General features: G+C 35.4%; 3 protein-coding genes across 6 annotated transcripts in view; 1 reads left to right on the forward strand and 2 right to left on the reverse strand.

The window, feature by feature from the left end:
• The window catches only part of itpkb (inositol-trisphosphate 3-kinase B), a 37,865-nt gene extending 31,262 nt beyond the window's left edge, over positions 1-6,603 (forward strand). For all 3 annotated transcript variants that reach the window (XM_059512380.1, XM_059512381.1, XM_059512382.1), the window contains exons 5-8: positions 743-947; positions 3,539-3,640; positions 5,096-5,167; positions 5,783-6,603. In XM_059512380.1, the coding sequence (XP_059368363.1) occupies positions 743-947; positions 3,539-3,640; positions 5,096-5,167; positions 5,783-6,001 (598 nt within the window). In that variant the 3' untranslated portion in view covers positions 6,002-6,603. The remainder of the gene's footprint in view (positions 1-742; positions 948-3,538; positions 3,641-5,095; positions 5,168-5,782) is intronic.
• A 22,600-nt stretch (positions 6,604-29,203) lies between these two features.
• On the reverse strand, positions 29,204-43,682 carry stum (stum, mechanosensory transduction mediator homolog). 2 transcript variants are annotated; one of them, XR_009424161.1, is made up of 4 exons: positions 43,380-43,682; positions 33,694-33,873; positions 32,596-32,846; positions 29,204-29,642 (listed from the first exon to the last, which is right to left on the reverse strand). XR_009424161.1 is itself a non-coding variant. In XM_059512383.1 (3 exons), the coding sequence occupies exons 1-3, from the start codon at positions 43,546-43,548 to the stop codon at positions 29,608-29,610; spliced, it is 384 nt and encodes a 127-aa protein (XP_059368366.1). In that variant the 5' UTR covers positions 43,549-43,682; the 3' UTR covers positions 29,204-29,607. The 2 variants fall into 2 exon arrangements, 1 of the variants encoding a protein (XP_059368366.1); XM_059512383.1 differs by lacking the exon at positions 32,596-32,846.
• Positions 43,683-68,028: 24,346 nt separating this feature from the next.
• On the reverse strand, positions 68,029-68,863 carry LOC132107248 (C-C motif chemokine 4 homolog). Its single transcript, XM_059513485.1, has 3 exons — positions 68,683-68,863; positions 68,404-68,515; positions 68,029-68,317 (listed from the first exon to the last, which is right to left on the reverse strand). The coding sequence occupies exons 1-3, from the start codon at positions 68,750-68,752 to the stop codon at positions 68,206-68,208; spliced, it is 294 nt and encodes a 97-aa protein (XP_059369468.1). The 5' UTR covers positions 68,753-68,863; the 3' UTR covers positions 68,029-68,205.
• Positions 68,864-72,089: the final 3,226 nt, after the last annotated feature.

Here is a 72,089-nt window from a genome sequence, read left to right on the forward strand (position 1 = left end):
AAATGTAATGTGGAAACTGACAATATAAAAATGAAAACTATAAAATAATGAATAAATACTATAATTGTATATAAATAATACTACAAAAAAACGGGTGCTTAGTTAATAAAAAATAGAAGATAATCAGACCAGAAATCCCCCTCCTTGCTAAGACAGAATCTTCATCTTTTCTTATCTTACACTTATGCAACAGTATGTCCACTCTGTTACTTTAAAATGAATAGTTCCATTGACCCATTATTTGTACAGATGTTATACATTCCAAGCACCACAGAACATGAAGCAGGACCTCCCTCCCCAGAGACTCAGCAGAGGAGGTGCTCTGTGTCCTCTAATCTGCCGAAAGATAGCTGTGCTTTGCAGCTGGTGCAGGGAGACCTTGATACACATCGCTCATCACTCCCCCCCCCCCCACTCTCACTCTCTGTTGTTTCTGAGACTGCTCTTGTTTGCTGTTGCAATCCTGACCAAATCACAGTCGCAGATATGGACAAATATAGTGATAACCAGATGGTCAGGATATTAACAGAACCTCCGCTGGCCTGTCCAAACAAAACAATGCAATGCTTTTAGATTCAGCACGCTTTTCAGTGTTTTCCAAGATAAATCAAGATAAATATTTAGTTTGCATGCCTTTTTCATGCTGATAAGATAAACTGCATTTTATTGTGTACTGGAAATTTCAATGATGCAACAAGTTAAGTGAGAGAAACTGAGCCATTTGGTAATTTTTCTCCTGTAGGACGTATCTAGAAGAGGAGCTGACAAAAGCCAGGAAGAAGCCTAGCTTAAGAGCCGACATGTACCAAAAGATGATCGAGGTGGACCCTGATGCACCCACGGCACAGGAGCACGAACAGAAAGCAGTCACTAAGCCACGCTACATGCAGTGGAGGGAAACCATCAGCTCCACCGCCACGCTGGGCTTCCGGATCGAGGGAATCAAGGTGAGACGTTCATTCATTTCACAATTTCTTTTGAAATCTGTGTTCACCACAAATGAGGTGAAATTGCAAAAAAGAGAGAAAACTTCAACATCCTTATTTGAATGGTGTTTTTTTTAACTGGATTTCTCAACTACACACTGTTTTCATGGTCGCATTCAACTGAAAGTTTGAAATAAATCATGCTTGAGATTTTAGGTTTTACTTATTCATTTGAAGTATTTGTTTTTTAAGGAATATTCCAGGTTTAAAGCAATAATATTGATTACCACAAAGATTACTTATGATCTCAATTTATTAAAAAATATAAATCAGGATTATAGTTTATAGTTTATTAATTGCCATCATAATGAAATACCATAAACCCTAGAATGACTAAAAAATATAATTAAAAAAACTAACTCAAATAATAACAAAAACAAGAAATTAATGTAGTTTGCTATGTAGCATTATATTCACAAGAAATAGGAAGGACAATAAAGCACCATAGAACAACTATAAAAATTATGATATATAATATGATATCAAATAATAGCCATGCTTTCTCAAATGTGACCCTGGACAACAAAAACTGATAAAGTTGCACGGGTATATTTGTAGCAATAGCCAAACATTTTTTTATTTTACTGATTTTTTTATATTTTTTACTGATTTTTTAAGTGCCAAAATTCATTAAGATATTAAGTAAAAATCATGTTCCATGAAGATATTAATATATCAAAACTTGATTTTGGATTAGTAGTATGCATTGCTAAGATATTTATTTGGACAACCTTAAGGTGATTTTCTCAATATTTCGATTTTTTTTGCACCCTCAGATTCCAGGTTTTTAAATAGTTTTAAATATTTTCCTATCCTAACAAACCATACATCAATGGAAAGCGTATTTATTCCTATGTACAAATCTCAATTTAAAAAAATGTAAAGTTTTAAAGTTTTTATGGTCCATGGTCACAAATAAGACAAATAACAGACAAGCTTTCACAAAAACAATTAATATAAGAATTAATATACATTATAAAATTACAATTAATGCGTTTTATAAAATTGCAAGCTTCACATTTCTGCTTTTAAATCTTAAAAAAATTGTCCCCATTCATCATATGCATTATAAGTGCCTTGCAGTACCTTGATTTTTGCAATTTTTAAAGGCGAGCTGAAATTATATTTTGTGAGAGTGAACATTATGCCACGACAAATGCTGTTGATTGAGCTTAACTTGAACCATGAGCTGATGAAAGGGTTCTTGGAAGCACAGTGCTGTTTTTATCTGGGGAATCATGGCAGACTTCAACCTTCACAAATAGATCCCTGAATTCAGACTGAGGTGAAAGGGCAGGATCGGACTTTTTCAAGAGGTCGATTGTGTCTGAATGTTCCTGTCATACACACAGCCTGTTTGTGGCACGTCCTTTGAGCTCAACATCAGTCAGTGACAGGCCACAGCTCTCACAACATGATTTCAGTTCTGTAATTCCGGCCTACCGCACGCATCCCTAAATACACCCTCATGGAAAATGTCAAAAAGACTTAAGGGAAGCTTGAAAACCTTCAGATAATTAAGCCAAACCAGGCAGCCATGATTCCATTTACACACGGAAGAGGAGATTAGAAAGCTTGTGTTTGGTCTCTGTCATGATTTTCCAAAATAAATCTTTGTTAACAAGAGCTCTGTAGATGTCCTGCATGAATAGGGAAAGACTGCTTCTTCTTTTGCACTTTCCATCAGCACAAAGGCCAGGTTCCCCTGTCTATCTCTTTTTTCGCAGGGGATGCCCTGGGCGGCTCTAAATAAAATATTTTCTGAATAATAGGTAGACTTGTGTTATGTCTGTGGCTGAGCTGCCTGCTGTTTGTTTTATTATGTCTATGCCTGTTGTGACTATTGTCTTAACTTAGAAGCGCATTAATTCGCCCACAGTCCATCAGTATACGTTGCCTCTGAGATGTTTACTAAAGCATGCATCACTGTTACGATTGCTTGTACTTGGGGGTTATTTCAACAAATACTAAAATACTTTTATTATATTATTATAAAATAATTAAACAAGGCTTTGCAACCACCCTAAACACCCTATAAATAACCTAGAAAACAGGAACACCTTAGCAACTGCATTACATTAACCTACAGTAGCAATCACCCAAACACAACATAGAATACCTTAGCAACTACCCAAAACACCCTAGTAACCAGCAAGAACACAACAATCCAGAATATCCCAGAAACTGCCCAGAACACCCTAGTGACCACACTAAATTATAAATAAATTATTGCTATTGTGTAAATAATATGTAATCCATAAAAAAAGTAACTGTAGTCTGATAACAAGTTTTAAAATGTATTTTAATCTAATTATAAATCCTTAATTTTTGGAATCTGATACGTAATCTAGATAACATGTAATCAGTTACTATCCAGCTATAAACAAAAAATGCGAAGGACAAAAAAAAAAAGAAACTTTTTTTCTGAAAATGACAAAATCAGAGAAAATTGTGAGATAAAAAGTCACAATTAGCTTTTTATTTTTTATTCAGTGGCGGAGAGGGGTTCCATAATCACAATTAATCAATTCTTCTTCCTTTCCCTTCTACAGAAAGAGGATGGAACAGTAAACAGGGACTTTAAAAAGACTAAGACCCGAGAACAAGTGACCGAGGCCTTCCAAGACTTTGTCAAAGGAAACGAAAACATCCTGGTAAGCCGGTGCTCGTGTTTGTGCTTTAGGGCCTTCTGTCGATTATAAAGTCTCCTGTGGCACACGGAGGGGAAGCAAGTAACAGGTGGAGCTACACTCTTTCATTAACCCCCCGGAATGGTTTGTGAAACTAAGGGTTTCCTTTGTGTGGTGCAGCCCCTTCAGGGTTATATTGTTTGAAAGCAGCAAAAGCTCACCTGCTGGCTGGGAAACCACTCTTCCAGTTGCACACAAACTAGATTATATTACAGAGAAATTCACACATGCAAATACAAAAAGCGCTTTGCATAATGCTGTGCTTGACACATGACTGTCATGTGTATTCTTGTGACATTAAAGTACTGTAAATGTAATCCTAACAGGTTTAAATATTAATAAGATGTTTGCACCTAGTACAAAGAAATTATATTCATGGCAGGATTCCCATGTTGTAACAGGGGTGTTTCCTTTAAAGTTCAGCCTCATATACAAACAGTTCCAAAGAACCTTGGCTCCTCATGGAGCATTTATTTAACCCCATGTTTGTCCACAGTATGTCCTGGAACTTGATGTGCATCCTGATCCTCTGTGATTAGTTTGACAAATGTGCTGTAGATTTTACAGAGGAACCTGCTTTTATTTTCACACTCAATGTATAATCAGCAGCCGCCGATTTAAATGCTGAAAAATGTCATTCTTGCAACAGTAGTTTTAATCATTTAAAATATAACAAAATTTTGTATGATCACTTTTTCATTATATATTTGAATAAGTACAGGTCAAAATAAGTATGTTGCTTAATTTTTACATAAATTATATATGTTACACTAAGTGACAGTAGAAATTGTTTTTACTCATATTTTGACATTTTGTTTTCACAAACATTATTTGAAATATTAAAGTAGACACTTGCATTTAATATGCATTCTATGTATATAAAATAACTTTCGTACATTTAATTTGATGCAGAAACCAAAATGGGACATATACTTGTATATTCACTTTGCCTTATTTTCTCATTACATTATATATATATATATATACATACATACATACATACATACATACATCTTCTTCCGCTTATCCGGGGCCGGGTCGCGGGGTCAGCAGTCTAAGCAGAGAACCCCAGACTTCCCTCTCCCTAGACACTTCCTCCAGCTCTTCTGGGGGGACACCGAGGCGTTCCCAGGCCAGCCGGGAGACATAGTCTCTCCAGCGTGTCCTAGGTCTTCCCCGTGGTCTCCTCCCAGTGGGACGCGCCCGGAACACCTTCCCGGGAAGGCGTCCAGGAGGCATCCGGAACAGATGCCCGAGCCACCTCAGCTGACCCCTCTCGATGTGGAGGAGCAGCGGCTCTACTCTGATATATATACATGCAGCCAATATTATTCTGCATAAATACAGTACTTGTGACACTACAATTGTGGGGATTTTTATATTTTTATTGTCACTTACACTTTGTTTATTTTCCCTCAGAATTCCTATCTGAACCGACTAATAGAGGTCAAGGACACTTTGGAAATTTCACCGTTTTTCAAAACGCACGAGGTAAACAGTCACACTTTTGTTTATCATCTTAAAACACATTCGCTACACTTACTGTAAGACCATGGAGGAATTAGTAAATGTCACCTTTTACCCACCCATGTGATGATAGCACGTGAAAATGTGGAAAAATAATACACTTTAGCATCTATGCAAAGACCGGCTGTGAAGTTATCTGATTATTCTGGATGCTCAAAGCCAGAATAGCAACTTGGTTATATGCAAAGAGTTACACAACCTCTTTTAATGGACTTTAAAGACAAATATTCTAGAGACACTTCATGCATCGTCAGTGTCATAACTTTGTTTTGATACAAGGAGGTAGAACAGGCTATGCAAACACAAAGCCTTATTTATTCACATTAATAGATAACAAAAACAAACTGTATGCTGGAAAAACAGGGCACAGTTATATCTGTTTAATAAGTGAGCGCATGTTTGCTGCACAAACATTATGGAAACAGGATCTTTGTGTCTATTGTGTCATGTTTTTCACACGTGTTTGTGATGAACCATTTAAAGTCTTGTAAAGATGTGACACGCAAGGAATGGACTCTGACATTTACCGCATTTCCGTGTTGAGCGTGTGTCCCAACTCTTCCCATCTCTCGTGTTCAGGTGATTGGCAGTTCTCTACTCTTCGTCCATGACAAACGGGAGCAGGCAAAAGTGTGGATGATAGACTTCGGGAAGACTACTCCATTGCCGGAGGGGCAGGAGCTGAGCCACAGGGCTACCTGGGTGGAGGGTAACAGAGAAGACGGCTACCTCTACGGCCTAGACCACCTCATAGACATTATTTCCAATATGCTAACTCCTAAACCTCCACTAGAGTAAGAGGATTCCATCTTCTCTCCCTCCTGCACTACAGTTCAAGACCTCGCTGGGTTCCCCTAAAGCAATCCTAACCGATCGTACCGTCTAACCAAAACAGAAAACTATAAAACTTCAAACAAAAATGCCAGTCACAATGTCCTTTAAAAAAAAAAGAGTGTGTATGTTTGTAAACTTGTAGATGCTGTACATATAGTGTAAATGCCAGTGTTTTAGTTCAGAACATGTGTGAATAGGATTTTTGCAGCTAGCGCTTTAACAGGCAGGTGAATCTTAAAGCCACACTCCCTTAATGTGCGTTCTTTTCAACATGCTAGTGTTATGGAAAAGTGTAAAGCCCTTACAGCTATGTTTTACTCTGTGATTTTGGTTTTAGATGCTGCTTTTTTTACTTTACACCTAGAGATAATTTTTCTTTGAAACAAAAATCTAAATTTGGAAACTTGTAACAATCAGATCGACCACTAGATGTTTGAAATCTTTATATTTGCAGGAATCTAACAACATTGGTTGTTTTATTGTTTTTTACCCTGTTAACAATGTAATTAGTGTTAAAATACATCATTTATACTTAGTGCCGTTTGTAGAACAAATTTTTCCATTTGGTGGATGATCTTATGTTGTGCTTTATATTTAAATTCTTCATATTGACATTCCTTAAATTCAATCACCATTTTTGTGCATTAGTAGGGCTGGGTATCAACACAGATTTTCCAACTGATTATAATTCACAAATTCTTGATTCGATTCGGATTTCAATTTTATGTAATACGATTCCGATTCATTTCGGTATACAGCATTTTGGTTATACTGTCTATTCTCTCTCTGCTAATAATGTTAGAAAATATATTCAGGGGAGTGTTTTTGACTCATTTAAACTAGTAATTCATCTTTTGAGCTACACTAGGCATGCCACGTGTTTTTGATTTACTAGAAAGAAACAAGTAATTTTGGGAATCAAGCTTGAAGTTTGCGATTCTGTTTCGCTCCTGCTAAAAAGCACTCACGCTATGTGTTTTTGCTAAGTCACTAAGATACACAAATAAGATTAATATTCAGGAATAAGAAAGATGATTAGTGCCATCTTTCCGATTGGCTCTCAATTGTTTTTATCATTCATCAGCTGGAAAAAGTAGTTTTGAATGTTATTCTAAGGACATTGTTCCTCTATCATTAGTATTTTGCAGTGGACTCTGCTATTCTTTTACATTTATAATGATTTTAAGACTATTTTAACGTGATCATTTTCCTTGATGCGATTTTAGTCATAGAACACAGTGCCATCTGTAGGACGGGAAGTGCGATGCAATATTAAGAATTGAAATTGGAACCATTCAAATAAAGATCATGATTAATTGGAAAATCTAAGTTTTAACTCAGCCCTATGCCCAACCAGCCTAAAATAATAACTGAGTGCCAAGGTTTTTCTCAGGAAGTGACTCCCGTTCAAAAAGACTTTAAATCTGTCATTACCGGCTTGTATGTTTTCATGTTCCCACAGTCTCGACTAATTTTTGTTTTCATAAAATCTGTAAGAGCTGCAAACACCAACCTTGAAATCGCTAAAGTGACTTAAAATAACTTTTCTACGAGGTAAAATGCCATGTTTTACAAAGACGCCGTCACCTTAACTTGCATCTGTTGACCAAAAATTTCAACCATTCCACGCAAGTTCAAACAATGTGAATAGTCATGAGAGCCTTAAGTAATGTTGTTCTTCCTTTGAAAAGTGCCTGAAAGCGCCACTCGATGCAATGCTTCCGAAAGCTGACTCGCTACCCTTCAGAGCGCATTATGTTGGAGAGAGGTGATTGTTGTTTGCATGACTATTTGCCATGCAAATGAACCATCCCAGCATACCCCCAAACAATGAGATAATCCTCCAAGCAAAATATCGCTGGAGATAAAAACTAATTTGTTGGTCAGTATGGAAACCATGTGCTGCCACCAGCATAAACGCAATCAGTGATTAGTGGTTGTTGATTTAGCCCGGGGAGAGGAACACCTAGGGCAGACCTTCACGTCGGGACGTCAACACGACGCATGCCAGTCACACAGTAAAGGCAGAGGGGTTATCGAGAGGCCTACAACCAAATGTCACCACATGTTTTTACCCATAATTTATTTATGGCGATATTTTGCTGTTGCTAAATGACCTTTTATGAATGCAAAAGGAACAGAGAGGACAAAAGGTTAACGGGTGCTGTGGAAACATTTCTCAAATCCCTGTCCCACAGCCACAGTTCCCTAAACATGCTTAAAATGGGTAGGAAAAATGAAATAGGTCAATTCATAGCTGCTGTAAGTGATTTTTAATAGGCCTAGGACACACAAACTGTTCTCGCTACCTGACTATGGTAGAAATAATACTTTTCTTTTGGTTCTGTAATCAGCCACAAACTTGCTGCTTTTTAGCCAAGAGAGAGAAAAATATCTAATTAGGCCTATATGAAAAAATTACAGCCCTAAAAATGTGACTCATAAAAAACACATAATACAATGAAACACTTGCTAGGAAAAATAACACTTCTCTCTACTCGCTAAAAATGGCTGTTTGTTAGACAAGAGAGGGGAAAATATCGCTTTTATTTTTAACACATGGCTACTTTCAAAAAACATTCTTCTTGCCATAATAATGGTGTAGTAATGACATCTACCACAAGATGTGTCACTAGCCTGATAATGAAAGAACAAGGAGACTTGTTTGGAAACCAAAAATATTTTTTCTTTTAGAGGCATAAATACAATTGCTTACAGCAGCTTTAATCAGGTCTAAGAGGTTTCGGGTTTATTTATTCTCCCCAAAATTGTATTTTTCCAAAGTAAATCTTAAAGCCAGATGTACTTTTTCCCTACACGAGCTTAAAAATGGAAGTAGGGCTTCCCCTGCTGTTTATGGTGCTGTATTACAGAGAACAAACAAAACTGACCAAGTCCTTGCCCTAAATATTTTTTTACATTTCATGCCATATTTGTGAGAGATGAAAACTGTGGGAATTTCTTGTGGTGTCATACGCATACGCATACTTATATTTATATTTTGTTACATTTTGCACAAGAACACTAAATGTAGCTACTTAGTTTTTTCTTCTCTTGTTTGTTTGGCTTGACCTCCCATATCTCGGTGAAATAGCGGTTCACTGTAATGTAAGCTAAGCTCATTGCTGTGTAAAATTTTTTTGCAAATGTCTTCAGAGTGTACTCTGTCTCTTTAAAAAAATAAATCTCTGAAACCAGTGACATTTGACCCTGTTGCATTATGTTATTTCAAGGCCTTGCTGCACAAGGAGCATTTACACAGCTCAAACCTGCTGTATGTTTGCAATCGTAATGCAGCAATGAATTATTATGCTTGCTTGTACAATTTTACCAGATCAATTTGTAAAAAATACACATGGTTTGGTTTTTACTTATGGATGTTTGTATAACTGGTGATTTTACAGATTAATTCATTACAGATTAAGAAAATAATTAATAAATGTAGCCTTTCACAAATTTTAAAGTTAATACTATTTTTTCATATTGTAACATTGTGTTTACAAAATGTAAGTTTTAATTTATTATTATTTATTTTTAGACAAATTAGTATGGGACTATAATACTGACTATTTATTGGATGTTAGCCATAACATGAAAAATAATTATTGACTTATTTTTAGGATTTTAATATCACTGCATCCCTGTTTTTAAAAGTTCAACAGGCTGCCATTGGTGAGCAAGTGATTAAATGCTACATTTCTCCAAATCAGCGTTTACAAGACTGCAGTGATGCTGCTGACATATGACGCTACTGATGTATTATCTTTGTTATTGGACAGAAAACACGTCAGCAGCATCGTGAATTCTCTCACAACAGACCCGGAAGAGAAGACAATGCTGAATTAAGTCGTATTTTTATTTATTTTTGGACCAAAATGTATTTTCAATGCTTCAACAAATTCTAACTGACCCTCTGATGTCACATGGACTACTTTGAAGATGTTTTTCTTACCTTTCTGGACATGGACAGGATACTGTACACAGCTTCAATGGAGGGACTGAGAGCTCTCGGACTAAATCTAAAATATCTTAAACTGTGTTCTGAAGATGAACGGAGGGTGAGTCATTAATGACATAATTTTAATATTTGGGTGAACTAACCGTTTAAAACAAGTTCTGTTCTTTCAAAGTGAATAGTTGCCACCTAGTGTCTCTCTTGTTTAATGCAATGATTACGTCCTCTTGACATTGAGACACTTAAAACAGTCAGTAATTCAGACCAGCAGTCTGTACAGTGGTTACATATTTTTGGCATCCATCTATCCTGACCTGATGAGATGAAGGCTATTAGCCTATGGTGCAGCAAAGGGTGAACAAATAAAACTATTTTTATCTGATGGTATAAATAGTGGAGATTAAAAGCTTATTTTTTATTTTCTGCTCTTGAATAAACTGGACTTCCTTTTTTAGTCATAATCGGACTGAGTCACACCGCTGGCAATGAGCCTCAGAAATATTAGCCTGAGGAGCAGGGAGCTTGGAGTGAGGCCATGTTCAAGAGTCAGGAAGCCAACCACCAACCAGCCTCACACACAACTATACTAATGAAAATTCAAAAATGTATGACGCCCTTGACCTAGAGAGATATTCTACCCACAAAACACTTGCATTAGAAAGCAAAGTGCTAAAAAATATGTATATATATTCAGTCATACAAGTCACAGAGCAGCTGCTCAGAGGAATGTGCAAAGCTCAGGAGAGACAGAGATTTTGGCAAATCTGAATTCCAAATTCAGAAAGAGTATCGATTCCCTGTCTGGAAGAACTGAATACTGATAAGGTTTAACTTGCATTAACTAGCATTTAATCTTTAGATCAAATTTGCATTCATATTGCATCTAATCATGATGACTGATACACAGTAAATAAGGCAAATCAATAAAGAGATTTCATTAATTCTACATCTTGGACTAATCAATAGAACACACACACACACACACACACACAGGCTTTACAAATAATATTTAAATTAATTTAAAATAAAATATTTGTCTATAGGCTCTGACAAATTATTATACAGATGAATTATAATAGGCTATACGTGAAAATCGCCCAATACTAATGAGATAAAAATCTGTTTGGGCCACAGACGAATGCTGATTCAGTTCATATATTAATAAGAAATCCATGTCATCCTCTGTTAACTTCTCTATCATCTAGCTATTTGTTTTTCTTACCTGTATCTTATTCAGTGTTGTCGTTTTCTTGAGACTGAGACTAAGTTTAGCAATCAATCAAAGTGATCAATTTTTCACAACAATCCAAGGCCATGTGAGTATTGGTACCATGTTGTATGGAACTATTATTATGACAAAATGATTTGAATTTGAATTGTGTAAATTTGAATTATTTGCAAGTGTAATCTAACAAAATTGAATTTTAGGTGGTAGTTTAAATAGTTGTGAATTAGATTTTTTAAAACGATTATTGAACAATTGAAATTTAACAAACTGAAATGTTTTTATGGCTGAATTTTATAGACATGTATTTTCAAACAGCTAGTTTTTTTGTTCTGAATTCTTATACTGCAAATATTCATTTAAAAAAAAATTCAGATTCAAGTTTTCAAGATGAAGAACTTCAAATTCAGTTTTCTAAAATTCAATGTCAAAAATAATTAGCATTAACTGCAACAGTGCCAAAACAATGGATAGTTTGTGTAATATGATAAATTGTCTTTCATGTTTTGCTTGATTGATTACAGGCACACAGAAAAACAATCAATAAGCTAATTTAACCTATTTTACCTAATTTTTTACTGTTTGGTGTATTTCGCTTTTTATATATTTCATTTGTGGGGTTTTTTTTTTAATAATAGTTTGCTTTGATTAGACTACCTAGTTGTCATTGGAGAGACTAGTACAATTTGTATACAAAACCTGAAACAAACCACTACAAATGTATCTGTGTCTTAATAAAATCGGTGTGAGTATCCTGTGTCATGCTTTCTTTAATCTTTTTTTTTTATAACCAGTTTTTACCAGCCTTCACAGCCCCATCAGTCTATTTATTATTATAAATGCAAATTTACTTCTGTCACATATTTTATCCTATTACTAAGATTTTAAAGTCATGCAACATTGAAACAACATGTGAGTTAATTTTTATATTTAAATGAACAGTCTTTTTAAAATGGAAACATTGTTCTTTGTGCATTGAGTTAACAGTCAAATACAGAGCTTAACGGTTTAGACAATCTGAGAAAGAACTACTAATAATAAATATAATAATGAATATCATAAGCATACATTGTATCTGTATGTCTAAGCATACATTGTGTCTGTTCTTTGACCATAGGCACTGAACAACCTCATCATGTCATGTTTAAGAATAGTGATCCATTGTGTAAATAATGTTTAACATTTGAAAATCTTATTCAAAATAGTTTTTCACATTTTACAACTATTACATACAATGAAACCCAAATGTTTCTTACCCAAATGTTTCTTTGTCAGCCAAACTCTGTTTTCCTGTCGCTTACCGAAATTAATATCTTCTGAGATTCATTAAAGTTAATATTTCAATAATTTAACAACACTCTTTAATGTTGACAGTTCTCTGATGTGTATTAATAATAACATGGCATGCAGGTTAACAAATAACATGTTATCTTTAAGTATGTTTACGGTTTAAAATTATACTCAAAAAAACGATATTGTAGATCACAAATATTACATTCATTAAATGTTACTATGACAAGTACAGAAGTAATTGCTTTATGAATTTAACTCAAATAGAAAAGACAAGGAAAGTTGTGTTAAAGTATGCATGGAATGAAGCAATGCAAAATTAGGTGAGTGTCTGAGATATTTATTGTCTCTCGATGAGAACAGCCTCCATGTATGTCCAGTTCATACAATGATCAGCTGTACCAGTGACTTCAGCTCTCTCATCCAGTATGAAACAGACAGTGACTTTACATGATGATCAATATATGTGGAAACATCACAAAAGCAAATCAAAGCCATATTATAACATTGGTGATGATGAGACACATGATTTCTTAACCAAGTTTAAAAATAATATTCTTGGAGTAGCTGCTGACCTATGTCCAAGAAGACTGCATCAGAACACTACTTTAAGGTTTATGCACCGTCTTATATAACCAATTAGAAATTAGATTGATTACAATATTGACATTTTCACTGCAAGAAAATTGTTTTCAGTAGCCTATGTATGTGACTTATTTAGGTAACAGAAACACTGGCTACATACAAACTACATTTTTTATAAATGACACAGGATAGCTAGCCTATAGCTATATTTATTAGACGGCATATATATTTGTTTCAAGCATTGTCATGAATACATTTCAGTAATAGTCACCAGTAGCCTAACTTAGCTAATCATACTATTCAAACAGCAATTAATGCCCCACAAATGAAATGTATAAAAAGCTAAACACATAAAAAAATATGATTAAGAAACTATATATCCCAAGGTTAGCATAGGTTATTCGCTTATTGTTTTTCTGTGTGCCTGCAATCAATCAAGCAAATCAGCTTACAGACGATTAATATTACACAAACTGCATTGTTTTGACACTGTTACAATGCTTAAGTGCTTAAGACAGACACTTCGTTACCTTTTCAAAATAATCCAAGTGAGGAGCGTGCACTGATCAGGGAACTAATGAATGTTCATGTAAATTCCACCCACGGGAACAGTTTTTCACGGGAACCGAATAGTGATGGGAAGTTCGGATCATTTTACAGACTCGGACTTTTGAGTCTCGTTCAGCAAAATGAACGAATCTTTTTTCGAGTCATTTCGTTCATTTTAGCAAAATGTAATGAAAATGTTATGTGTTACTTCCCCAACACATCTAGTACTTACGCAAACGTTGACCACACTAAAAACAATTCAAATGCTATAAGATACAGAAAAAAAAATCATTCTTTACCTGGGTCTTCAGTCTGTGATTAGCTCACCTCACCTCTCATCTGACAAGAAGTCCTCGGGTTTAAGTCATTCCTTAATCACTTGACAGCCCCATACGCAAAACTAACGCAGTCTTGAGCTGGAAAGAGAATTGATTAGTTTATCTCATGAGTCTTTCGGGTCTCGGGTCGAGTTTGACTGGTTCCGGGAAGAGAGCAGGCTTCAGAGGGCCGTTTGCATATGTGGACGGTAAAAGGATTTCTGCCAAAGATCAGTTAGGCTGAATGATGCTGAGGCGTCCTCATCGAAGAATCAAGGCAGCAGATGACTCTCTTGATACCCACGATTAAGCACGAACTGCTCCAGGGATTTTTTCATTTACTTAATTATTTATTTATTTATTTATTAATTATTATTTTTTTTCTATTCTCTTTAAACGGGATAGACAGACTGTGTAGTTTTCAGCTAATTGGAGTCTGGAGCTAGAAAATGTAAAGGTACCATTACCTTTAAAATCTTCACGTGCTGGATCTTCAGTTCATATTTTTATTTTGGGTTTTAATCGTTTAGAACATTTTTCTTAAACACGGAATATTTACTTTTGGAACCATCCTTAGCTGTCAATAAGAATGAGCGCTCGTTTTGAACAAAATTTAAAGTCATTATGACTGAAAGAACGAAAGTGAGAAAGAACTGTAATTAAGGATAAAAGAAAACAAAACAGACTTTTACTCATGCCCTTATACTTTTACTCATGCCTATGTTGCAGAGGCAGGCGTGTTCTGTTCTAATTGATATCTTGTTCTATACCTAGTTCTTTAGGTTTTATATTCTTGTTTATTTTTTATGTCTTTGTCTTTGTTTTCTTTAAATGCCAGAGGTTTAAAAAATAATGTTAAAAGGAAGGCCTTATTTTTGTTTTCTAAGAGGCACAAAGTAGATTTCTGTTTTTTCCAGGAAAGTCACTCCACAGCTAAAGACTCCAAATTCTGGAGGTCACAGTGGGGCAATGAAATATGGTTGTCACACGGGTCAGAATATTCTGCTGGAGTAGGGATTATGAAGTATAATTTTAATGGTTGTATTCTGGAAACCAGTATTGATCCTTCAGGTCACTTCCTGCTAATAGTAGTAGTTATTAATCAGTTTATAGTAATTATTATCAACATCTATGGATACAACTCTGTTGGGGAAAACTGCACTTTCTTAAACACGCTAGATCATAAACTTTCATCTGCATTAGGAAAATATCCTACTGCCTTTCTGATTTTAGGTGGTGACTTTAACATGGTAATGAATAACATGCTAGATCGACACCCTCCAAGGAAAGCAGCTTCTCCAAACTCAAATCTTATAGCATTTATGGATAAATTTGATTTAGTTGACATATGGAGAGAAATGTACCCGGATGTAATACAGTCAGCTGGTGTAACAAAGACCGTTCAAGGCAGTCTAGAATCGATTATTGGTTGATCTCTAAAACACTAGTGAATAATAATATCTCTGTTAATATTAGTAACAGTCCACTGACTGACCATAATGCCATTTATATTTCAATTAATTTATCACAAAATACTACAATTAATACTTCTAAAGCGTCACTTTGGAAACTTAACAACTCTCTTCTTAAATATGAAAAGGTTAAAGAGCAGATTGTTGAGTTAATCCAAACTTACTGGGAAAGAGCTGAATTAGAAAAATCTTATGGACGGAATTGGGAGCTTCTAAAATATGAATTAGGGAAATTCTTAAGAAAATTTGGAAGTAATATAGCAAAACAAAACAGATTAATTGAAGATGAAGTTCTTTCACAGCTTTCTTCTTTATCAGTTGGGGAACCATTGACAGAGACTCAAAACACTGAATACTCTAATCTACAGAATAAATTAGATGACCTGTACAGATCCAAAGCTAAGGGAGCATATGTTAGATCCAGGAAAAAATGGCTGGAAGAAGGAGAACAGAACTCAGCCTATTTCTTTAGGTTGGAAAGATCCAATGCTATGAATGTCTCTATAGATCGTCTCCAAACAAATGATAGAGTTCTTGATAAGCCTAAAGAAATAGCTACTTATTGTTCCAAATTCTATAATAAATTATATACATCAAGATATTGTGATAATTCAGCCAAATTGTTTTTTGATTCTGTCAATCAAATTAAAGTTATTTCATTAGAAGAAAAAGAAGCTTGTGATGGTGATATAGCTCAATCAGAAATTGAACAGGCAATTAAGAATTTAAAAAATAATAAAAGTCCAGGCAGTGATGGTCTAACCGCTGAACTATATAAGATGTTTGTTAAAAATGTATCCCCTTTCTTATTAAAAGTGTTCGAAGAAAGTCTTGAATTGGAAGCACTTCCACCAACCATGACACAAGGAGTCATCACCCTGATACCCAAACCCAACAAAGATAAAGAGTGTCTAGAAAACTGGAGGCCAATCACCCTCTTAAATAAGTTTTAGCAAGAAGAATTAAAGACGTCCTTAACTCTATTATTGATGAATCACAATAAGGTTTTATGGAGAAACGTCATATTACAAATAACATAAGATTAATCTTAGATCTTCTAGATTACGAGAATCTCATTCCTAATAACAGTTTCATGCTTTTCTTAGACTTCTACAAAGCCTTTGATTCGCTTGAGCACAAGTTCATATTTCAAGCTCTTGACAAATTTGGGTTTGGAGATCATTTCTGCAAAGCCATCAGGACATTATACAGAAATAATAATAGTGTTATTAAGTTAAAATTTGGAACCTCACCAAGATTCAATTTGTCACGTGGAGTAAGACAAGGCTGTCCTATATCTCCATATTTATTTTTACTTGCCTCTCAGTTTTTAGCTCTGCATATCTCTACTAATAATTTGCAAGGTATCACAATTGATGATAGACAAATCATTATTAGCCAGCTGGCTGATGACACTACTTTGTTTCTGAAAGACGCCTCTCAGATCCCTTTAGCTTTGAGATTGATCGAGTCCTTTTCCAGAGCGTCAGGTCTCTGCTTAAATATCAACAAGTGTGAGTTAATGTCAATCAAACGCTGTGATCTTCCCTCTATTTGTAACATTCCTGTGAATGATCAAGTTACATACTTAGGAATTTTAATTAATAAAGACCAAAAAACAAGATGCAAAATAAATTTCGACCCTTTACTAGTGAAAACCCAAAGAAAATTCAACTCATGGCTGCAGAGAGATTTGTCAATAAGAGGAAGAATTTTACTCTCTAAAGCCGAAGGTTTGTCTCGACTGACTTATGCTGCTCTTTCCTTGGAGGTTGATAAAGGAACATTGAAAAAAATTGATAGCATGTTAAACAATTTTGTTTGGAAAAATAAAACTCACTATATTAGGAAATCTGTAATAATGAACCAAACTAAATGGGGGGGACTGGATTTTGTAGATTTTACTACCCTAAATAATACTTTTAAAATTAATTGGCTGAAGAATTTTCTTAAAAATCCCTCCTCACTTTGGAATATTATCCCTTATTATATTTTCTCTAAAGTTGGTGGCCTGAATTTCCTTTTACTTTGTAATTATAATGTTTTAAAAATCCCTATCAAACTTTCTAATTTCCATAAGCAGATGCGCTTGGCCTGGTCCTTAATATACAAACATAACTTTTCTCCGCACAGATATTATTTATGGAACAATAAGGATATTCTTTACAAGAATAAATCACTTTTCTTTGACAACTGGTTTGAAAACAATCTTCTTTTAGTTGGACAGCTTTTTAATTCACAAGGCAGACTTTACAACTACTCAGATTTCTCACAGAAATATAATATTCCTGTATCTGCTGATGAATATGCTGTTGTTTTCAATGCCATTCCATCTGGTGTGTCTTTTCTGTTCCAAGGTACTACATTTCCATGGCCATGTACTTGCACTCTGAATTTAACTGACACAATGATCGGAAATGTTTGCTTTTCTGCAGATCAACAAAAAAATAACTATAAAATTAGAGCTCTTTTTCAGAGAGAGATAATAACAATTCCTTACATAATACCTTATTGGAATGGCATTGTGGAGAATATACCTTGGGAGGAAGTATGGACCTTGCCTCATAGATATCTGCTTACCAATAAAGTAAAAGAAATAACATTTAAGTTAATTCACAAATGTTACCCAACTAAAGCCTTTCTTAGGAAATATAAGTCAGACATTGACGTGAGTTGCTGTTTTTGTCATTCTCCTGAAGAAGACTTTATTCATTTATTTTGGCAATGCTCCTACACTGAAAAATTTTGGTCAGACTTTTTGGCATTTATTCAGTGTTATTTTGTAAGTGACTTCTCTTTTTGTTTTCATGATGCTTTCTTTGGATTGTTTGACAATTCAAAAGAGAATACTGGAAAATATTACATAATTAATTTATGTTTCCTGTTAGCTAAATTTCACATTCATAAACAAAAGTTTACTGGCTCTAAACCTCTTTTTTCTTTATTCAAATTGGACTTGGACAAGTATGTGGAAACTATCCGAAGTTCTGTTAATTTGAAAGCTATGAAAACAGTCTCTTTATATTCGTCCTTTGTGTCTTCTTAAGATGTAGTTTTATTACCTCGTTTTTCTTGTTGTTACCCTGGCATAACAAACAAATCTGTGTGTATTGTTGTTTTTGTTTTTTGTCTTTATTATTTTAAGTGTACTGTATTAATGTTTTAATGCTTGTATTGTTTAATAAAAAAAAAAAAAAAAAAAAAAAAAAAAAGAACCGAATATTACACAACACCAGACGCGAACGGTGCGACGCGAACCGTGAAATCCCCAACAGCACACGGATTCCCCATCCTATTTCTGACCTATACTAGTCCCAGCTGTTTGCAACAGTCGCTTCAATATGGGGTTAGAATTGTTGCTTTATTCCAAATAAATAGATTATGATCCACAAATAAATGTAACAAGATTCACAAAAATATATCAAATTCACAAATAAATGTACAGAGTTTCACAAAAAAATATAAAACTCACAAATAAATAAAATGAGATTTGCAAATAAAAAAAAAATATATTTACAAATGTGTTTAATGTCACAAACACAACTCTACCTGGTATTTATTTGTGAACCGCTGTCTGTGCATTTGTAAATCACTGCACGCATTTGTGGATCGGTTCCTGTGCATTTGTGGATTTGAAACACTTCTAGCGTCGACGTGCAGATAAATCCACAAATAAGTGGACTCCACCCACCGTTTACTCAAGCCAATCAAATAACGGCCACATTGAGCTGACCAATCGTAGCACGTTATCGCTTCAACCAATCACGTTTTGGCTTAAATCCGGGGGGGCGTCTTGCCTGATCGGCCATGTTGTGCGTACTTGTCTGTAACGTTACTTGTGGACTTGTGAAATGTCATCAGTCGCTGCCCAAGTACTGTTTCCCTTTTCAAAGTTCACATCTAGCCAAGTCCAGTTCAAATCCCCGGATGTGTTCTTGCTCCGCTCCTTTTACCGAGGATGCATGGAGAGGTGACTTGTGCGGACTTGATACGGGCCATAACCCAGAATTCAGCTCGAACCAGGTTAGCATCAATGGCGGAGGAGAAAACTCACAACTGTAAGTTATACATTTCGAAATACTATTGTTGTTTTATCACAAAATGTAACGTAGTTCTAAGAGCTTTGATGCCAGAATGTTGTTTAAACTTCAAAGCTACCGTCGAATTTTAAGGAACTATTTGAAAATTTGCTCAGACGATTTCTTTACGAGTTGAAAAGTAGCCTAACCCTCGGCAAGTCCTCCTAAAAAGTAGCTAGGCCCTGTAACATTTTGTAAAATATGGGGCTGCCTGTGTTGATTCTGTAGTGGATAAACATTTGATATATTTTGCTTTGGGTATATCTAATGGGCAATTGTTTTGCCTGAGGGAAAAGTTTCCTAACTAACGTTTGCCTAACGATACTTATATCAAATGCAAACCTTATTTTAGAGTGCTCTTGTCATTTTAACCAAATAGTTTGCTTGTCTTTATTTACATTTTTTTTACAAATTCTTTTATAATTGTATTATTTTTCATCAACTTAAATTAAGCATTATTTTTTATCAAGGGACTGCTGAGGAAACTCGGGCCTTGATAGAGTGGCGGGCGGCCAACGAAAGGCTTTTCACCGGGAGGCGCAATTCCTCCAAAAGTTGATGGGAGTGAGTATTCATTTTGAGTGCTTGTATAATTCCCTGCATGTCTGAAGGTTTGGAGCTAGATTTGGACAGTCTTCATCCATAAGAATGAATACGTTATTGAAGTGGAATCATGTAAATCTTTATGGGTTTGTTTTGCCTATAGGCATTTTGTTCCACTTCTGGTTTGGCCATAACTGCCAAACAGGCAAAGAAAAAATTGAATAACCTAAAAGATAAATACAAGGTAATCTGCCTGTTTCTCTACTTTCTGTTACTGAAAGAGGCTTACCAAGATGTGTGTAAAGACTTTCCGGTCATATTTGAAACCTAACATAGATGCATTGGCCCTTACATTTTATTTTGTAAAATGTAGTTTACTCCGTTTACATTGTTTACTCTGAGACTGTAAAAAGAATAGTTCACCCCAAAATGAACATTCTGCCATTCACCTACAATTTTAAGTTGTTTCACACCTGTATACACTATTTATTTATTCTTTTTTTTTTTTTTTTTGCTTTACACAAAGGAAGAATATTTGTAACCTAAGAGTTCTGGGGCACCACTGACATGTGTAATTTTTTGGTGCCTCAAACTGTTAGGTTACAAAAATTCTTAAGAATATCTTCCTCTGTGTAGAGCAAAAATAAAAAATGTCTAAAAGTGTGGAACAACGTGAGGTGAGAACATGACAGCATTTTGCTTTATTTCAGGAGCTTAGGGACCCACCCACAGGAAAAGGGGTAGAGGCCGGTAGTGTGACTGCTGCCACCTGGCAGTGGTACACTGCAATGGATGCTGCACTCCAGGGGCAGCACTCGAGTTGTTGCATCAAACCCACTGCCACTACAGGTGGCTCAGTCAGCACACCAGGTTCAGCCCCTTCTGTGGAAGCCAGGAGTAGCCAGCAGTCAAGAAAGAGGCGACGGGACAGCCAGGCTCTTCTTTAGTTTCTAAAAGAACAGGCAGAGAGGGAAGAGGAGAGGGAGAGAGAAGCATTGGCGAGAGAAGAGGAGAGAGAGAGGGCAGCAACAGCCAGAGCAGAGACATATTTCTCTTTTAGAAAAACTTAATAAATTCTAAATTAATGTTGTATTTAATGATAAATGATTTTATATAGATTATTTGAATAAAAAAAAATAAAAATGAATGTTTCAATTTCAACCCTGGCAAATCATTGTTATAGCAACAGTGTATTCTTTATATTTACAACAAAAACACAAATAATATAAAATAATGTAATATCCAATGTCTATAGTGGTATACAATTATTTACAATCATGCAGTTAAATCTCAAGAAGAACATACCAACATTAAGAAAACGTATAAATGTATCTATACCCATCTACTTGCACATTTATTCATACCTATCTTTCTAATTAATGTCATAGCTATTTCAACTGTTTATGTTGCTCTTTTAATGAACATGACAACATCTGGAAAGGTTTACTGTCTAGATGTAGTACTGTTCAGTTAGACACCCAGGCAGTTCCACGGGAGAAGAAAGCTGAGCAGCCAGACGTCCTCGGAGATGGTTCCCTGATAGGTCCCTCTCACCCACTGCTGCATTCTCACCATCCTCGCTGTCTTCTTGTCCTTGGCTTTCCTCCTCCTCCTCCAAGAGATCACCTCCCATCACACAGATGTTGTGGAGGATACAACAGGCACCAATCACCTTTGGGGCGAACAGTGGCCTGATCTCTAGGGCCCGCAAGAAAATTGCACGCCAGTGAGTTTTTAACATCCCAAAAGTGCGCTCGATGATGTTCCGTGCTTGTGCATAATGCCTGTTGTATCGGGCTTCAACTTGGCCTGTTAATCAAAAATCGTGTAGAAAATGTGTAGTGTATTGCAAATTCATAACAGTAAAAATTTGGTTTATCGTGTGTGTGTGTCTGTCTGTCTGACATAAAAAAGTGTTCTTACTTGCGACAGGCTGGCGGTATGGGGTCATGATTGCAATAGGATGCTGCAAGCAAGGGTATCCCCCATCTCCCAAAAGATAGTATCCAGCTGGTGAATACAAAGCCTGCTGGTACATTGGTGATCTGTGCAGCACAAGGGCATCCTGTACAGAGCCTGGATTGCCAATATACACATCTATAAATATGCCTTTAGCATCACAGGTGCCCTGTAGAATGATGGAAGGGAAGATCTTTCTATTTATGTAGCATCTTTTTTGTGGCATTGCAGGAGGAACAATCCTGATGTGGCACCAGCAGCACAGCGGAATGCCTCATGGCCAGCAAGGCCCCCCACCTCATCCATTTCCTCTGCTTTTGGAAAATGAATAATTTTGTGGAGGATGGTCATCATCTCCACAACATTGTGAACAGTCCTACAAACTGTTGAAAGTGGCATGCTGAAGTCATCTGATGTGACCCTGTAGGATGCTCAACAGGCAAGCCAATAAACCGTAACAAGTACTTCAATTTCACGGCTCCATCCATGGGCTTTTTGACGGGGCAGCATCTGTACCAGCATGTTGATGCTGTTCCTGGAGAGCCTGAAAGCTGGCTTTAAATCCTCTCCAGAAAAAAACTTGACCAGGATTGGTACCTGGTCATTGATCTGTGAATACCTGCGAGTGGGACTTTGTTCCTGTTAAAATATATAGATAATATATTAAGAATGTTTTTACTTTTGTTGTATTATGTATTTGTTATATGTATTGCTTTTAAAAAGTTGTTACTATATGTACTGTCGTTGCATTGTATTTATTATATTTTTGGATTTAATATAAGCTATATACTCAGTTGTTTTAAGGATTTTGTCTAAAATTTACTAAAATCTGCCATAATTAAATCTCCCTCTAACATTTGCTCTTTTCGTGAAGTATTTCTTTATACTCTATTTCGGTTTCATTCATTTATTGATAAGCTCTAGCACAACATTCATCCCAGAGTCTAAAAGTTGTAGCCTATATGATTATTATAGATATAAAATTGTCCTGTTTGTGTTAATGCAGTAATATGATGTGCACCTAGCTATATAAAGATGATAAACTATAAACTTATTTGAGCACCACAAAGACAAATAAAAGGTGTGTGAAGTGTAAGCTAGTTAATTTAAATGTTATCAACTGTCAAACCTATTGTTCTTGTCAGTTTATTTGGTATACTGAAAAATCTAATGTTGTCTCATTACATCCCTGCAATAGTTTACATAACTTTTTGTGAGATAGTACTTTGTAGTCTGTTGATAGGGTGCCTATATGATACATTATAATAAATTTTTATTATGACTTTTCATTTGGATATACCTAACTAAGTCCACATAAGTATATGGGCAGTTTATGAAGAAAGAATCATTAGAAAAACGTACAATGCTAGAGAGACATGCTAATATGGCACGTCTCTTCGCCATCCTCCGCTGCATCCTGGCTTTTCTTTGAAGGATTCGTCTCCTCCGTTCGGCAGCCTCCTCTTCAGCATCTTGATAAATAGCAATTGCAATGGCAATCCTAAGCTGTTCCATTTTGATTTACACTTATTTACAATTGATTTACACTTTTCAACCGTATTATTTAAATTGTAGCTGAGTGGGTTTATTGCTAGATTGTTCTTAATGAAAAGAGGCAGTTGTTTCCATATATTTTATTTATTTTGAACGACGTAAATATAATCACAGTATTAATGTTACCTGAACCACATATTAATGTTTAATAGTTTTTAAAATAAAAAAGAGACAGTCGTTTAATATTATATTCAATTTCATTATAAATATAAAGTGAAAATAATCAGAGTAGGTAAATATTAGTTTTTTAATACTAATATATTTAATATATTGAAAATAAAAAAGAAGTTAATTCAAGTAAAACATGCATGCTGAGTGAAGCTATCAAGTACGCTGCCGTTCCATTTGTAGAATGACTGGACTCGCGTCCTCCCGTCCTCGAGAGTTCGTTCTTCTGAGTCCAACTTGGCATGTCCAAACTCGGAAGGACGGAAGTCCAGACTCTGCGAACTTGGTATTGAGAAATGCCCTGACTGTCTGTTGTTGGTCTCAAGTTCGGTGTCTATTCCCGCAGTTCCCCTGGCTGTAAGCCAAAACGTGATTGGTTGAAGCGATAACGTGCTACGATTGGTCAGCTCAATGTGGCCGTTATTTGATTGGCTTGAGTAAACGGTGGGTGGAGTCCACTTATTTGTGGATTTATCTGCACGTCGACGCTAGAAGTGTTTCAAATCCACAAATGCACAGGAACCGATCCACAAATGCGTGCAGTGATTTACAAATGCACAGACAGCGGTTCACAAATAAATACCAGGTAGAGTTGTGTTTGTGACATTAAACACATTTGTAAATATATTTTTTTTTATTTGCAAATCTCATTTTATTTATTTGTGAGTTTTAATTTTTTTTGTGAAACTCTTTATATTCATTTGTGAATTTGATATATTTTTGTGAATCTCGTTACATTTATTTGTGGATCATAATCTATTTATTTGGAATAATGCAACAATTCTAACCCCATACTTCAAGCACTGTGTTGCGTCGCGCCGCTTGCGTCCTGTCTGTGTAACTTAGGCCTAGTAGACAAGGTGGCGTTCTAATCAATTTTACACAAAATATACTTTAAAACAAACACCAGAGATCGCTTACAAATGTCTCACGTGCTGAGAACGCTAACCTAACATATAAACACAAAATCATTTATGTTTAAGAATCACTTACCTCCGGGCGATTCATGATCAGGGTCAGAGAGTGGCGTTGGAAAACTTTTCTGTGATCATCTACTCTTCCCTGTGGATGACCTGTGACCTACTTTCTGTAAGATCTGAATTTTTGAGTTAGAATTTTTGACATTGAATTTTAGAAAACTGAATTTGAAGTTCTTCATCTTGAAAACTTGAATCTGAATTTTTTTTAAATGAATATTTGCAGTATAAGAATTCAGAACAAAAAAACTAGCTGTTTGAAAATACATGTCTATAAAATTCAGCCATAAAAACATTTCTGTTTGTTATATTTCAAATGTTCAATATTCGTTTAAAAAATCAAATTCAGAACTATTTAAACTACCACCTAAAATTCAATTTTGTTAGATTACAATTGCAAATAATTCAAATTTACACAATTCAAATTCAAATCATTTTTTCATAATAATAGCTCCATAATGTTGAATCTCGGCAGTTACCGTTTGAGCCGATAGATGGCGCCATACAGTTATTTGAATTTACTTTGATACGAAAAAAACAGCGCTGGATCCTTTCTTTTACTCTCTATGGCTGGATCGCGGAGTTTCCTCAAAGATTATTGCTTTCCTGGACGAGCGGGTTTTTCGCTGAATACGGCGATTGACCAATCAGAAGCAATTATTCCAGCGGGCCTTAAGTAGCCTAAGTATGATTATCCTAATTTATTATATAGCCTATACTGTGATATATTAAAACAAAATCATATTTTTGTCAAAAAAGTGTCGCATTTGGATGTTTTATTTAACCAACAGTGTATTTCTATTTTAAGTAGGCCTATATTTAAGTATAGTCGTGTGTAAAAATGCTATAATGTATATTTATTTTAGTTTAGTTTCCTGTATGGAGCTGTGTAATGTTTGCTTACATTTATGATCTCATAGTAGATACAGACATCAGTGGGAATTGCATCTGCTGTATTCTTCTGCAGCCAAGACAGTCTGGTGGGAATAAAAGAGAGATTTCAGTAGTTCTGCAAACATGTCCAGACCATGACGTCCGGCATGATGTCATCTGTTTTTTTTTTTTTTTAATTTTACAAGCCATGACATTATGACATCATGAGCAAATACCGAACTAGATGCGAAATAGGGAACTACATAAACAGCAATTGATAACAGGAACAACAGTGTACATAAACAGCAATTTCTAAATGTTGGCATTATTTATCATTATAAATTTTTGTTTGGCCGACTTGTGTGGTAGCCTACTTAGAGATTGATCAAAATTAGGCTAATTATTATTAGCATATATGTGCGGGTGCATTCTGTGTGAGAATAGGAAGAAACTAGATTGAAAGTTCACTATTATTTTTTATTGTATCAAATAATATTAACTGTTATGCATTATATAATATTATCACAGCTGTTTTGAGTTTTTCCTTTTATTTTTGTTCTTATTTAGTGGGCAAATGTAGAATGAATTAACCTAAGTGCACCATCTGCTGGCTCTTCAAGGAATAACCTTTTTCTTTCAACAATAGAGGTACAACAATATAACACAATAGGTTCATTAGACGTGCAAAATTGTTTATAATTGTGAGCAAATATGAATGCAATTAGGCACACGGTGGCTTTCAGACTAGTTGTAACAATGGCTAAAAAATTGCTCTCTTTAGCTTATGTTGCATTGTAATGTTGAATTTCTGCTGACAGTCCAGGAGCAGAAAGTAGTTTATTCAAATGTCGTGACATTTTCTGGCAATGAGAAATGTTTAAATGTTAAAACTTCTTTTAATGCAAAGAAAAATGTTGAGAAAGGGTAATTGAGCAGTGACATATTCAGCCCCATTTGTTTGGGTGATGCAGGATGTCTACTACATGAGGAGCATGACATCTATGACATAAATGAGCCTAGTCTCAGTGCAGCTGATTGCTCAATCAGGCTTGACACCTTTTTTGGCCCCACAGTGGTTTTCTCGGAACGGTGGATGTGGACAGGGAGTGATTAAAGATGTCCATACAGATAGAGGCCAGTCGTGCAGCATATGTTCTCGGTGTACATTAGCTTAAACCTCAGAATCTCTCTATTTACCCATCTCTCCTCAGCTGTAAACCAGCTCTCAGTATGGTTCACAAGAGTATTCATGGTACAGAACAGTTTGTTTGGCATGTAGATCATGAAAGTGTTTGTTTTTACAAGCACGGTTGTACACATAACATTAAATTGTTTACTGAATCTATTCACGGTGCCTTTGGTTGGTTTTATCGCGAGAGACGAGAAAAAGCAGTGAGACTAGAGGAATGCAGGGAAAAAGCCTATGATGATAGAATGCATGCCCAACTGCACGAGGAACAGCCTTATTTGGAGGCAAACGATTATGCTTTGGAAACAGAGTCAGAGATAACCCTAGAGCCAGAAACACTAAAAGAGGGAGGAAGAGATTTTAGGGGCACAGATTTTATGTGCTGTTATCTAAAGTGCTCTACTGCACAAAGGCAAAACAACATATTTTATCAAAATCCAAATTGGATATATTGCATTACAAAAACATTACTTCATAAATATAAAATAAATAATTCACAATATGAATGTTTACTGTATTTTTGATCAAGTACATGCAGTTCTATGTTCCTAAAACCCAATGCAAAGAAGGAATTAAACTAGCCAAAACAAATATTGGGAAAAATCATTAAAGCTTGTTTGTTCTGATCCCTCACACTTTTCAGTAACACATGTTTTAGACTCAATACCAAAATTTCATGATTCTTGACTGATACCAATTTTGTTATTTATGTATCAATTTGGTACCAAAGTACATCCGTGTTTGTTTGAAACATCCTCACCTTTCCCCAAGAGAGGAAGTCTCATCTTCTTTTAATGGTGTTAATTTCAGATGGTTAGGCCTTTATATTAACTTCTGAGCAAGTGGACAGCTTCAGTCAAGCACTGTTGTTCCTGTTATCATTAGATAATAGCCTAATTCATTTAATTAATGCTTTTTTTTTTGTTCATGTTTTTTTCTTCTATGTTGTATACTGGCAGACAGTATTATTGTACTTAGCTAAAACTAAAGCCATAAAAAAACCTGTTACTTGAAATAAACTTTAACTGGAATAAAATACATTTTTAATTTTCAGTTATTTTAACTTGATCTACTCAAATAGCTAAAACTAAAACTTAAAACATAAAAAACTAATGATAAAAATGACATAAAACAAAATTACTAAAAATGATAGAAAAATAGAATAAAAAAAAATATATGAATAAAAACTAGTACTCAATGATACAAAAATAACAGGCTCCATAATAGTTAAAACATGGCGCTGATATAAATAAAACAATAAAAAAATTAAGAATCCACACTCCTATTTAACAGGATTTTGAGTAGCGCAACATTGCTGAAAACAAACGCTGCTTTGAGTTTTGATCATGCCGACAGATTAGTAGCTTTTGGATGTGTGCATTTCTTAGTTTGTAATTAGAAAACAAAACAAGACACCGTGTCACTTTTTGAAAGCAGAATTTATTGGATATGGCACCTCTGACATTTCTGGAGATGTGACAGCATCATTGTGTAAGTCTGCTTAGTAACATATGTTTGGCTGTACTATATTTATGCCTTTGGACTTAGCACTGGATTATGTTGTTTGTATTTAAAAGGCAGCACTTAACACAACAGCACACAAATTTACATGACTATTTCACTTTTTGTCCATATTTACAACAAAACAAACACATTCACAGCACACATTCACACCAGAGACCAGCAAATATCCTTTAATAACATCCAAAAAAGAGACTCAACCACATTTAAGATTCTTCAGTGTGAGTAAAATATTAGAAACCAGTTCAGAGTACCTCATATCTGGGGCTTGAATTTTTCCAAATATATTGCACTCAGCAAGAGGACAAATTCTGCTTACTCAGTTGCTGCAGTCATTTGCAATTGGTGGTTCATTTTTCAATGTCAATCTTAAATCATAGTGTTTTGACTATTCTCCGTGCCTTACTTTTTATCAGTCACATAAAAATAACTCACACTTTAATTACGTTATTTCATACCCTATGCATGGGTTGATTAAAGTGGCCAGTAACTATGGCAACTGGCCTACCGTGATTCACGAATACTTGGCTGTTTTACTCAACAACAAATAATTACTGGGCAAAAAGGTTATGTTTTTGGCTGATGGTCTCTGGGTATTTAAGACTAATAGAGATTAACAATAACAGGTGATGTATTTTCTGCAGAATACAATGTATGTTTTATAAAACCACATAAATACACACTTTCTGCTTTATAAGGCTTAATATGAGTAATAAAATCACAGCAAACTATAAAGAAATACTGGAGACACTGTAATGCACATGACATTTAAATATACAGTGTAATATGTATTCATAGTGCTCTGTAGGAAACAAAATAGGAGTAGTTCACCCAAAAATGAACAGGCATGAGGGCGAATAAATAATGACAAGAGATTTTCAGTTTTGGGTGAACTTTTCCTTTGAGATTCTTTCAGCTACTTCATTAGATATCTCAAAGCCTTTTAACAAATATAGTTATTTTACAAACTCCAATGTCCATAGTGTATATTGGTCAGCTTAATACATTAAGACTACTGAGTAGAGTATGATTAAGATCGATTTTCCCTGACAGGTATAGGATGTATTCGGCACATAGATGTTTCGCATGTTTGGACAATTTTTAGAGATATTGACAGAATGTTCATGCTCTTCTGCTGTCCCTCAACAATCAGGTGCCCTTGACGCAGTACCTGACAGGAAGTAGCAGGAGTTGGGCTGAGAATCTGCATGTGATCTCCCAGGCCACGTGGGGTCGTCTCAAAGCTCCCATACGTGTTGGCCAGACAGCACAGGAGAAAGGCGCACATTCAGGATTAGGTTTGGAGGACGGCAATCAGAGCTGCTGAGGGGCGGCCTGCTCCCTGTAGCCTAAAGGAAAAGAGCATCAGCGTTCACAAGACAGCTATACTGTATGTATACACTACAGGGGTCAAAACAAAAATATGAAAGCACAATATAATAAAAAAAATTACTGAAAACTAAAATGAAAACTGAAAATATAAAAATAAAAATAAAGGTCATTAAAAAAAATACATAATATATAAAATAATAGTATATGAATAATACTATTATTTACTTGATTAATTATTTTATTACTTTGAATGCCTTTTGTGTCGTTAAATAAAATCTATAAACCAAATGACCAAACAACAGTTTTATTACTTACAGAAAGAAGCCTAAAGGTTTGAAAGCATCCCCAGCATACATAAATATATAAAAAAAAATAAACAGCCCCTCGCCAACAATACTGAATGCTACCACTTGATGCGAGTGGTTTTCATATATATCACCTAGAAAATGCCTCAGTGGGGTTTACATTTTACAACACTGGCTCATATCTGTGCACTGAAATAACACAGGTTTTGGCTTTATCTTGCAGTATTTCTAATGAGATGTAGAATGGGAATAGATTGATGACTCATGACCTTCTTAAAGCATTGCATTATAACAGGTTTAAACGCAGATGACTCAATGCTTTAAAGCTTTCAAAAGATCAAGACCCAAGCTTCAACTATGAAGCCCTTTCTTTATAGCATGCAAGCCATTTAGTAATCTCTACTGCAAACTTTAAGGCATATATAGTAGTTAAAGGGATAGTTCACACAAAAATGAACAACTGCTTGTTAATATTTGTTAATATTCATTGCATTCCAAACCCAAATGACTTTCCTTCTTTTCAGCCTAATGAAAATGTTTTATTTTTTATTCAAATCTCTTCAATTAATCAGTAGATCCAGTTCACAAAACTGGTATGAATGACTCATAAATTCACCTTTTGTGTTTCAAGAAAGAAAGAAAAACCATGCAGGTCTGGATTATGATTTTTGAGGGCAACTATTACTTTAAATGGTCTTCCAGGGCTGCGAGCCACAAAGGCAAGGCTGCTGAAAGATCTTGTCAAAGGGCTCAGCGTGCAACTGAAGGAGTTAGTGGTGCATCGTCACAGTCTCTGTATGAAGTCACACTTTTGCAAAGCTTCTTTTCTAATGAGCTCTATGGTTCTACTGGCATTTAATGGACAAAAAGTGGATCAAACAGACTGAGAGGAGACTGGCAGATGGCAGATGGTGGGAGGCACATTATCCGAGATGGATCAGAATAAACAGAATGGGAGAAGCCAAGCTTGCAGCAATGGTAGTGCTAATGGGCTGAGATGAGTGACCAAGCAGTGTGGACAGCAGACCTGTATCAAATAATTGTGTTTGCATCTAGAACGGGTTTCATTAGTGTACTATTTCATAAGTGTTACATACACACTGCAGATTTGACAATTATTTGACAATCAACATTTAAATGCAAGAATGAATCCCCTAAATTATCATTCTGTAAAAAAATTGGCATAGAGAGATTTTGGTGTCTCATGTCTATGAACATATAAAATGTATGTAAATGTATGAACTTAATTATGCTAAGTTTAAGCCATATTTTAAGGCAATATTTTATGCATTGGTGGAAAAGTCAATCATGTAATGCACTGCAACAAGCTCAATAAAATAAATAATTTTATACAGTTCAAATTAATTAAAACATAGCTCTTAGACATTTCGTCACTTGTTATTAATTTCATTCAGTTTTATCATCGAAGTGTATCATTTTGCGCTATACTTTTCTGTGACCATAAGTTTTAAATTTAGATGCAGAATAAAAAGAAAATCAGGATAACTAAATTAGTTTTAGTTTGGCCAAGAAAGAAATAGTATAAAGGAATAAATTAGATTTTAAAATGTATTAAAATATCATTATAATTCTTAAAATATAAATATAACTCTGCATTTTCTTTATAATAATATGTGACCTTGGACCACAAAACCAGCCATAAGGGTAAATTTTTTGGAACTCAGATTAATACATCATTATACACCTGAAAGCTGAATAAATAAACTTTCCATTGATATATGGTTTGTTAGCATAGGACAATATTTGGCTGAGATATTTGAATATCTGGAATCTGAGGGTGCAAAAAATCTAAATATTGAGAAAATCGCCTTTAAAGTTGTCCAAATTAAATTTTTAGCAATGCAAATTAATAGACCTAATAAAAAATTAAGTTTTGATATTTCTATTCTAGGAAATTTACAAAATCTCTTCATGGAACATGATCTTTACTGATTATCCTAATGATTTTTGGCATATAAGAAAAATCAATAATTTTGACCCATACAATGTTGGCTATTGCTAAAATATAACTGTCCTACTTAAGACTTGTTTTAAAATTAAATTAAATTAAATTAAATTAAATTAAATTAAATTAAATTAAATTAAATTAAATTAAATTAAATTAAATTAAATTAAAATTTAATTTATGCATTTAGCAGACGCTTTTATCCATAGCGACTTACAGTGCATTCAGGCTATCAATTTTTACCTATCATGTGTTCCCGGGGAATTGAACCCACACCCTTGCGCTTGATAGTGCAATGCTCTACCGAGCTACAGGAACACTTGTTTTGTGGTCTAGGATCACATATTATGTATACGTATAAATATATACAATAAAAAATATATAATATTTTTCTTATGTTAAAAATGGGACTGTTGATGCGTTTCATGCCTGTGAAAGAAAGTAATAATAAAATAATAATATTTTTAGGCTATTTTATATAGCATTTGCTGCCTCCAAACTAACATTAAATTAAGACAATTTTGAGGTTGCAAAGGGTCGGTTACAAAAAAATAAAATAATTTGCATTTATAACAATTTTTTTGCAGTGTATGTACGGTATGTGCATGGCCAATGCTTGCAGGCTATGTTTTTTGATATTTGAAACAGGTCTGAGTATAATTAGTGACAAGCCAAAAGTCAAATATTTGGTTCACTTACCTTCAGAAACTTTTGATCCAAAAGGTTGTGAAATAGCAAAATAAATAAATAAATAAATGATTAGAATTTTGAATAATATGTTTAAATGTTCAATGACAGTATGAACATTCCACAGTAAAAACATGTGACAAAGTTCTGTGATTTGCTTCGTCCGCCTACACAGAACAATTACTGCAGAGCTTTCAATCCACTCCTACCAGCAGACTGCTTTAATAGTCATTGTTCAAAGGATTCTGGCACCTTCTACAGCCCTGGAAGGAGGAGGTGATATTAGAAGAAGAGAGACAGATGTCAGGTTGTACATGAACGGAGCTGACTATGGCCCACAACATGGTGACTGCTGAAATCCTGTCATCTTCTACACTTACCACGCATGTGAAAGGGATAGTTCACCCAAAAATGACAATTCTGTCATCATTTACTCACGCTCACGTTGTTCCAAACCTGTTTGATTTTCTTTCTACTGCAGAAAAATCACAAAAGAAGATATTCGGAAGGATGTTTCAGCAGTTTTTGCCTATATGATGAAAGTCCAAAACAACACTTGATATTATTATTCCTAGCTGTATAGACAAAAACAACCCAAAAGATACTTTTTTTCTATTTTTGTGTTTGAAAGGAAGAAATTGGAAAGTTTTGGAACAACTTGAGGGTAAGTAATGACAAAATATATATTTTTCCCTTTAAATGTACAGTATTTTCTAGTTTTGCTAGAGATCATTAAAAACAGATCTCCTATTCCTAGAAGTAAAAAACGATGCATTAATAACCGGGGGGTGAAAACCTTTTGAATTTGAAGATCAGGGTAAATTTAGCTTATTTTGTCTTCTGGGAAACATGTCAAATCTTCTGCAGCTTCTAAAGGGAAGTACTAAATGAAAAAAATATGATATTTAGGCAAAACATTTTTTTTTTTTACACACATTCATTCTTATTCAAAAGTTTTCAACCCCCGGCACATAATGCATGGTTTCTCAAGAACAGTGGGCAGTTTCAGGACAAACAAGGGACAAGGGTTTTCGGGGGGCAACCGAAACAACCAAAAATATTTTGTAATTGAAAAAGGTGCTTGTAGTGGTTTTATGGAGGAATACTCACTTGCAAGAATGACCATGTCCATTCCCCAAAATATGCTCATGATCCAGCCCACCATGACAATGGCAGTGATGATCTGGATGAAGGCGGCTGCGATGTTCAGCCAGAAAACGCAGCACATGTGTCTGTCGGGAAGATCTGTCCTCGCTCCGCACAGAACCGTGAAGGCTGAGATGAATGTACCTGTCACAAAAATAAAGCGAGATGCCGTCAACATGGGATATATATATAAATATGATCCTCTTCTAATCAATATGACGTAAGTCTTGATCTCATCTTAAAACCGCACACTAATGATATCATTTATCATGGTGTGAATAATACCATACATTACAGTAAGGTCTGAGACATAATTACGGCATAAAATATTAACAGAGGAGCTTGAATATAAATTAACATGGTGATTTTAGAAGCACTCAGTGTGAGCTTTTATTACATCTGCTGTCTTGGTTGAAATTAATGTTTGTTCTGTGCTTAAAAGATTATCATTGAATAATAAATCATATGGATTACAAATTACAAATATGTTGTTGTTGTTTTTTTGCAAAGACAAATAAACATTTGTTGCATGTTATTTAAGATATGAAGATATTCTTTTCATTTTCACTTTAATGAGCAGAGCACTCTGCTTTTAAATCTAGGCACAAAGCAATTCCAAGGAGACATTTTCAGTATTTAAGTATGTGTTATGCTGTTCTGATCTTTCCGCAGATCTGCAGGACTAGTCTGAAGAAGAGTCTCGTTTGGAAACTCTTGGGAACTTTAACCAACATGGTACAGTAACTCGCCAAGACAGATAATTCTTTTTTTCTATCCCCCTCAATCCAGGGCAATTAGGTTATGAATAGCTTTCCATATTTGTAAGGCCGATAAGCATAATTCACACTGAAGGAGTCCTAGCAAGCAGACAGCACTATGCTGCCAAGCACAGCTTAGCATCTCATTAGTGTTATCACAATAATAGATTCTAATAGGGAGGACAGCGGCTGAACATTAGCATAGCACACAAAACTGATGAGCCTCCTCATTATGAGAAATGTACTTTATTCACCCCGGATACAGCCTGTTCTTTAGTTAACAGTATGGTCTGCCACTATAAAATGCTTGGCTGTTATTGAGAAGGACTGGGATAGAACCTCTTAAGTTTATCATCTGGAAGGGGCTTTCCATGTAGAGAAGGGAAAACATCACTTTTCACAGCTTTTTATTCCCACGGCCATTATACAAAAACAATACACTTACTGTACTGCCCCCAAAAACAGACAGCAAGGAATTAAAGAACGAGTGTAGGAAATGGAAAAATACATCCTTCTCTCTTAGTCCTTAGACTTGAGGAGAAGATATGCATTTTTTTTTAACATACAGTATATATGTTTTTTCACCCAAATTTTGAATGGCAGTGTATACAGTATAAATTGAAATTCAATACGTGCTATGTATTAAATATAATTTAAAACTGACAGATAGATAGATAGATAGATAGATAGATAGATAGATAGATAGATAGATAGATAGATAGATAGATAGATAGATAGATAGATAGATAGATAGATATGCTTTCAGTCTGCATGGCTGAGTAAAGACTGCTCAGGTCTAAGTGACAAACAGAGCCTTGAGTGTTTGTAGCACTCTAATTAAACTGAATGACGCGAGGACCCCCACTCCACCATATTATTAAACAGACACACACTCGCAGGTCAAATCAACTGTGTGATCTAGCATCAGGCTGTCAACAATGCTTCTGCCTGTCAAACTGCATTAAGCACGGGATACCCAGGCAAATGTCTGCTTGGATATGCCACACATATAATTTAGAGGCCACATTGCACGTCATAACTATTCAACAGAGACATGCACACATTCACACTCTGTGAAGAAGGGATGCTTGAAGATAAGATAAAGTACGGTGGTGAGGGGTTCTAGTCCCTGCACATTAGGCTCACAATCACTATAATTTCCCTCAGCCTTCCTCACATGCGCCCCATTGCGAGTGGGGGAGTTTAATTATCCTTTTCAGTTCCTTTTCTTCTGAGAGAGACAAATATTGCTAGGAGAGCATGTGTGGAAGTTCTCAGGTGCCAGTGTCGTTTTTTTTTTTTTTACGCTCTAAGATGTTTTAAACATACATACTGTAAGTATGCACATTTGATATAAATAGTCGTGGTGACCCTAGGAGCTGCAAGGAATGAAAATCAGTTATCTTCTCTCCCATTGTTCACCCTCTTCAGTCTGGAAGCTAGTGGATGCACCATTCAGTTTCAGGAAGTCATTCAAAGACTCTTTACTTGTTGATTGCACATATTGATTGAGTTTCTTTAAGTCAGACAGCATGGTTTAGCAAACCATTGCATAAAACTGGAGAGACAAAGAATGACCTTAAGTCTAACAAAAGAGAGATTTCAACACGCTCTCCTCTCTTCAGATTTAAATAGAGCACAAGAGTAGGGTCATAGAGGTTATAATTCTATTCAAAATCTCCATAGAGATATTGATTTTTAGCAATAAGGAACAAACATTTCATGAAGACCTATGCTTTTAAAAATATAAATTCCAAAAAGGTATTAGAGAACCGTTTTTTCTCTATGAAGAACCTTTTGTGCAATAGAAATTTTCCATGGATGGTAAAGGTTCTTCATGGAACCACTGATGCCAATAAAAGTGTTCACCTCATATATCATTTGTTTACAACTGTGAGCACAAGCTAGATTAAAGTGATTATTATGTTTTGAATATGGATTTTTTTTCTTACAAAAACACATTGATTCGCTACAGGAGGCCTTTGTTCACCAACCGGAGCCATGTGAGACACTTTTTTTAATGGATGAGCTTTTTATTAAACTTCTCATGAACCGATGCAGTGCAACACCCGCTGATTGGCATCAAACAGTTTGAAAGATCAAAGCCAATTTTTTAAATAACTCAAACTGAATTCATCTGAAAGAAGAAAGTCAGATACACCTAGTATGACTTCAGGGTGTGTAATTTATAGCTTAATTTTCATTTTTGGATGAACTAAAGCAAATCAGCATATCAGAATGAATTATGAAGGATCACGTGACACTGAAGACTGAATAAATTACGTATTTTTTTTAAACTGTAATAATATTTTACAGTATTACTATTTTACTGTATTTTGATTAAATTATCCAGCAGTATGCTCTACCACTGAGCCACGGGAATATGTGATAAAGCTAAGCGATAAACTAAGCAGAGTACATATAGCACCTCTCTAACATTTAACGTTACACACACAGTGTTTGTTGCACAGGTGGTGAGTAAACTAGGCTCGAGAGCTTGATGTATAACAGAGTCATCTGGAAAGTGAGGTGAAGGATTAGCCTCAAGGTAGGCCTAGGAAACAAGCACAGCGACCATTCCGGAAAATTGAAAATTCCACAACAGCTCAACGGCCTCTATTTATAACAGCTCAAGGATGAGAGCCAAGACAGCTTGAGAGAAGACGCGACAAAGTCAGTCTGACGCCCTGCAGCCATCACAGTTTTCAGCCATTCTGTGAGAAGCTGATTACTCATCAGTCATTTGGCTGTTCAATCCCTTCCGAAGAGAGAGTCATTTGGGTTAACACTCTCTTTTATGAGGCTCACAGCACCAGTACTGCTCATTTAATACAGACTTTAAGGGACAATTTCACGTGACTGGGCCTTGAGAGGATCAGAAATGAGAAAGCATGCTAGAACAATTTGTGATATGAAATCCCCATAAGGGGAACAACTTCATTTTCATTACCTGAAAAGTTAAACTTTGCGATGAACTTGTGCTTTATTGCCAAATCTTACGATCTATTTTTTTCTGTTCACTGAGTTTGCTGTTTATTGCTAATATACTCTCGGCCATTAATCACACTGCAAATCTTAGGTAATCTGAAACAAGAGCAACAGTGTAATTATCGGGTGTCTCTACTGACAGCGCAGCTGTATTCAAAATGAGACCAATAACAGTCTCTGAATGATGTTATCCCATTCATCTCATTTTGTGAGTGAAGAGAACGTCTGTATAAAATTTGAAGTTACAGTGCTCAGTTGTCTTCTATCTGCTGCCAAAAATGTTAAGCTGAAAGCCATTTTTCTGCTCTTTAAGCAAACTATTGTCACAAAAACACCAACTGTGCCCTCATTTTGGTAATCATGTATAATATAATAACTGAACTGAATCTATCAGCTGCAATTTAATAAAATAAATGTCAAATTTTTGTCTGAGATGTGGTTTCTTTCCCTGCACTTCCAAGAGACATTAGTTTCCTTTTTGTATTTTTTCTTTTCCTTTTTTTTTATGTTGGGTCTCAGCCTTATAAGACATGTCCACTGTCCGCCTACAGTCCATTAACTGACTATCTGATGCATATTTTACACAAAACTGGGAAGGTTTTTTGAGTCTGGCTGTCTAGTTAAAATCTAACATTGTCCAAATATGCACATACTTCCCTACTATAGTGCATGTAAACAGCAATATGTAAAATAAGCATTATATTCGCATATGAAGTATCATGGTAATAGAGAACTGAACTAAGAGCCAGGCTACCATTCAAAAGTTTGGGGTCTGTCACTTTTTTTATGTATTCGTATTTTATGGTTATCAAGAATGATTTACTTGTTTAGAAAAAAAAGTTATATGGTGAAATATTATTACAATTTAAAAGTGTTTTCAATTTTAATTTATTTTAAAATGTTATGTATCCAAATGTGGTAAGTGATAATATTTTTGAATCGTTATAAATGTTTTCACATTTTTTAAATCAATTGAATACATCCATGCTGAATAAAAGCATTAAAAAAAAAAAAAAAAAAAAAAAAAAAAATTATATATATATATATATATATATTAATACATAAAAATATACATATTAATATAATAAAAATAAAAGAAGACGTAAGATTGCATAGAAGAATCCTCTACCTGACAGTCACAGGCTTCTCTGCATGTCTGTTTTTCCTCTGTAATTGTTTGCTTTATGAAAAGCTTAAAAGAAGCTTTTAATTTATTATTAAAGGTCTAAAAGAAGTAATGCAATCTATAACGATAAGATAATTTTTTTTGCCCGTTTAAGTGCACTTTGAAGAACCCCCTTGGAATGAATTCATTTGCTGGCTTATCTACCTCTTTCAATCTTAGAGGAGACAGGCAGGCAGGCTTCTGCTAGCATCTGCTGTCATGGAAACTAGAAGAGCACCAGGGCTAGAGCGATAGGTTCAGCTCAAAGAGTGTTGGGATAGCATCGGCATGAGCAACACAAATCACTCAAATTGTCCTGCTGAGAAGATAGTTTAAACCAGCCTTAGGTGGTCTGCACCTAAACTGGCCCACCAGCTTAACCAGTAGAAGATCAGCAAACCAACTTAAAATGGTTTACACTGTTTTGTTAGCAGGGTTATCACTGAAAAGACTTATCTTGTAGAAATAAGAAAACTAAAGCAAAAAAATGAAAAAGCCATTATTTCTAGAATAAATTTTTCAGGAAATTCAGTTTTAGCTGTGTTTCTGAAGCTAAATGCAATTGAAGTGCTCGACCTTTGTCTTTTCTTTGCACTTTAACACTCACATTTTAAATGATACTCAAATTTTAGGCTTAAAGTACAGTCCATTTCAAACAAGGGTTTTATATGATTTTCACTGTACATTTCCTTCTATATTTGGAAAGCTTTTAGCAATTTATTATCCTTCCTTTGGATGTATTAAATGACAGAAAGCTACATGCTCACCACAAAATGTCTTTCTTTTTTTTCCCATGTGAAAAGACTTCCCATATAGATTCAGATCAGGTCAAGATGAGGTCAACAGTTTTCCACTTTTAGACCTTGAGAAACTACTTTCTTTGGATGAAATAATATCCATATCTGATTACATCTAAACCAAATATATTTGTAATAAGCCTACATATTTGGCCACACAAAGCCTGAATTAAAACAAGATTTTTCTAGTATGCCTGAACAAATGGTGCAAATAAGCATGCAAGCCTAAAATGAAACAGCTGTGAATCCAACTGTCAAAATAATTTTGATGCCACAGATTTTCAGAATGGCTGAACACACAAGGAAAAAAAGTGTTAAAAAAATGCCAGTCAGGAGTCCATTGTCACAATTTAATTTTAAATCTGTAGTGTTGGATAGGAAAAATTGTTTAAATTATGGGAAATTAAGTGTTTTTCCACCCAGGTCAACAAAAGATCATTTATTAAATATGACAAAATATCTATCCATCCATCCATGCAAACTTTGCTGTTTTAGGTAAAATTTCGAGTTCTTTGAATTTATGTAAATTTGACTTCAAAATCCAAATTGTCCAAAGCAAACATTTTTAGCTTAGTTTAGTCACAGTCACAGTCTGAAGCAACTTATTTAAAAGTATGCTTATTGCATTATTAGTGTCAAAGAACTGTTTAATACAACACCGCTGCATATAAGCAATATGCACAGCTCTGTCATTGTTTGGACATGAAATCTATTATTAAGACCCTCAATTTGTGCACATGAAAATATGCATGATTTGATGATTTGAATCTAAACTCATCTGGCACCCAACACATGCCCTGCAAAGTATCGGAAATTAAAGGTGAGGAGAGCAGGTTGTCAAGCATGACTCACTAACTAGAGTGGTAATGGTCTCCGATAAACCAAGCGCAGACTATGTGCTCAAGAGAGCCCCATTTGGCTCTTGGCATTTTCCCTTGTATCATCGTCTTCCAAACATGGGCTCTCTTGTCATAATATTCCGCTCTAGTTTATGTATGAGCAACTGTGCAGCAGACAGGAGCTCAGTAAACTATGCCCACATGCACAGATGATACAAGACAGGCACATTAGTGCCTGCAGAATGCATGTTCGTTCTGTAAGTATTTATACAGCATATGCACTGATTCATACTGAACGCTTGCGTCCCCCAAAACACTCCATGTCCTCTAGACTCCAGAGGGACTGGCCGAAACTTGAGGAGGAAAGGCTATGCTGAAGTGGACTGCAAGATTAGATGAGTTGAGGCACAAGTCCGATAGTGGTATCCTGATGGATGAAACCAATATTGACATAAACACCAGAGGGCCACAAGTGGCTGAGTGATGCGGTCACCGGGTTGATTACTGTATGTTCAATCTAACTGCAACTGTCAGAGATGGATTCCTAGCTCTGCTAATGTCCTGGATGCATATGTCTGGTCAAAAATGCCATAGAAGTGCTGAATATTTCTCATGCCCTGGTAAAAGTAGGGCTGGCTTGACAATATCGATTACCAGTTTTTAAATGTGCAGTAAGTTTCTAAGAAAACTGTTGTTTATTTGAAATCAACAAAACAAGCATGCCCCTACTTTAAAATATCATGTGTTGATATGTCTGCCCCCAAATTCACAAACATGCCATGTACTTACTGGTGATTGGGTACAAGTGTGTTTTGGCACTTGGTCTGATTCACTTTCAAAAGCGTTTCTCAGAAATTGCTTACTGCACCATTAATTGATTGTCATTTTGAAGCACCGATATCAATTTAATGTGACATAATTTAACACCTGAGTTCAATTGGCAGTGCAGAGATTAACCAATCATCTCTTTCTTTTAACTACTAGCTATAGTATAAAATAAACATGAATGAACTTCAGAAAGCATGATAAAAAACAATACAACTTACTGAAATGTATTATGTCTCATGTATTCACTCATTTTGTTTTAAATGCAAAAAGTGGTCCAAAAAAAAACAGTTCGTAAAAATGTGTCATGTTACATTTACCTCAGAGAAGACACTTAATACACTAATTTGTTATTGGCATCTCTTTTATTGCAAGATGTAATAAATTTGTCATAGGACAACCACAGTTTAAATGTTGCGATTTTACCACAAATAGAAGAAATAGGAAAAAAAAAAGGTTTAAAAAAAAAAATCAATATTTGTACACAACTCAATCAATTTAATAAATATATCCAAAAAAACTGAAATCTGATTTCAAGTAGAGAAGCTTGTGAATTGAAATCTAATCAATTTGTAAAACCTGTGTTAACAAAAAGGGTTAATCCATATCTGTGGGGTTAAAAAAAGAGATATCAGATGTACTGCATTATCCATAAAAGGACACCTATCAAGACAATTCACTTGGCATATATAAGCAGTGACTCAGGTGCAAAATAACCAGGAGTGTGATCCTTTTATTACTACTACTAGCTTTTTACAAAGCCTTCCCAGCCTTATTAGACGTAAGGGAGATCAATATTCTTCTGCCATGTGTGCTTTTATACTTTGAAAATTGCAATCTACAAAGTGATGCTTTAAATGTATCTGTCTAATGCAGTGGTACTAGAATTCTCAAAGAGAAAATAAAACAACCCATCTGGTCTTTGAAGACAGACATCTTGGCACAATCTATTGGCAATTAAGAAAAAGCCATGTTGGATGAAAGAAAATGCTTGCAAAAGCTGATCACACACGACCAGATACCAGAAATTAGCAATTACATAGACCGAACTAACATGATTGAGAATCAAGTTGGAAATGACAATATCGAGATGGATGAACGGACTGGCTAGGAGGGAGAAAAGGTCAAGTTATCAATCAGGGTAACGGAGTGGATGCAATTATTTATGATCATCTTGATTATCTGTTCTGGTATGCTCTTGGATGCACGTGATGGATCTGTTACCACACTTCAAAAATTGGACATGATATGAAATAAAAACAGCTCATATTGAATCTTGACCTAAATGTCAGCGAGAAACAGGATCTGATCCTGCTCGTGTCCAGATACTCCAAGTGTGTTTTGGTGCTTTATGGCTCAATAAGAAATAATGTTGTTCATGATTATAAAAATAATCTGTATTAAAACACATGTTCCTGGCTGTTAGAAATATAATCATTTAATTCATATTTAAAAAATAATTTCTAACAAAAATGACCATGAAGTAACAACATACCTCTTATACTTTGACTACAGTGTAAGCATATTAATCTCTGTTTTCACAAATATCATGCATTTTTAAATCACAAGCCAAAATAGGCCTATTATATAATTTACTTTGGGTTTTACCATATGACAACTTGAACTAATCATTATATAATTTCCAAAACATATTCAGTATTTAATTTCCAAAGCAATAATAACACAAGGTTGGCCAACCTACTCAAGGGTCATCTTGTTGAGATTTTCAGCCTTATGACGAGACTTTTTCTTCATTGTACCACCCACACGTTTGACTTCATGCACCACAAACACATAAAAATAGATTTTAATTCAGAAATTGAGAACTTGTTCATTGTAGGTGGATCCATTTGACTGTATGAACGGGATTTTTATGTTTTGTTGTGTATAGAGTAAGTAATAGACACATACAAAAAAATTAACGTCACGCCATTGACCCATTAACAGAAAAGTCATAAAAAAATTAACAAAAACGTATTAAGAATTGCATGAATGGATTCAATTAATGAAAACATACAATAATCGTTAATCAAAGTATTTAGACATTTAAATCGCAATTGCAAAGTAGCCTATAAACAATAATTGCAAGCATGTAGTACAGATATATTTAAACTGTATAAGTAGCCTATAGCCTATTCAAAGCAAATGTAAATGACTTAAAGCGCGCACTGAAAGAACTTGTTGATGGAATGTCGATTATTTTGGGTGCAAGCACAGTGTTATTTCTCGCAGGTCAGGTGGTTGTGTGTAACTGAGCGAATCGCCTCGTTGTACTCACCCAGTCCGGGCACAAATGTGTTGAGGAACAGGCAGATGACAGCTACTGGGAAAGGCATATAGGGGATGGCAGCGCGTAAAGCTCCTTTCTTCTCTCTGACTTGAACAACAACTCCACTGGTAGAAGAAGAAACTCCTTTTTCGTTCATTTCTGTGTCTTTCTGATCCATTTCCCGATTTTAAAACTATTTGCAAAGCTTGAAATCCTCGTTTTTGGTTTGTACTGGACACTATCAGGAGCAGCTCCAGAGCTTTGTGTTGATATGAGAGCGCGCGCAGTGAACGGTAGGCGTCACTTGGTTACTACCGTGTCAGTGAGCGATAGTACAGTAGATCGTTACACAATAGATTTAAAGTCACAGTGGTGATTTAAACTGACCTATTAGACAGGTTATAACTAGATTATCCCGATTGGTTGAAATATTACTGATATCCAGTAAACTGATTCTCAGTGTCTTCAAACGCTGTAAAACAGTAGTTAAAAGTATTTTCGTTCACACACACACACACACACACACACACACACACACACACACACACACACACACACACACACACACACACACACAAAAGAAAATTCAATCAACCCATATGCATTTAAAGTTAAATTATAGTATCTTTTAATTTGAACATTTTTGATACTTTATCTGCTGGTTACTCTTGAACAGAAAAATTAGGCAATTATTAGATCATATAAAAATATTAATTCGTTTAATTTTTATCCTGTTTATTAAAATGTTCCCTTTAGACCCTTTAGTCTCCCTGCTCCTCTGGGAAAATTCACCTGCTGTTTATCCAGAAGGCTCTTTGGTGAGCCATGGCCTGTCACTGACAGTCTTTGAAAATGCTGATGTGTTGCACCTTGACTCAAAAGGCCATCCAAAGCCAGAGCTGTCACAATGAACCAAGCTGCAAATCAAAACCATCTGGGTCTGTTGTGTCAACAGCTGTGGGTCTGCAGCCGTGGCACATACTCAGAACACTTGCCATTTCCCAGCCTGCAGACCTGCAGTCTGCATAATTATTACAGTAAGATTTTTCTTCTTGCGGAAATTGCATAAACATACTATTTTCAGATGGCACAGATAGCCATGTTGGCAACGCACCATTGACTATAGGTGTCCTGAGTTCGAAGACCTTTCCTCTCTCCCACTTCACAAGGTGTTTGTGATAACCCAAGCGCTGAAGTATGAAGAAGTCTGAAGGGTTGTGAGGTGCATGAGCTAAAGTATAGCCTGCACTGCAGATATGTGTTCCTGCTTTATTTCCTTGCCCTTGGGAAAAACAGCCAAATGAAAACAGACCATCAATTTCAGTTTAGGTTGTTCTGAAATTTTTAGTACACACATGTACTCTTTGTGTAATGATATCATGTCAGTTTTTGAAGGCTGAAGTAATTCCACTGGTGAGATTTAAATGCTCCATTCTTAATCTTAACAAACAGGAACCAGTCGTCAGACATTTCGCTATAAATATTCATGAAGGTGACCCCCCCCCCCCCCCATCATCCCAAAGTCAGTCATTTTATTGTCAGGTCACCTAGCAACAGGGTATTCTAGGGTGGATGTGGTTAATTTAAAATCTTTCTTGTATGACGTCAGCTGTAAAAAAGTAACGTGAAATGCTAAACAGTCATTCTGGCTTTTCTTCATGCATTCATTTTGTATTCCTTGTGGTTTTAGAAACCAGGACACCAAGGTAATATCAAATGCATTTGTAATAATAGGACATGTTATAGCTTTTCATCTGGAGGGACAAGAGTGGCTGTGGGCTTAATATTAATGATTACTTCATATCTTGTTTTTAATATTTCTTTGGCCCTTCAGGCAAAAGAGGAGTGGAGAGTGGAGATACATGCCCAAAATACAGGTGCTGGTCATATAATTAGAATATCATCAAAAAGTTGATTTATTTCACGAATTCTATTCAAAAAGTGAAACTTGTATATTATATTCATATATTCACCACATCTTTTCCTTCCCTTTGCCTCTATTAATGTGCTCTGTGAACGGCTATCCTCTTTTGCAATAACCTTTTGTGTCTTACCCTCCTTGTACAAGGTGTCAATGGTCGTCTTTTGGACAACTGTCAAGTCATCAGTCTTCCCCATGATTGTGTAGCCTACAGAACTAGACTGAGAGAGCATTTAAAGGTTTTTGCAGGTGTTTTGAGTTTGAATAAGCTGATTAGAGTGTGGCACCAGGTGTCTTCAATATTGAACCTTTTCACAACATTCTAATTTTCTGAGATACTGAATTTGGGATTTTCCTTTAGTTGTCAGTTATAATCATCAAAATTAAAAGAAATAAACATATGAAATATATCAGTCTGTGTGTAATGAATATATATAATATACAAGTTTAACTTTTTGAATGGAATTAGTGAAATCAACTTTTTGATGATATTCTAATTATATGACCAGCACCTGTATATCGTGGCTAGCTTTCATCCAACAAAGGCTGTAGAATAAACAGTTTTATGTATTAATGTGATAGTAAGTAATTTTGTCATAATGTCTGTTTGTAAAGCCAGCAGATCCACTATCCCCTTAATGCTTTTTTTTTTTTTACCGATTTTCAGGTTTATCACCATAATGCAGATATATGATGAATTTAATTCACAATTAATCCTGAAGTAATTTTTGCATTTTGACTGTCAAGCCTTAATACAACACATTTCAAATCCATTTGTCCACAATCTGCGATAGAACAAACACACTAGCTGGCATCAGTGCTTTCCACCACCTGTCTGGTCTCATGTCTTATCTGCTACATCAAAGCTGTCTTGTTCAGTTGGACACTTACTTTCAGTCTTCTGCTCTGCTCAGCTCAGCTCTTGGCTGCTGTTTGTTTTGGAATTGAATATTACAATTGCAGTCATGTCACAGACAAATAAAAAAGCACGTTTCATTCCAGTTGCTCTATAAAAAATATAGAAGCTTATAGATTTGCTAAAAATGGCAAAACCTCAGAAAATACTGTAATATGATGTTGTTGCCATACATATATATATATATATAGAGAGAGAGAGAGAGAGAGAGGGACTAAAGGGAATACAGGAATCCAAGAGCTTCAACTCATTGTCGAGAATCCATATCCTGCTCTATCCTCTGCTGGCTTCTTGCCTTGTGTGTGTGTGTGTATATGTCATGTTTTGTCAGATGTTTGTTTTGATTGTTGGTTTGCTGTATTTCGATTGTACTTTTTAACATACCGTAATAGGATTTATTAAATCTATTGCAATTTTTTTATTGTTATATGTATTCTTACTGTCTTTTAGGGTGACTTTTAACATCTGTCCTGGGACTGCAGATGAAAAATAGCCTTCTGGCTGACTCTGGCATATTGGCAGAAATGTTTATTAATATGCACTTTCCCTGTAATAAATAAATAAATAAATAAACAAAATTCAGAGGACAGTTCTTATATGCCTTTTTCTACTATAAAAAAAACATTTTATACAAGGCTTCCATGGATGCTACAGGTTCTGCATTGAAGCAGGCCAGTACAAATGTGTTTTAAACAAAAACACTTACTTATTAAATAATCATATTCTCTAGATTCCATCTCCAAATCACTCCATATATTGAATAACCTTCTCTAAAGTGGAAGGAATTTGTCATTATGTTTACCCTGAAGGAATTTGTTTAAATGTTCTGCTTAGACTCTTTTATTTGCAGTATAATTATATCAAGGTGTTTCTGATAACCCAAGCGCTGAAGTATGAAGAAGTCTGAAGGGTTGTGAGGTATATGAGCTAAAGTATAGCCTGCACTGCAGATAATGTGTTCCTGCTTTATTTCCTTGCCCTTGGGAAAAACAGCCAAATGAAAACAGACCATCAATTTCAGTTCAGGTTGTTCTGAAATTTTAGTACACACATGTACTCTTTGTGTAATGATATCATGTCAGTCTTTGGAGGCTGAAGTAATTCCACTGGTGAGATTTAAATGCTCCATTCTTAATCTTAACAAACAGGAACCAGTCCTCAGACATTTCGCTATAAATATTCATGAAGGTGACCCCCCCCCCCCCCATCACCCCAAAGTCAGTCATTTTATTTTCAGGTCACCTAGCAACAGGGTATTCTAGGGTGGATGTGGTTAATTTAAAATCTTTCTTGTATGACGTCAGCTGTAAAAGTGTAACATGAAATGCTAAACAGTCATTCTGGTCAATGAACATTTAAAAAAGTGCACATAACTATGATATTGAGAGGCTGATAATGATGCTAGTTAAAAACTGAAACTGCATTAGAATTGTTGTATAATGGCGGCAAAAAGTTGTCAAAGAGGTAACTGACCTGCTCCAATAAGATTTTAGGACCTGAATACAGGTTGAGTGAGTAGAACATGGCATAGTGCTTGTGCAAGAAGAGTGAGAGTGACCGATTAAGAATCTCAGCAATAAGTTCTTTGAGAAGACTAAAGGGAATACAGGAATCCAAGAGCTTCAACTTGACAATGGAGAATCAAAGGAGCGGATGTCTCTCTTTCAAGAATTACAATGACTTTTATATCCTTTATTTACTTTAAGGACTACATCTGACAAAAAAGTAAAGAATAAAAACTAGTCAATTTCAAACTTGGGTTCTGGCAAAACATTTAATATATATACAGGTGCTGGTCATATAATTACAATATCATCAAAAAGTTGATTTATTTCACTATTTCCATTCAAAAAGTGAAACTTGTCTATTATATTCATTCATTATACACAGACTGATTTATTTCAAATGTTTATGTCTTTGATGATTATAACTGACAACTAAGGAAAATCCCAAATTCAGTATCTCAGAGAATTAGAATATTGTGAAAAGGTTCAATATTGAAGACACCTGGTGCCACACTCTAATCAGCTGATTAACTCAAAACACCTGCAAAGATCTTTAAATGGTCTCTCAGTCTAATTCTGTAGGCTACACAATCATGGGGAAGATTGATGACTTGATAGTTGTCCAAAAGACACAAAAGGTCATTGCAATAGAGGCTGGCTGTTCACAGAGCTCTGTGTCCAAGCACATTAATAGAGAGGCGAAGGGAAGGAAAAGATGTGGTAGAAAAAAAGTGTACAAGCAATAGGGATAACTGCACCCTGGAGAGGAATGTGAAACAAAAACCATTCAAAAATGTGGTGGAGATTCACAAAGAGTGGACTGCAGCTGGAGTCAGTCTTTCAAGAACCACTACACACAGACGTATGCAAGACATGGGTTTCAGCTGTCGCATTCCTTGTGTCAAGACTCTTTAAAACAACAGACAGCGTCAGAAGCAACTAAAGGCAAAAAGGACTGGACTGCTGCTGAGTGGTCCAAAGTTATTTTCTCTGATGAAAGTCAATTTTCATTTCCTTTGGAAATCAGGGTCCCAGAGTCTGGAGGAAGAGAGGAGAGGCACACAATCCACGTTGCTTGAGGTCCAGTGTAAAGTTTCCAGAGTCAGTTATGGTTTGGGGTGCTATGTCATCTGCTGGTGTTGGTCCACTGTGTTTTCTGAGGTCCAAGGTAAACACAGCTGTATCCCAGGAAGTTTTAGAGCACTTCATGCTTCCTGCTGCTGACCAACTTTATGGAGATGCTTGTTTTCATTTTCCAGCAGGATTTGGCACCTGCCCACATTGCCAAAAGCACCAAAAGTTGGTTAAATGACCATGGTGTTGGTGTGCTTGACTGGCCAGCAAACTCACCAGACCTGAACCCCATAGAGAATCTATGGGCTATTGTCAAAATGGAAAATGAGAAACAAGAGACCAGAAAATGCAGATGAACTGAAGGCCACTGTCAAAGAAACCTGGGCTTCCAGACCACCTCAGCAGTGCTACAAACTGATCACCTCCATACCCCCACTGAAATGAGGCAAAAGAATCCCATACCAAGTCCTGAGTATGTGTACAGTAAATTAACATACTTTCCAGAAGACCAATAATTCACTAAAAATGTTTTATTTTTTAAATTGGTCTTGTAAAGTATTCTAATTGGTTGAGATAGTGAATTGGTGGGATTTTGTTAAATGTCAGGCAAAAGTCATCACAAAATGAAAAGAACCAAAGACTTAAACTACTTCAGTAGTCTGTGTGCATTGAATTTATTTAATACATGAGTTTCACAATTTGAGTTGAATTACTGAAATAAATGAACTTTTCCTCGACATTCTACTTCATTATCTTACTAGAGGGCAGGAATTTATGTTCTAGAAATTCTCTTCTCTCGGGAGTTACAAAAAAACACTTAAGTAGCATTTACAGAAGGTGCCACTAACAAACAATATAATTATTGATTTAATTTATTAAACACACACACACACACACACACACATATATATATATATTAGCCATGATGTCATGGTTTCCTTGGTACTGATGTCTAAACATACTGTACAGTAGATAAGAAATGCTGAAACTTAATTAATTAAATTACTAACTGTAGTGGACTTTTGGATTTGGTCCTTTTTTAATTGGTTCATTTATGTGCTCACTATTTAGGTTGTATTTTTCTGTGTTCTGTGTGTCTCACCAAAATACAAAGAAAAAGTTGCTGTTCACACAATAGTTGTATAGTATGCAACATTAGTTCGGCTTTCAACACCATCATCCCAACAGCCCTTCAGACCAAACTGACCCAGCTCTCTGTTCCTAGCTCTATCTGTCAGTGGATCACCAGCTTTCTGACAGATAGGCAACAGTTAGTGAGACTGGGGAAATTCATGTCAAACAGCTGCTCCACCAACACTGGTGCCCCTCAGGGATGTGTTCTCTCCCCCCTGCTCTTCTCCCTGTACACCAACGACTGCACCTCTAAAGACCCCTCTGTCAAGCTTCTGAAGTTTGCAGACGACCCTACAGTCATCGGCCTCATCCAGGACGGTGATGAGTCTGCTTACAGACAAGAGATTGAGCAGCTGGCTGTCTGGTGCAGTCTTAACAACCTGGAGCTGAACACGCTCAAAACAGTGGAGATGATCGTGGACTTTAGGAGAAACCCCCCTGCACTATCCCCACTCACCATCATGAACAGCACTGTGACTGCAGTGGAGTCATTCAGATTCCTGGGAACCACCATCTCTCAGGACCTGAAGTGGGACAATCACATTGACTCCATTGTGAAAAAGGCCCAGCAAAGGTTGTACTTCCTTCGCCAGCTGAGGAAGTTTAACTTGCCACAGGAGCTGCTAAAACAGTTCTACTCAGCTGTCATTGAATCTGTACTGTGTACCTCAATAACTGTCTGGTTTGGTTCAGCAACCAAATCAGACATCAGAAGACTACAGAGAACTATTCGGACTGCCGAAAGGATTATTGGTGCTCCTCTGCCCACCCTTCAAGAACTGTATACATCCAGAGTGAGGAAAAGGGCTCAGAAAATCACTCTGGATCCCTCACATCCAAGTTACCCCATCTTTGAACTTTTGCCATCTGGTCGGCGCCTCAGAGCCGCAAATACCAGAACAGGAAGGCACAAGAACAGTTTCTTCCCCCAGGCAATCTACCTCATGAACAGTTAAATGTTCCCTACTTATGCTTATAAATGTGCAATATCCTTATATTTATTTGTTAACCCTCCATCCTAGAACATTCCTGCATCTCACTCAATCCTATTCCATTTATCATTTATAGCACAATTGTTTATACACTTATTTATTTGCCAATTTGTAATTCTCTTTTTTTTGTGTGTGTGTGTTGTTGTCTCTGTGTACTGGAAGCTTGTGTCACTAAAACAAATTCCTTGTATGCGCAAGCATACTTGGCAATAAAGCTCTTTCTGATTCTGATTCTGAACAAAGTTACCCGTTACATCTGGGATATTAAGTTTTATTATATAACTCAACAATAAGGATACTTTTGGTCTAGTGTTTATGGTTTTTAAATTAGAAATGTATTTACTATGATGAAAAAAAAATCCTCTAGACTCTAGAAGTAACAGCCAACATAAAAAAGGAGAAAATCTAACCAGTCATGTGACTCTTTGAAGCGTACTAGACACATTTCCTCTAGTTGGTGGAGTGGTGTAGTTTCTGTTGTTCTCAGTAACTCGGATGCTTTTCTTTTTAGGAGGGAAGAACAATGTCATTTTTATGTTCGCCAAGGATCTAGATAATATTATAACTTCCTAATATAAGAGGAGAAAAAAATCGAACCCATCATGTGACTCTTTGAAGAGGACTAGAGTTGTTTCCTCTGATCGGTGGAGTGGTATAGTTTCTGTCGTTATGACTGACTTTGATGCTTTCTTTTCAGGAGGGAAAAACAATATAATTTTTTACAATGCTTGTATAGAGTTTAGATAATATTGATACCTCCTGCAAATTTTTTCATCTAAATTCTTGCTTAGATATGCTGTGAATAAATAGTAAATGGATCATATGTACTGCTCAGTTTTTTTTTTCATTTAAAATGTTAAAGCATTAGATATATACTGTAACAAGCAGTTTACTTTGCCTCAGTGCCCACATTAGACTGGGTCAATGATCTCTCATGTCCGTTGTAATGAAATAATGCTTGTATTGTTGTTAAGTCCAACAGTCTCTTAATCCATCTCTCTGTTGGGTCAACACAGAGCTCTCTTTGAGATTTTGTGATAAAACTGAAATTTAAAGATACAATGATTAATGATTTTATGTAAGATTCACAACAACAGTTAATTCTAATAAGACATTTAAAAAGTTACTTACATGATTCCACACTTGTAGCACTCAGGATGTGTAATATGATAACTCTCAATCTGCTTTAAAGTTATCTTTACTTTGGAGAAAGAAAAGCAGCACTTATCAGTACCTTGGCTAACTGTAGGGAAAATGCAGATGAAAAATAAAATGTAATTAACATTTGTGTTCAAAATGTACAATATAACCATAAATTAATGGGGACACATTTAATAATCTAGAAAATGCCTCATAAATATATGTTCAGTTGTTAGCAGTTGATTATCTAGTGTAGACTTTCAAGAAATAATTAAAAGATGCACATTTACTGTACTTTGAGTCAGTAAGCAGAAGGTGAAGAGCACAAGACAGGTGATGAAGATGCAATAAGGCCTCATGTTTTGGGTCTGTGTTCAGTTGTCGATCAGATTTTGATGTGCAGTGTGCTGTATCAGTAGCTGGTCATCTTGTGTGTGATCTCCTCACTGATACTTTACAAACACACATTGTACAAGTACTCATTCTAGGACCCACCTAGACAAATATCATCTATCCCAAGAAACCACCAAATATATATGGGGGGGAATGAGAGCAGTGTTATTTATTATTATTTTCCCTATTTTTTACCTAGCCTAATTTGATCTTTAACTTGTGTATATTCTCTTTATCACAAAAGTTATTTCAAACACTCGACTGATGTTATGAAAAATATGTTATTAATTGTGTATTGTAGGGCAGCATGTTTAAGGGTCTTCATTAGGCCGGGCCTACACTGTGTGATTTCCGTGCGAGTTCATCAAGGTACCAACTCGCACTGTAGCCTACAAGCAGATCGTATGCGATGTAAAGTCACAGCTCACGGTTTACGTGCTCACACTGTATGGTCCGACTTTATACCATTACTATTATTATTATTATTATTATTGTAGTTTTATTATTAAATGTATAGGTCTAGGCCTACTACAATTCATTTGCCCTGCTATAATTTCATAGATCATAATAAATTAATCAATTAGCTTAGGCCTACTCCTCATTGAAAATGATCTAAAACATTTAGATAGCCTGTATGTCACAATAAATAGGCCTATAATTACAATTCTGTCTGAAGCCTTTGTCTGAATGCTGTAATAATCAGTCATCAAAATATATGAAATATTTCAAATCTGTGTTTTTTTTCACTAGCCTACGTAGGCCCTATATCAGCCATAAGAGATTTTATTTTATTTTTTTTAAATAAATTAAGATTATAGGCTATCCAGTATGTCTCTTGACTGAGAATATGTGCCGTTAAGCGTCAGATGCTGACAGCTCGGTCAGTTTTTACCTTCCCTTTCTGAATCTTAATGAATTGACTGGAGTTTAAAAATTCTTCACAGGCATAACACTCATGCAGTTTGCACATTGTTTGTGTTGCATGCACTGATTCACCTTCATGGTTTAAAACTGATATAGGCCTAGACTATTTATAATTTTGGCAACATTTGTCTTTATCACTAATTGCAAAATGATGGACAATGGTTCACATTTCATGTAATAATAACATTATTTTATATAAAAAAAAATCTCTCTTTACTTTTTCTTTCATGCTGTATTAAAGATTAAAATAGGCCTAGTAACAGTTATATTTTCGAGCAGGCGCAGTGAGTGAAAAAGCACTGAGTTTAGGGCAGTGGGTTTCTTAGCTCTGCTTCATCTGTGCGATACCCTCACGATGTGTGACCAAAATTTTTTACATGTCAGAAATCCATCCGCCCATCCGATTGTCTGTCAGGAGAGACTTATCGCTTCTCATTTCCCCCTATACACTGCATGACAAACGACGCATGACAAAGCTGAAATTCGGCCCAACTCAAAAAAGAGTCGCACGATCCAAAATTTGGCTCAAAGTCGAATGAAAATCGCATAGTCTATGCCTGGCTTAAGGCTTTTTTAGCAGTGCCTGAAACTCACTTTGTCTCTTCGTTATTGTGAAGAAGTTACCATTTACCTTCATACCAAAGGGAATGATTCAAGAAGATTCAAGATTTCATAGTGATACTTACTTGAAAATGCTTGCAGGAGACCATTTCTGGGGCAATCTTGGTGTGCTTTATAGTAATCCGCTACAATTTTACTTGAGAGTTGTTTGTTGCAGAAGCAAAAGCAGCACTTACCTAAAACATATAAAAAAGTGACTGTATCTTGTACTGTCGCTGGCTGGACGTCATTATCTCACTGAGGTGTTGAATGGTTGTGTCTAAATAAGTGGGCCTGTTTTTCTACTAAACATGCCACTGGGGGAGAAACCAGTGTGGTTTATACTTCCTTTTTGTACATAATGTTCTCTGCCCATTACCTTGCAAAAAAATCCTTGGTTTCCAAGGCTATTTATGTACTTTTAGAACATATCCATGCTTAAGTGTGTACAAGATGAGGACATGGGTTTAAAATAGTAGAATACATTGAAAATGGTATGTAAAGGATAATCAGATTTAAATTAATTAATGCAAATATTTGTGTAAAGGTGCATTTGCAGGTTAATATTGTCCACAACTCACTGCACTACAGAGGAGATGCTCTGTTTTTAGACTTTTTCAGTTTCATTTGAAATTAACCTTGTTGATTCCATGCCATGAGAAATTTACGTTGTTCCGGAGACTGGAGGGAATGTTTTGAAAGTTAACAAAAGGCCCACTCTGCCTTTTTTTCACATTTACATCGACATGCTGCAATATAATTGAGAAAAAAGGCGACCTCTAGCAGTCAGAAAGAGCAACTCGCCAGCAGGCCTTGAATCCATCGGCCAGGGGTTTCTAACCCTGCTCCTGGAGATCCACCGTCCTGCAGAGTTCAATAAAACACACCTGAACCAGCAAGTCAAGGTGTTCAGGCTTACTTGTGCTGCATTCAAAAGCTCTAAAATGCTGCCTTCGGAGGCAGCTTGCAAGGCAGGAAGGCATTAAGGCATGTCTGAATCCAAATTATGCTTTACTTACTGTCTACTGATCGAATTTTGAAAGCAGCATAGATGTATCCTATGGAATGATATTCCGGACTTTTTTCAAAAGGAATTGCAAATTGTATTTGCAATTGCGTTTTCAATTTGTGGATGCATAAAATGTGACATAATCCAAACGCAAATGCAAATGGCGCATTACCATTTTCATTTTCGTTTAAGTGAACGAACAGTGTCTGCCAAATTTAAAATGGAAATGCAAAGTCCGTTTGCAATTGTGTTTCCCATATCTTACGAGCTATGAGGATGTCATATTTAAATAGCAATATTAATTACCACATTTGCCTTTTCACTCTCTCTGCACTGTGCATGTAAACTGCCAAAACTCAAATGGAATCGCAATTCCTTTTGCATTTGAATTTCCAACGTCTACACGGAAACCTGTCAATCAAGTGACAAGGGTGGGGCCATTTTATTGGCCGTGTTTGCATTGGGAAGTGACGTTACTCACAGTCGACGGTAATAAATAATTATTAATTAATTACTGTGGACTTTGTCATCTAAATACTTAATAACCAATAGGGTTAAGGATGTGTCTTAAAAATTACTTCATCTTTTCTATCCTGTGAAACTTTACTTAAAAAAGATGTTTCCTGATATTGATACTTTATGTTCTTTTTGTGGTGCTGAACACGAATCCATTTCTCATCTCTTCTGGGAATGCACAGTAAAACCACAGTAGCCACAAATGTACAGTTGTCTGAGACGTTATGAAATGTTCTTTAACATCATGAACCATAAAATGTAGTCAGTGGTCTGCTATGGTTTATTTTCATAATAGGTAAACACAGGTCACAAGTTAACACGGTCACATTTCCTTGATTCAGCAGCAGCACGATGTGACGCCGAGAGTCCTGTCTTCAATTGAGAGATCTGGAGCTGATTTGGTGTAGATCTACACTGTTAAAAATAAAACGGTGTTTTATTCAGTAGAGTTGATATTTTTAGTATTCCAGACAGGAAAATGTGTATTAATATAAATGTATGCAGAAAATCATGTTAGACCAATGTTTTGCATATCAATGATGTGTAAACATGTTTTTGAGAATAAACTGAACATAAAAAACGTAATAAGCACAACAGCCAATTAGAATGCGAAAAGCGCATGCGCATGTTGTCTGACATCCGGGGTTTCAACATGGATCTCAACGCGGGCTTTCCTCTCCCTCGATGTTGTCTTTCTCTCATCTGCAAGTTATCCAGTTAGGATTATCGGGATTTACGGCGTAAAAGTAAGTATCAAATTACGTTTTGAAACTACACTTTAGTTGTGGAATGATTTAGAAGAATTGGATGATTTTCAAAAAAAGCATTTAATCGAAAATATTTCGTCAGAAGATGGGCTAGTTTGAATTGCACTGCCATCGTTGTAATACTAGCAACCTAACTTAACATCCCACCAATTTTTTTTTCGGTGTAGAATTCCACCATTAAAGTGTGGTGTTCAGATATTATACCTATGTGGCCAGAAATATATTGTAGCCTATTGTTTCAGTACATTTCGTGTAAGTTAATTGTACCACATTCTAAGTTGATGAGCTAAACTTGGAAGAGGTAGTCATGCCTGTCTATCAAGAACTAGAACATATTGTCTAACTTGCAGCTAGATGCTAACAGCAGAGGTGGTTTAGAAATCATAGTACTAGACTAAGTTAGCTAACTAGCACGAAATCAAGGATCTTTGGTAACAGTTTGCCCAGCATCCAGCTATTTTGTTCGGAGTAACCTATGTTATATGGCTAGTGAAGATATTTTTTCAGCTAACTTGTCATTGTAATATTCTATTAGTGGTTTTACTCTTAATCTGATTTACACCTTAAAACATGATTAATGGCCTTACATTTTGGTTATGGTATATATACTTTTATGGAACTAAAATCACATTATTTACTTGTAAAAAATGCTATGGAAACACACTTTATTTAGCTAAAGTAAACTGGCATTTTAATTATTTCCTTGAATGAACAATATAGCCTCCGGCTTGATGTAACCTAAGCAGTTTTTTTGCATTGTGTGGCTCCTATGTAATATTTTGTATTATGTAATATTAAGTCTTTGAATGTCATTATTATATGTTTCAGGTGAGAGAATTGGCACCACATGCATTGCATTGCAAGTTTTGCGATTATTCCGCAGACCAAGACAGTCTCATCAGACATCACCAGCTTAACCACAGAAGACCAAACCATTGGCCGTGTGTTCACCCCAACTGTGTGTGTGTCTTCAAAACTCAAGGAGCTTTAAGGTCACATCTTTTCAAGAATCATCGCAAAGGTGCATCTGTTCACCATCAATCTAATTATACATTCAGAGCAACACTATTGCTTTACTCACTGTTCTTCTGTACATGTTAACAGATTGGTGAGGAGTTTTTTCGCATCACCAATAAGAACTTACTGGGGACATTTAGAGCTGCAGTGGAGAAATACACTCCGAAACTCCTTCGGCTCTACCGTTCCCGGAAAGCATCCTTAGGAAAGGACCTAGAACACATCCTGATGAAGCTTGATGATGAGGTATGAGTTATAGTAGAGAAAATACCTCCGCTCATTGAGGTGAATGTTTCTTTGTCTGATATAAAGACATTTTTCCCCTGTCTTTTTTGATAGACCTCTAATATTATCCGGCACCACCAGGATGCTGCACTCAGAGGACTTCCCATTTTTCTCTGTGAGGAACCTGGACAACTTTTCAAGCAATGTCTTGTAAGTGTCAACTAGAAAAAAGGGCTTGAGAAAGCCGGACCAGAGAGTTTGGAAAAGTTTAAAGTAGTTTAAATTTTGATTGATAAATTAGTTAGGAAGAAAGAAAGAAAGATAGATTGATTGGTTAGAAAGAAAGAAAAAGATAGATTGATTGGTTAGAAAGAAAGAAAAAGATAGATTTGTTAGAAAGAAAGAAAGATAGATTGATTGGTTAGAAAGAAAGAAAGATAGATTAGATAGATAGATAGGTTAGAAAGAAAGAAAGAACGAAAGATAGATTGGTTAGAAAGAAGGAAACAAAGAAAGATAGATTGGTTAGAAAGAAGGAAACAAAGAAAGATAGATTGGTTAGAAAGAAAGAAAGAAAGAAAGATAGATTGGTTAGAAAGAAAGAAAGATAGATTGGTTAGAAAGAAAGAAAGAAAGATAGATTGGTTAGAAAGATAGATAGATAGATAGATATAGAATGGTAGTTTAATTGAGTCTAAGGCTTCAGGGAGTTTAGATTTGAGTTTTTGGCTTGTACACTAAAGGGCCACCGTAGTCTTGGCTCAATTCGAGCACTCTGCAATGTAAGTCTATGGGATTTTTATGGTTTTTATTATTAATTTTTAAGAAAACTGAAAGTCAAATCAGTCTGAAAAGATATAGCACACCAAGTCAGAACAGTCTGAAGGTCTGACCTGAGTTTGGAGTTTGTAGAGTTAAAGCTGTAGGAGTTAGAGTTGATAAATTTTGGGTCAGAAGAATAAGAAGAAGAATAATACGTTTAAATAGGATTTCAGTAAGTTGGCTTTCTCAAGCCAACTTAATAATCATAACAGAATAACCACTCATCATTCCAGAAATACATGGAGAAAAAAGTAACATAGAAAGATGGGATGGAAGAAGATTGCCTCAGCTACTAGTGAACACACAGAGCACACAGTGAATCGAACCTGCAAGCCTTCGATTACAAGCCCGAACCCCTAGCCAGCAGGCCACGGCTGCCCCATTACAATTACAAGATGAAGATGATGTGTGTGTTTTGTGTTGTGTGTTGAAAATCACCTTTTAATGTTTTGACATCTCTATTATAGGAAACTGATCCAGATGATGTGGCCGTAAAGGGAGTGGCTGTGGGGGTGCTTTATGTCCTCGAGGACTGTGCTGTGGAAACCTCCTCTCCAAAGGTGCAAAACATTTCATTGATTGTGGAGGAATCTGTAGTTGTACAGGACATCGCTGAAACTCCCACTGCTGTGGCATACCTTTTTGGCCTTTTATACACCCTCAACATTTCCTACCCAAAACATCTAAAGTACACTTTTGATACTCTACAGAGCGTCTTTATGGAAATGGGATCTAAATGCACAAAGCGTGTCCGATCGCTTAAGAACAAACTAGCATTGTGAAATACTGGAAAATGAGGCCAAGGGCAATTTCTGTATAGGCCAATAGTAATATGAATGTACTGTTCTTATTGAGTAGCTCATGTTAACAATAGTTTGCACCTTCATGTGTGGTTGATTTCAATGTTTTGTTTTTTTGCACAAATGCAAGAGACACTTATGGCATTCTTAAGGATATCGTTAGGATATCTTTCAAGTTTTTTGTTTTGTTTTTTGGTGTATGGTGCTTACAGTACCATACAATATCCCAGATCTCTCCTGCCTTGGCCTTCTCTTCTGTTTTGCTCCTTGGCAACTCTAATGCTGATGGACTCTTCTAACCAAATGTTCAAACTTCCACACATCCCAAGAGGATTGGTTACAGTTGCTCAATAACCATCATAATACATGCATAAGATCATCACAGACAAACATTTACATTAAACACACAATCATATGCACACAGCCTAAAAAAACACCATATTTTATTTTGTATCATGATGCTCTAACGTAATGCTGGATGGGCTCTTTTAACCAAAATGTTTTTGAACTTTTCGCATTGCCCAAACAGTAATTCTGTGTAAGTTTCAGGTTTTTGTGGACGTATTTGATATCAAATTTTATGTGTATTAATAGTTTTTCATTTATGGTGGTTGTGTTGATTGCATATTTACACTTTTCACATTTTAATTGTAATTTGACCTGTATAGGCCCATGTTTCTGAGCCCCAGAAGTTCTGGATTGTAAACCTCTTAAATTTGTATCCTTTCTGTGGTTTCATTTTGGAGTTATATAGTATGTCATTTGACATGCATTTATAGTTCTTGTATGTTGGTTACAATGGTAACATTTACTCCCAACACGTTTTCATGTTCAGCTACTGTGAATTACGGCTGTTAGGGCTATGTTCTGAGTGCCAGAACACTGTGACAATGTCTACTGTGACATTTATCTTAATTGAAAACATTAATGTGGCCTTTCTGTGTTTTATTTTTCATTAGTATTATTTTGAAGAGGTTTAATTGCATAGTGCCACCTATTTTTTTGTTTTTAATCAGTAAAATACACCCTTGGTCACAGTGAAATAAAATACTTGAAATGTATGACATTGTTTGTTATGGATTTATTTTAGTTTGTGAATTAAAAAAAAATATGTAGGCCAAAGGAAAATAAGTGAGTTTCCAGTATAGTGGAAAGAGAATCAATATATTCTTGATAAACATTTTCTAGTGCTGTGAACGAGGCTATTGACTGAGCAAACATATATTCATTGGTAGAACGATGAATTTAAAGTGCTGTTCATCAACAGAACTAAGTAATATTAGTAAGGACAACAACATTATTGTTGTTGGGGTAATCACATGGCTAAAACGCTGTCCCTTATCAGAACTAAATAATATTAGTAAGGACAACAACGTTATTGTAATTGGGATAATTACATTGCTAATCATTGGGAAAACATAAAAATGTGAATGCAATGTGTTGCCTTGAATTTTTCAATATTAGCAATGATTTTGTTTTTACAATGTATAGCTCGGTGGTTAGTGACTCTTGTCTCACGGCGTGGTGCTCTGTCTTTTAGCGCGTGTTCGAAACCCGCGCCATCACAGACGTACTTTATTTTTTTGTTTATCCTACTTACTTCTGCCGCAAAACGGGCGATCATACTAATAACTTGTAATCTTTACAAGAATATCTGAATCATGCAATGAGCAAGTCTGCGTTTATTAAACACTTAATATCATGTCAGTTTGTGCTTTCAGAATTGCCGAGTCTGCTGCTGTCGTTCCAGCACATCTGCAGCAGAGACCTGTCCTGAACCAGGAAGTTGGTCACCAGATTACACGGTAACCAGTTAAACCGTAACACCTGGAAGATTAGGCAAATAGACGCTGATTTCGGACATGCATCCTCGGTAGTTCAGACTTTGTGCATTCGACTCGGGAGTGTGATGTCTGGGAGGACGCAGGTCCGGTAATTCTACAAACAGCAGCGTACATGATAACTTCAGTCAGCTCGCCTTGACTACTGCAATTTTCCTCACTGTATATTTACAATAAAACAAAAAAGGATATGAAATACCACTGCCTCCTTTCATTTTTCATTTAAACATAATAATAGCAGCAGAAATGTACTTAGTTCAGGAAAATGTGTATATATACAGTCATTACAAATGAAACTAAATATTATATCAATTGCCTTTTTATTACCGGTGACTGTGAGTGACGTCACTTCCCAATGCAAACACGCCCAATAAAATGGCCCCACCCCTGTCACTTGATTGACAGGTTTCCGTGTAGACGTTGGAAATTCAAATGCAAAAGGAATTGCGATTCCATTTGAGTTTTGGCAGTTTACATGCACAGTGCAGAGAGAGTGAAAAGGCAAATGTGGTAATTAATATTGCTATTTAAATATGACAGGCTCATAGCTCGTAAGATATGGGAAACACAATTGCAAACGGACTTTGCATTTCCATTTTAAATTTGGCAGACACTAGGTTAACCTAAACGAAAATGCAAACGGTAATGTGCGATTTGCATTTGCGTTTGGATTATGTCACATTTTATGCGTCCACAAATTGAAAACGCAATTGCTAATACAATTTGCAATTCCTTTTGAATAAAGTCCGGAATATCATTCCATAGTATCCTTCGCTGCCTTTGATATCCCACAATCCTGTGCATTCCATTCTGTGACTGTTGAGCTAAAAAACAAAGATGGCATCTGAAAGTTGCCATTGGTAGTCAGTTTGTGAGCAAATTTCTGACTAACTTTTTGCATTTTTGATGTTATTTCTAGTGAGAAATCAGTATAATGGTAGTTAAATATTCATTTAGTTATCACCATAATTTGTTCTATTTTGTTGTAGATCATTCATTTGGGATGTGTCTCTGGGTTTTGCACTTTGTGGGTGAAGTCTGTGTGTTACGCGTCTGCACTGATTAGTTTGTGGGCGTCTCCGTTAATTGTCATCAGCAGCAGCTGTCCCTCATTACCCTCTCTATATAATGGCTTGTCTCACGTCTTGTGCTTGTGAGAGGGTTGTTTCATGTCTGGTAATTGTTCTATGCTTCTGTGTTGTTCTGCGTTGGATGTCCGTGTCTTCCCCCAGAACCTCATCCACTCATCGCACCTTCACAAGCATCACCACTTACCTTCGGCTCGATTCCCCGCAGTTCCTGTGCCATCCTCTCCTGCTGCCAACTCACCATCACCATCTGGATTATTCACCGTCTCTCCACCATCTTGGATTGTCATCTTCCCAGCGTTATTTGTATTCTTGTTTGTTTTGTTTGGTTTTCATTAAATTGTTCATACTCGCACTTGTTTCCAGCTCCTCCTTCACCCAGTCGTCACAGGATGAAACTATTTGAAATAGCCCTAAAATATGAAGCGGAAATCTGCAAAAGAGGAATTTAAATAAACCAGGGATAATAAAGCGCAGTGTAGGGAGACAAAGAGTTACTAAAACTAAAAATGAAAAGAAAATGTGTTTGTTGAAATCAGGGCCGCATTAAGACTATAAGGGGCCCCTGGGCTTTACCTCTTGAGGGGCCCTTCCAGGGCTCGACAATAAGGACTGCCCGATTGCCCGAGGCTAGTGTGAATGACGCTCGGGGCAGTAGACAGAATGGTCACTTGCCCGATCAGGCCAGTGCTATAGGTTGTGCGTTATATGTAGTCTATGACATCGTAATTGTTGATTTAACGATCTGATATTATCGAGTATGCATCTCACTTTACAAAAAACAAACAAAAACACACCCATTCTGTGCACGCATGTACTGTGTGATGTAGTCTAGTAGGTTAGACTTGTGCACAAGATGTAGTCTTAATGCCTCAGAATTCAAATATGCCCCTGTATATATTTCATATTTATATAATTGAATATCTATGTTAACCAATATTACACACAGAGTGCTGTTTCTTTTCTCCAAATATTAGCATGATTACAAATGTGATGATTTTATTCAGCGTACAGTTTAATAAACAAGAACTTAATATCAAGTGACTTGTCTGTTTCGCTGTATTTCGCCAACGAAAAATTATTATAATCCACAGCTTTAGTGTGGTTCTTTCATTTTAATTAAATTTTTTCATTTTTCTTTCATTGGATTAACATTACAGCAGCTAGTAGCTAAATTAGGCGCGGTCACTTTAAGAGACAATGAATGCATCCAATAAAATACATAAACGATTTTTTTTCTAAACTGTTTACTTCCACTTAAAACATAACCTACAGTTTTTTCAAACATATTATCCAAGACGGGTATTTTCACATATATATTTTTTTATGTATATGTCGGTACAAGAGCAAAAACAGACAAATTCGGAGTTCCAAGTGTTTTGAAACGCCTCTCTCTGCGTGAGCCTTAACAGCAGAACACCGCGGTGCTGAATTGGGCTCTACACTTCCTTTTCTTTTTGTTTAAACTGCAATTTGTTCGTTCAGGTGCAGGAGGAACTTAAAGGAGAACTTCGCAAAGGAGAGCTCGGTTCAGTGTTGCTGTCTGTGAGACGCGGCTCTATGGAAGCATATGGGTAGCAATATTCAATTTGCGAAGTAATATGCAAAATGACAATGCAATATGTAAAATGACAATAGATTTCTGTATTTGCATTTACATTTTCCAATACAATTGTGCAACGTTTGGTGCAAAATGAAAATGAAATGACATAATTTTCATTTGCCATTTCATACACCAGTTTTAATATGTAAAATGAATACTAATTTTAACGCTTTATAAGTAGCAAAATTAAAATGAAAATGATTAGATATGTATAACATGATCAAGCAAAAACTGTGGCAAAATTATCATTTAAATGCTATTTTTCTTAAATGCATTAAAACTCACAGTCAAGACACTTACGATTGCATGAATGTAGCAAAATTCAATGTCCACATTGAAAATGCATTCCGAGCCGATCCCGTGTCCGCCCCCTCCCACCATGTCAATCACTGCGTGAACAAGGCGGGGCTTGCAGAAGGTCAAGAGACTCAAATCTCAAGAAGAGGATTCAAGTGAGAGAACATGGACAAGACCGTTGGTCCGTGTACGTTTTGATCATTTCGGTTTATGGCTTCAATATTTCATTCGCACTTGTGGGCGGAGCTGAAACATTGCTTTCATCTGATTGGTCGAATCGCTCCACCTTCAGCTTGGTCTTTTCATTCTTTCAGGCAGAATAAGAGTTATGTAATTTAATTTTCATTTACATTTTGCACCAAACGTTGCACAAATGTATTGGAAAATGTAAATGTAAATACAGAAATGCATTGTCATTTTACATATTGCATTGTCATTTTGCATATTACATTCCAAATTGAATATTGCTACCTATATGCTTCCATACGGCTCTCTCTCCGCGTGCGCAAAGAACACAGCACGCGAGTAACCAGCAACTCTTTGTTTTTTTAATGCTTTAAAGTATTTTGAATTGTTAAATTGGCAGGTGGCAAGGCTTAATAGCACGTGAAAATTATACGCTTTCGTGACGACATGCAGCAGCGTTCTGTCAACTGTCTTGAGGGTCTTTTCAGGCTGACCTCAGCCAGGCGGTTGAGATCGCCGGTTGCACGTGCAGCCCCGCTCCACACCTACTCTGATTGGTTCAATCGTCTTTCATAGACATACATGATAGGAAATGTGTGCGAAGGTGTAGGACGGAGAATGCTGTTTAAAAAGCTAAAAACGCTGTACAGTTTTACAAAGCCTTTACTATAATGCAGTTTTTTATTGTTAACTTGACTCACTATGTCTGATTTATTGAATCAAGAGATGTTACCTGCTGCAAGTTTACTGTTCTTGACCAGATTAATTCACAAATGAATAATTGGGACATTCTAAAAGCACGCTTAACGTGAAAGTACGTGGCTTTATGCATTAAAACAGTGTTTTAAAAAGACCAAACTCAGTAAACAAATTATTAATAAAGCATTCTATTCACAGACAAGCAGATATGAGCACAGAATACGAACACAAAGCGTTTAATTTCCACCCATAACCTGCTTGTCTGTAAATAAAATGTGTTATTAAAAATGTTTACAGAGTTTGGTCTTTTTAAAACACGTTTTAATGCATTACGCCACGTTACGCGTTTTCCTTTATATTCTAATGGGAGGAAAACGCTTAACACGTAATTAAACACATTGCATTCTTATTCTGGACTCAACTGCCTGTCAGTGAATAGAATGCTTTATTATTAATTTGTTTACTGAGTTTGGTCTTTTTAAAATGCATTAAGCCACATTAAACGTAGAATGTCCCGAATCATTCCAGCTGATTGAAAAGAATCGGCTCAATGGTCACAAAATGTATATCGGAGAAGATACCAATTTAATATAAATAGATGATACTTTATAAAGTTTATCTCAATATTTGACAGTGGCTGTGAGACTGCACTAAAATAAGAGCACAATTATCATGAAATTGTGTTCGTTACTATAGCAACGGTTTACAGGTACGTCCTTTCAGAATCATCACTGGCCGATAGAAATAAAAGTTTATCGATTTCTTCACTTTCAAATAACGAGGAGCAGCTTATTTTATTGAAATAAAGGGGAGATAAAGTCTATGTTTTGCAATGTAGTAAAGAAAATTAAAAGTTTCATAAAAATTGAATTGGCAGACACATTAGACTATTGCAGTGTCATTTATCAACTGAATGATGGATAATTAAATGTAACAATAATTGTCTTGTCATGCTATATAAATAAATAAAAGAGTAATGATACACCCTTTCATTTTCCTTTCTCATACTCTGATGATATGAAATAATAATTTTTTCTAAAATTATTTAATTCATAATTCATTCTTCTATCTGAAGACCTGATCGTCTTACTATGGATAATCAACCCAATTAATTTACTATATTCATATATTAGCCTAAAGATCAGCTTAATTTAACAAAACAATCATTTCAGGGACATGGCGAGTTACAGGCTAATGTTTTTTTTTCTTCTTTTGTGCATTATGAAGGCTTTATAAAACTGTACAGCGTTTTTAGCTTTTTAAACAGCATTCTCCGTCCTACACCAACTACGCACACATTTCCTATCATGTACTGTATGTCTATGAAAGACAATTGAAACAAACAGAGTAGGTGTGGGGCGGGGTTGCACGTGCAGCCTCGATCTGCAGGCTGCAGCCGGGTGCTTCTCACATCATCGGGGCCCTCCCCCAGCCCGGGGCCCTGGGCTTAAGCCCAGGTAAGCCTGTGCATTAATGCGGCCCAGGTTGAAATTGAAACCAGCATGTGTGAACTGAAAACAATGCAAAGAACTGTATAAAGAAAGATACAAAACAAAAACTGTAAACAGGAAAGATAATTTTGAAATGTTTGTAAAAAAAAGGCTGATAAATAAAAGCTGAGACAAAAGAGAAAGAGACAAGGAAAAAGATGGAAGTATGACAAGTCTCTATACAGGAAAAAAGACATAACAATATGAAAAAAGGAAGAAAAATATGTCAAGAACAAGTGTGGAGTAAGAGATTATTATGGAAATATATTTAGTAAGATTTAAAAGCCAAAAACCAGTTTACATTGATACAAAGAACAGTAACAGAACTTATAATATTATAATCAGTAATAGTGTATGTTGGGGTAACAATGTCAAAAGTCTGAATATAAATGGGAAAAAATGTCAGCCACAGATTCACACAGTGGTAACAACCAACCACACGAATGCTGGCATCAGCCTCATCGTACTCATGAAGTAGAGATGATCAGTGGATCAAAAGAGTCAACAGGAAACTTTGGTTTGTCTGATGCAAACTTCTTGTTTTATATTATTTAATCTACACGAAGAAGTAAACTTTCCCCATCACATCCCCCCACACATGTATTTGTCTATAATATAATATAATATAATATAATATAATATAATATAATATAATATAATATAATATAATATAATATAATATAATATAATATAATATAATATAATATTAAAAAAAAGTCACCTTTATTTATATAGCGCTTTAAACAAAATACATTGCGTCAAAGCAACTGAACAACATTCATTAGGAAAACAGTGTCAATAATGCAAAAATGATAGTTAAAGGCAGTTTAACTGTCTATATATATAATATATATGTATTAAAATAGTTTGAAAGTTACATCTTTTAGTTTTATAATAATTACAAGACAGCTTAATGAAAAGCTCCCACAGAAAAGCTCAGTGATAGGCTTTAATTGATTTAAATTATTTATCTTTTTGTCTGCACAGTCTGACAGTAGTAGCAGTTATATTGAAGGTAATAATAACCTTAATAATACAGTTGAAATAACCCACCCCCATATCTATTTGTCTTTTCATACAGAACATATAAAGTTTCATTTCCATGCCATGGAATAATTTCTCTATTCACGAACGCACTAAGCATTATCAGTATTGCTTACATAAAAAAAGGATATATATATATATATATATATGTAGCACGTTTTTATTGTGACACAGTGCTCTCTTATGAAAGTCCATGCGATCTTTTATGCCAAAAATCATTAGCATATTAAGTAAAGATCATGAAGATATTTAGTTTATTAAATTTTTTATTAGTAATAATCTTTACTAAGAATTTATTTGGACACTTCAAAGGCAACTTTCTCAGTATTTAGATTTTTATGCACCCTCAGATTCCAGATATTCAAATAGTTTTATCTTTGCCAAATATTTTCTGATCCTAATAAACCATATATTAATGGAAAGCTTTCATATTATGTATAATATATATATATATATATATATATATATATATATATATATATATATATTACAATAGGGACTAGCAATTGTTATTTCAAGCAGTATTGGTATTCATGTTTCTAGTGCAATTGTTGATTATAAAAAAATTGGTTCTTTAAATTTCAATGTATTTTTGCATCATTTTTATTTATATATATTTTTTCGTTCAAAAAAGAGCAACATTGATGAAGTTCAGTGTCTTTCCATAATCTTTATTTTGCATATAGTAAAGTAAAAAAACAAACAAACAGATACACAGCCTTCTTAATTGATTAACAAATATACATATTATTACTTTTAAATAAAATCAGCTTAAAATCAGTTTGAAAATGGTTTAATTCAATACTTTGAAAAGTGAAGAGTCGTTCACATCTTATTCGCTGTCCATATCTTTCATGTTTCGAACATCCACCAAGTTCATCAGTCTCCGAACCCATTTCTCTGACGGGTTCGCGCAGATCTCTCTTGCAGCTTTTGTGATGAAACTGAAATTTCAAAGAGAAGATGGTTCATGATTTTACAGAACTAATTCAAAATTCATTTTAATTAAGACATTACAAAAAATACTTACATGATACCACTCCTGGGGCATTCAAGATGTGTAGTATGATAACTATCAACCTGCTTTAATGGGATTCTTATATTGGAAAATGAAAAGCAGCACTTGTTGGGACCTTGGCTGACTGCAGGAAAAAAAAAAAACAATTGTTTTAAAAACACTTAATATATATCAACATATGAATGAGATACATTTAAAAATCAAGAAAACACTTAACAAATATGCATTAAATTATTAATAGTCTATCATTTGTCTAAAACCAAAATTCAAGAAATAAAGAAAAATACGCACATTCACTCTGAGCCAGTGAGCAGAAAGCGAAGAGCACAAGACAGGCGATGAAGATGCAGTAGGATTTCATGTTTGGGTCTGTAGTCGGTCGCTTATTAGATCTTGATGTGCTCGTCGCTTTATCATTGGCTGATAGCCTCGCAGATGATCGCCTCACTGATGCAGTCCGCTTTATAAAGGGGTGAACTTGTACTTTCCACTCTACAGACCTATAGGGGTTCAGTCCGACAAGGAACAAGTGACATCACATGCACGGGGGAAAACCGTGATGTGGCCTGCAGAGGTAGTACTTCCTGTTGTACCCTTCCCCAATTCTGTGAATCTACTCTAAATCGCTGACACTGGTTACCAGAGAAATGTGGTCGATTTGAGTTTGCCATATTTTGTTTCTTACTTCTTTTCCATCCAAATTCCACAGAAAACATCTTTACATTTATTATGGACCCTCATAAGGACCCCCATGTACAAATGACTTGTCTTACATCAGCATTTTCATGTTGCATCTTCTCAAGAACATGCTCAAAGCTCTCAAGTGTAATGCAATGCAAGAAAAGTCCCTTTCTGCAAATGCACGGTGGAAAATGAGTCTGGGGCTCAATGCAGGAAATGGTGAGCTCTACTTATCGTTCAAGAAGGAAAAGTGGTTGAACTGAAAGTGTTTTTTGTGGTTAACAGATCTGCACACAGTGTGATCCGAATGCAGATAGTATCAGCAATTACTCACCGAGTTTATACCACATAAATAATGCCTTATCATGTTTCGTTATCATGTTAAAAATCAATTAAATCACAGACATATGAAAATGGCTACTTACTGAGTAACATTTATGATCTTTCTTTCCAGAAAATTCCTTGGTTATTAAATTGTTCCTTTCCTACCTTTTGTTTTTCCATTTACTCTATTTTGGGCTGCACGTGTCAGGTCATTGTTCCTCTGTATCCACTGGAGTGTCTGCCCATTACAGCACCTCCTCGGACACCACTGCACTTGTTTTTTAAGTGGACCTGTTTAAAACACACATGACTATGAAGTCAGATATTTCAACATCAGTACTTCCATTCTTAGGCTCAAACTTGCCTCTATAATAACCATTTTTCTGTGTCAAATCTAAGATCCTACTGTATATAATTAATGTGTTTCAAACATGACTGCCACCACAACAACATACACACCATTTTGTCAGTTTTGTAGGATATTTTGTTACTCATATTTAGTGATATGATTAATGCAACTTGTCTTGTGTCAGCATTATATTTAGAATCGTTACATCCTGTTCTTAGTGTTCTTGATGCTTACTGCATAAACTTTGGTTTTCATTTGTACTCTTGACTTCCTGCAAAGCCAGTGTTTACTCAAAGGTGCATGCTTCTTTTTTTATTTCTTTTTTTATTATTCTTCACAATAATAATAATTGAATCACCTTTATGTCGTTACCATTGATTTTAGTGTATTGACAAAAGGAGTTGAAACAATCTTCAAAATATCTTCTTTTGTGTTTCACAGAAAGTCATACAGTTTAGGAAGGACATGAGGGTGAGTAAATGATGGCAGTTTTATTTTTGGATGAACTATGCCTTTAAATTACTTTTGAAATCAAATCTCTGAAGAAAAGGACTCTAAATATATTATAAAAATATCAACACACCAAAGCCAAAACAAAATACAAATATTTCATATATTTCTGTATAGCAAATAGTTACCAGTTTCTAAATGGGCCAAGATGGATTTTCTGTAGTATTTAAACTCAACTTTAAAATGTAGTTTACAATTTATGGTTGCTTGTCTGACAATGTACTGTACATACAAAAAGATCAGGAAGCTATCTATTTATGTAGACAGATATATCAATAGATAGATAGATGAATATATATGAATATGAAGTTGAGGCTTCAGCTGTCTTTGACTCATGCACAGAGAGGAGTGGGTTTTTGCAAAAGTAAGATATGAAACCACAAAGCTCCAGATAGAACCACAGAGAGAGGTCAGGTTGATGAGAACATCATAATTTTCCCTTTCAACCCCACGTTAACTGGGTACTAAAATGCCAATCATTTCTCATCTTTATATAAATACAATGTATATAAATATTAGTATGTACATGTATTCAGATAAATAATAATATTTAAAACTTCTGCTACTAATATTATTGTTATGATTATTTCATCTACACACTGTAAAAAGTGATAACATGCATTAATGCTATGGCTAACCTTTAAAAATTACTTTCAGTAAATTCAATATTATAATATATATATATGTGTGTGTGTGTGTGTGTGTGTGTGTGTGTGCATACATTTTTACTTGACTTTTAATATAATATAATATAATATAATATAATATAATATAATATAATATAATATAATATAATATAATATAATATAATATAATATAATATAATACATAGGGCTGGTAAGGGATTAAAATTTTTCATCTAATTAATTACACAAATTTGGAGAAATTACTCCCAAAAGATAATTTAAAGTCATCAAACAGGCATTACAAAAAGTAGGTTCAGCAAAAAATATTTTGTTTGATAAAATGTATTACATATAGCCTACTCTTTTGGACCATGTGAGTAAATTATGACAGAATTGTAATTTTTGGTTGGGTGAACTATAACTTTAATAATATATTTTCTTATTTGTATTTTTATTACCATAAAAATATGAAATTATTTCTTTAATGAAATGATACTCTAAAATTAAATAATAAACTAAAACTTCCAGTAGGTGGTGGTAAATGTCTTAATGATTAAGTCCTCGAGTCATTTATTAATTCGTTTGTTTCAAATGGCTGATTCATTCATGAGTGAAGTAAAGGCTTCTTTTTGAATCCATTGAATCATTAGACTTGTTCGACTTGAAGCGGGTCATCAACATCAGACCGATCGGTGTGTGACATCAAAGTACCGCAAGAGCTAATGGCGCTTTTCCATTACCAGTAACAGCTCGACTCGCCTCGCCCCGGCTCGGCTTGCATTTTCGCTCCGTTTTCCATTGCAGATGGATTAGAATGATTTCTAATTCATTCATTCCTTTAGAATGATTTCTGAAGGATCATGTGACACTGAAGACTATATGCTGAAAATTCAGCTTTGCCATTACAAAAGTAAATTACATTAAAATATACAAATAGAAAAGTTATTGTAAAATATTATTACAATTTACAATATGACTGTTTCTACTGCATTTCTGAACAAATAAATGAAGGCTTGGTGAGCATCAGACTTTAAAACCATTACAAAATCTGGACAACCCCAAACTGTCCTGTAGAACAGATATTTAAGGAACCTGAGGTTTTAACCTGCTTGATTTATCAGCATTGGAACACTTTGCAGCTGCTTTCACGCCAAAGGCTATGGATTATATTTTTACTCGAATGAAGTGTCATTAGTCACTAAACATTC

The sequence above is a fragment of the Carassius carassius genome, chromosome 27 (genome assembly GCF_963082965.1).
Source record: "Carassius carassius chromosome 27, fCarCar2.1, whole genome shotgun sequence".
NCBI classification, from domain to species: Eukaryota; Metazoa; Chordata; class Actinopteri; order Cypriniformes; family Cyprinidae; genus Carassius; species Carassius carassius.

Coding starts and splice junctions, on each gene's coding strand:
- stum (XM_059512383.1), bottom strand. CDS start 43,548: ATGGATCAGAAAGACACAGAAATGAACGAAAAAGGAGTTTCTTCTTCT. Junction 33,874..43,379: donor CACATTTGTGCCCGGACTGG/GTGAGTACAACG, acceptor TTTTTGTGACAG/GTACATTCATCTCAGCCTTC. Junction 29,643..33,693: donor GGACATGGTCATTCTTGCAA/GTGAGTATTCCT, acceptor CTTTTCCTTTAG/GCTACAGGGAGCAGGCCGCC.
- LOC132107248 (XM_059513485.1), bottom strand. CDS start 68,752: ATGAAATCCTACTGCATCTTCATCGCCTGTCTTGTGCTCTTCGCTTTC. Junction 68,516..68,682: donor CTCACTGGCTCAGAGTGAAT/GTGCGTATTTTT, acceptor TTTTTCCTGCAG/TCAGCCAAGGTCCCAACAAG. Junction 68,318..68,403: donor TGCCCCAGGAGTGGTATCAT/GTAAGTATTTTT, acceptor TTGAAATTTCAG/TTTCATCACAAAAGCTGCAA.